At 37.5% G+C, this 72,089-nt stretch overlaps 1 protein-coding gene and 1 non-coding gene across 3 annotated transcripts; both read right to left on the bottom strand.

Annotated features, from left to right (window-relative positions):
- Positions 1–25,765: 25,765 nt before the first annotated feature.
- On the bottom strand, positions 25,766–25,872 carry LOC145096478 (small nucleolar RNA R71). The gene has a single exon (XR_013703884.1). It is a non-coding gene; the product is annotated as a small nucleolar RNA R71 (small nucleolar RNA).
- Positions 25,873–45,935: 20,063 nt separating this feature from the next.
- Positions 45,936–61,289, bottom strand: LOC145094015 (carotenoid cleavage dioxygenase 7, chloroplastic-like). 2 transcript variants are annotated; one of them, XM_079032272.1, is made up of 7 exons: positions 60,513–61,289; positions 60,040–60,168; positions 54,685–54,816; positions 47,636–47,905; positions 47,408–47,514; positions 46,758–47,075; positions 45,936–46,341 (listed from the first exon to the last, which is right to left on the bottom strand). In XM_079032272.1, exons 1-7 carry the CDS (start codon positions 61,267–61,269, stop codon positions 46,186–46,188), a joined length of 1,869 nt encoding a protein of 622 aa, XP_078888398.1. In that variant the 5' UTR covers positions 61,270–61,289; the 3' UTR covers positions 45,936–46,185. The 2 variants fall into 2 exon arrangements, with proteins under 2 accessions (XP_078888398.1, XP_078888399.1); XM_079032273.1 differs by having other exon boundaries at positions 47,408–47,493.
- Positions 61,290–72,089: the final 10,800 nt, after the last annotated feature.

Raw genomic sequence — 72,089 nt, 5'->3', positions numbered from 1 at the left:
ACAACGTGGCCAAGGAAGGCTACAATGTGGCGGTTGGCTAAAGTCAACATTGGTCGTTGAATTTGACCGTTGACTTTTAGTATGGATTGACTTTTGGTCAAATTTCTATTTTTGGAAGGTAGGCTTAGGGTTTACCTTGTGTGGATTGTTAGGAGATGTTTAACACCTATATTTGACATAGAGAGTTGCTAGATGTGGTGGGCGAGACGTTGAGCTGGTTTTTAGTCGGCTTTGTGATTCAGGTGAGTTTTCCGCATTATACTTATGGGTTAAAGGCACCAATGTTGGCCCACTATATTACGTATGCTGGTATATAGGAACATTTTATGCAGGATACATTTTAGAATGGTAGATATGTATGATTATCTGTATTGGCCGGCTATTGAATGTTACCGTATATGTCGACATGTTATTGTTATTGTTGGGTTGAGGCGGTCCTACTTTGTGCTGAAGGCCTACATACCTTGGGCAGTTCGGATAGACTATAGGCCCGGTGAGGCGGTGCAGTCAGGCTGAAGTCTCGGAGAACGGTCCAGATAAGTTGCAGGCCCTGCGAGGCAGTTTATTCATGCTGAAGGCTCATGCATGCATGTTGTTATCTGTTTGGTTGTGTGTGGTACTTTGGGGGAACTCACTAAGCTTTGGCTTATAGTTTGATTTTATGGTTTCTGGGACATCAAATAATAGGGGCAAGGCGAAGGCTTGATGATACACATTCTCTCGGGTTTTTTTTATGAGATTTGATTTTTGGATTCTCTGATTCATGTTATGACTTTTGGAAACTATGTTTTGTAAACACTTATGGTTTCGGATTGGTTTCGAAAATGAAAATTTTACCTTGATTTTTTGGATGTTATAAGTTGGTCTTAGAGCCCTGGTTTGAGTGAATTAGATGAGCATTTGTGTGAATCCATACTTAAACTAAGGATCTGTAAAAGTTTTCAAAATTGTTTTCAAAAGTAACCTAGGAAGGATGAGATGTGTACGATCAGCCGGAGCAGGAAAGTATACCCCAAGTTACCTACATTATTATTTGTTTATGATGATTATGATAGAACAACATGCTAGTAGTAGGCTAGGGATCTTCAGGAATCGCATGATAGAATTGTTTGATGTATGATGCTTGATAGCCTAGGATGATTTCTTCTATGTTAGATGGAATTGACATCATTAGTGTGGTTTCTTATTGTGTGCATCATAGTTGTACATAACTAAGATTGTATATCCTTAGAATTTTTGAGGTAGAATCAAGTATTCGACTGTCTATAGAATCCAACATTATGTATGATTAGTATGCAGGAGTGGCTGCAGGGTTGGTGGAAGTTCCATGAGTGAGTACAGTTTATAGCAAGACAGCATGAGGAATGATTAGCCACTCTTGAAAGAGTGGATACATGATGTATGTGTATCCTTGATGCTTGGGCCTAGTGGTCCGGAATTTACATGTAAGGATCTGCATGATTTTATGGTGTCTTAGTGTCAGGCGGTTTCATTGCTCGAATGTGGCTGACTTTGTGCTTCGTGGGACTCATATTGATATGAGTTAACTATTAAATGAATATGTTAAGTTACATGATGTAAAGGTTAAATAATTTTAGAATGATTGATTTGACCCTATTGTGCAACTGTCATTTGAGTCCAACCGATGTAGGGTTGGGTCTTTTGGTCAAAAGATTATTTAAGTTTTCTTGCATGTAATTGTATTCATAAAGTGGTTAGCTGACTTTAATATGCGTTTTTTAGCAGCCGATGGCAGGGTGATGTGGGGATCCTAGGAGAGCCTAAGAAGTTCTTTAGTGTGGTTGCTATGATGTTTAGCGGATATTGGGAGTATTATTATGAGTAGGTGATTTAGACGACTCAGGATGCTTCTTGAGGAAACTATGGATAGGTATGAAAGGTAGTATTGGGCCCATACTACTAGAATCATAGGATCCATACTCAAATTGAGGGAAGTCACGACGATTCTAAGGAGATGGATGAGGGCAGATAGCATGGTTTGATAACCATGAGTCATGGAAATGTTTCTGTATCTGTTGATCTTTTAGATATGGTTGTTCAGGCTGAGGATGGGTCTAGTGATTGTTTGGGCCTTAGTGGCCATGTCAGGTTGGGCTTGAATGGTGTAGACCTAAACGAGTTAGTTGATTTCGAGGTCTTGAGGGCCTTGCTCGAGGTAGTGCTAGTTAAGTTGTGGGACTCAAGAAAGAAGCGATTGTTATGATCGGCTCGAGAATTCTAGATGGAGGATGAGTGATTGGTAGATGGATTGGATTGTCACTATCTACAACGCGAGTATGTGTTTTTCCATCTTTCCGTGTTCAGAGGAGAGAGAGAGAGAGAGAGAGAGAGAGAGAGAGAGAGAGAGAGAGAGAGAGAAAGAGAGAGAGAGAGAGAGAGAGAGAGAGAGAGAGAGAGAGAGAAAGAGAGAGAGAGAGAGAGAGGGAGAGAGAGAGAGAGAGAGAAAGTAGACATGTGATTTTCAGAGTTGGGATGTAGACCCAACATGGGGCTAGATGGTTGTGGTTTTTTGGTGGCAGTATGGCAGTTTGGGAATGCACAAGAGGATTCTTGTACTATGGTTTCCTTGAGATGAGATCAAGGGTGTGATTTCTTTAGATATAGGTAGGTCAGGTGCTAGCTGATGGTTTCAAGTGATCAGGGAAGTGAACCGAGAGCGACAACTTTTGTTGTCTCTAATGTATCCCGACTATGTGAATGATGCCCTTTGTATTTATAAATGATTATTGAGATGAATTAATGGTTGGGGATTTGTAGGTGAGGAGTGTCGTAGTATTTGTTCTAGATAGGAGGTGGTGTTATGAATGGACTATCAAAATTATTACTAATGCATCTGCATCGAATTCTTGATGTTATAGGCAGTCATGATTGGGCAGTTTCTGAGGTCTCCATCTAAGACTCAGAATCTCTTTGAGTTTTCTTAGTCTTTATCTGGAAGATCATCTTGCATTATTTTATACATTCTAAGGGTCAAAGATGATATGTATTTGGGTGAGCCGATTTCAGTTTTCGTCTGTTTACAATATTAGTTGGTGGTAGTTCAAACCCTAAGTGGGGGAGAGTTGCATATTCTGATTAGAGGATCAACGATACGTTTGATTTATGGTTTCAAAAGAATGGGTCATAGGGATTTGCGGTTTATGTATGCAAAACTTTGGTTCAGGATTTGGTCAAGACGGGGGTACAAAGGAAGTTTCCATAAGATGTATGTGTTCAGGAATGCAAGAGTCATCTTCGTGGCAAGAATTTGTTGGAAAAGGAGCTTGTTGTAGCCAATAGTTCATTTTGGGAACGTCGAGGAATAGGTCAAGAGGCATTTGCGTCGCTCAGGTGAAGTATCGATTGTTGAGGAATTTGCCATCTTGTTGTATAGATTGATATCTATAGTCTAGGATGGGCAGTTGTTGATCGATCAATCAGTTTCAGAGTTTGGTATGTTTGGTCCCTCATGGGCTTTGTCCAGTAATGTATTACGTAACAACCCAAAAACCAGAGAAAATTTTTTCATTTTTAAATAAGGTTACAAACATAAGTTTAATACCAAAATCCATTACATAACCATCATTTAAATCATCAGAGTGTCAATAACAAAGAATGTGGAAAATAGTGGAGAGTGAATGGTACGCAATCAAGCCGGGTCCTTCCCTTTAGAATTGGAAGTACCTGTAATCACAATCCAGACTGTAAGCTAACGCTTAGTGACTTTTCCCAAAATAACACATACTAGTCAAACTAATGGGCCCCTGGGGTTCTTTCCAAATCGATCATAAGTATACGCCCCCGCCCTTGGGCCTCGCCCTAGGGTATATTTCAACCCAAAAAGTCACAATGGGCCCCTCCATGGGGTATATTTCAATCTGACATATCATATTGGGCCCCTCCCCGGGGTGTATTACAACCCGATCACACATGTAATACATTACAACTAACATATGGCATAAACAGGTAATAGGCTGACCTTGGTGCCTTCGACCCATAATATTGGGAAGAGACTCACCTTGGTCTGCTGAAAATAATAACTGCTCAGATACCAATCAAAAAATCTCACACTGTATAAATATACAAAATACCCTAATTAAGATAATGCTACAAACTTAACCAAAGACCAAAATCCTTAACTTTAGAGTCTTCAAATAGGGCCCAAAAGCATTTTCCTTTTAATGTGGGCAACCATATTTGGCCCAATTACAATAATAGGTCTAGAGCCCAAGAGGCCCAACCCATGACACTATAAGCCCGCAAAGGAGACCAGTACACCTAGCCTAACCTAGCTAAGGCCCACAATACGGCCCAACTCTAATAGATTCCAAAAACAGAGCCCACCACTGAAGGCCCAAAATACCGCAGCCTACTACTGAGTACGCGGGGCGTACTCAGCTTGTACGTTAAGCATACACGCTTAAAGGCCTGTAAGTTGCGCGTATGAACTTATACGCCGAACGTACTCCTCTGATTTGCCATCTTCGCATTAAGCGCTTATTTGGTTAAGACACTTGCTCCAATACCCATATTTGACCTCCTTGAAGTAGATAATCACGTAAAGTTGCCAACTTTACGTGCATGCATGGCTTAATGAAGCCAAAAAGTCCAAAACATCTTAATAAATGACTTAATGCTTGCATGGAGGTCATAAACACCATAAAGTTTGCACCTTTAAGCTGAAAGTGGCCACCAAACATCTAGATCAGCAAACTTTAGCATCTCAAATGGTCTTGACTCATCAAGACCTTCCAAAAGGGACCAAAAGACCAAAATAATCTTAAGAGGAGATTTAAACAATAGATGAGCAAGGTATGAACTTTATACCTCCAGAAACTTCCTAAGATGAAGGAAATGATGCATCTAGAAGCTTTACCACGTCCAAGGGTTGCACCACAAACTCTTCTCTTTGCAAATACACCCAAAAATGGCTTCCTTTTGATAATCCAAGCTCAAACTCACTTCTAATGGCAATTAGAGTTTCTAGGGACGTTGAGAGGCAATGGAGGCTGATACAAGTGAGGTCCAAAGGTTATAATAGGGTTTAAATAGGACACAAGACCACAAACTTAGGGTTTCTAAAACAGGCCACGTACGCCCCGCGTACCTCCTCGTACGCCCCGAATACGAGGCTCCGATGTTCGATGATGTACACTCTTGTACGCTAAACGTACATGTGAGTACACCCAACGTACGAGTGGAGAGTCCTTTGCCAAAACTTAAAAATAAAAATAAAGGAAATTACCTAGATTTTCGGATGCTATAACTCTCGCCCACTAGAATTAGACTCCGTCCTTGAAGTCTGCTGATGCGAATAAGTCTGGGTAGTGCTCTCTCATCTCGTCATCTGGCTCCTAGGTCCACTCTGATCCTTTTGGATGCTGCCATTGCACCTTTACCAAGTTCACCACCTTATTACGCAATGTTTTCATCTCTCTATCAAGAATCTCAATGGGCTTCTCAACATAATTCAGGTGCTCATCCACTTGAATGTCATCTAATGAGATCACTGCAGACTCTTCGGCGACAAATTTCCGCGGCTGAGATACATGGAAAGTTTTGTGGATCTGACAAAGCTCATCTGGGATATCCAACTGATATGCAAACCTGCCAACTTGGGCATAAATTCTGAATGGACCAATGAATCGAGGACCCAACTTTCCCCTCTTCCAAAATCGGATGATATCTTTCCAAGGTGACACCCTCAACAATACGAAATCTCCCACCTAAAACTCAAGATCCAAACGGGGTCGGTCATCATAGCTTTTCTGCTGACTTGGTGCTTCCTATGACTCGATGAACAACTTCCCCCAACAAACCGGAGTCCTACACCTCCTTCCATACAACATATCGAATGGGGGTCGGTTAATACTAGCATGATAACTATTGTTGTAGGAGAACTTTGGTAGTGGGAGGTAAGTATCGCAATTCCCTCCGAAGTGTAGAACGCATGCCCGAAGCTTATCCTCGAGCGTCTGCATCGTCCGCTTGCTCTGGCCATCGGTCTAGGGGTGGTAATATGTACTGAAGTGCATCTGAGTGCCTAACTCCTCATGAAACCTCCTCCAAAACCTGGAGGTGAACTGAACATTGCGGTACGAGACCGAAGATACTGGCACTCCATGCCTGACTACCACCTCCCAAACATAGATATCTACTAATTTCTCGACAAATATACTCTCAGCAATTGAAATAAAGTGTGCACTCTTGGTCAGCTTGTCCACAATAACCCAAATATAATCAACACCCCGCATTGTCCTAGGTAATTTCGTGATAAAATCCATGGTGATGTCCTCCCATTTCCAGATGGGTTGGGTAACAACTAGACCTTGGTTTGAGGCCTCTGATGCTCGGCTTTGACCTTCCTACAGGTCAAACACCGCTCAACAAACCAAGCAACTTCCCTCTTCATGTAGGGTCACCAGTAGCTCAATCTCAGGTCTCGGTACATCTTCGTGTCCCCCAGATGGATACAAAACTTGGAATTATGTGCTTCCTCAAAGATCTTATGCCTCACCCCACCAAATGTCGGAACCCAAACCCTACCACACTGAGACAATAATCCCCGACTATCTCTGATAAACAACATAATCTGCCCCCCATTCCGCTTATTCTTCCAATTTTCCTATTTCAATCCTTCTACCCAAGCCTCCTTAATCATATCCATCAATGGTGAGGTAACTGTCATCCTCAAACAAATATCTCGAATCGGAGAATACGCCGCCTTACGACTCAAAGCATCGGCCACCGTATTGTCCTTCTCGGGGTGGTACAAAATCTCGCAGTCAAAATTTTTTACCATGTCTAACCACCTCATATGTCGTATATTCAAGTTCGTTTGATCCATCAAACACTTCAAACTCTTATGATCGATGTAAATAGTGCATCAACCCCGTACAATTAATTCCTCCAGATCTTGAGGGCAAACACCACCACCCCCAATTCCAAATCATGAGTGTGGTAATTCGCCTCATGAGGCTTCAGCTGCCTCGAGGCGTAAGCAATCACATGCCCCTATACATAAGGTTAGCTCCTAAACCCGAAATAGAAGTGTCACAATAAACGACAAAATCATCCAATCCCTCGGGCAACGCAAGAATCGGTGCCTCACACAATTTCTGTCTCAAAGTCTCAAAGGCCAACTATTGATCCGTACCCCACGGAAAGGTCACAGTCTTCTTGGTTAGACGAGTCAAAGGCACTGTAATCTTGGATAAGTCTTGGATAAACCTCCGATAAGACCCTAAGAGGTCTAATAAACTTCGAATCTTAGATGCGTTCTTCGGAATTTCCCAAAGCATCAAAACCTCAATTTTAGCCGGGTGCACCAAGATACCTCCCTGGTTGATGATGTGTCCCAAAAACTGCACCTCATGCAACAAAAACTTGCATTTGTAGAACTTGGAAAAAAGCCTCTACTTCCTCAAGGTCTCCAACTGTGACATCCCCAAATTCGCGGCCATTTTAAAAAATTTATTTATGCTTATTTTAAAATCAGGGTATCATTTTCGAAGAATAATATTGTGGGCATTTGTTCCTAGAAAACATGATAATGATATTATTAAAGCATTTCCAAAGAAAATTATTTTATTTATATTAAAACATTGGGATGTCATTGTCAATATAGAAACATAAGCATAAACAGACCTTACATTAATTTACATTAATGATTTACATCTCATTGAATCTCTCAGCAAAACATATCTTTAATGTCGCCACATATGATACAATAAACTAAGTGGGTCAGGTTGGGAAACCTGGTGAGTACATAGGGTTTTCAACCCACAATAATATAGTTAATTTGTTTCTTCACATACTTCATGTCAAAAAATTAACCCAATTATCTATCCCCATTATCTTCTTTATTCCTAAGGATCTACCCTCATAATCATCTATTCTTCAATATTTATTCCTAAGGAATAGACACAAAGTCCATCGCTGCCAGGGTTTATCTGACACACACTAAGTCTATAGATGTCGATGTTATCTAATAGGCAATAAGTCCATAGCTGCTAATGTTCATCTATAGGGCACTAAATCCATAGCTGCCAATGTTCATTTATAAGGTACTAAGTCCATAGCTTCCAGGGTTTTTAGAGTACATCTGGTGAACATGTATTTCAAAGGTTATCTATTAGGCACAACTGCCAATATTATCCATTAGGTGCAACTGCCAGGATTTTTAGAGTACATCTGGTGACCAAGTAGTTCAAAAACACCTACAGGTTGCGAGCCTGCTAGCGTTCCACTGCATTGTCTAGAATAGTCAGTGGTCATCGTCTATACTCTGCTAGATGACTGGATCATTGTTTAAGTCAGGGCTTCTCATCATCTATATCATCTTTCATCTCTCATCATTCATATACCCATCTTTACCCAATATATTTATAGGTATAAAATATATATACAGTTTAAAATCACATAAAACATGTATAAATCGTTCATCTAGCATAGATATCAGGAACACAGATAAAGAAGCACATATAGCATGCATTAATATTAAATACTTTATATCTATGTGTAAGATGGAAGTAACTATGCACTCACTTGTTAAATTGACGACTCGAAATTCGGAAAACGCTTCACTTGTATCAATTGTCTTTTCCGTTGACGTAACAGGAGGGTTTAGCAAGAAACTGCGCTCTGTGTGGGCAGAATTTATAAGCTGAAAGCTCTTCTTCTCGGGGATTTTCTGGCGCTCTGATACTCGCTTCTAACACCTAGAAGGTGCTAGGGGAAAGAATATAAGGTTTGGGTGTGTTTGGGAGAGAAATGGATGAGAAGATGTGAGAAAATGAGTGAAAACGCCTTCTATTTATAGGCTGCCAGCAGCCGCGTACGTTGGGCGTACGCATTGGTACGCTAGGGGTAATGGCCACAACAACAGTACGATGGGCGTACTTCAAGTTACATTGTGCATACTCCATCCAGGTGTCACAATCTTGTTCCAAGCCGTGGGAGGAAGGGACGGCCCAGATCTTGCTACGTGTCACTTGTTGGTTACTCCAAAAACTAATTATCTTCTAAAATCCGTAACTTTCGCATACGATATCTATTTTAGAAGTTATTTATATCCACACATACGTATCGACGGGATCTACAACTTTCCTTTAGACTTTGTCGCCTAATTTTGACTTTATTTTTAAAGTTATATTTTAACAGGCTTAGACTGTTTTTATATCGTTGAGATCCTATTAATGAGATCTTCAATTCTCTTTTAGGTTGTGTCGGCTAAAAATCGATCGATCTAAAATTCGATTTCCAAGTTGTATACTACTACGTTGAAACTTTGAAAAATCATAACCTCCTCTTATGAAGTCAGATTTGGACGTTCTCTATATGCACGCTCTTGGTTTAACGAATACTATGACTTTCGTTTAGATTCCTAAGGATAAAAAGTAATTTATCAAAAAAATCACTTTTTTATGTTACGTAGAGCCGTGTGGGTTTTATCGCACAACTTCGACAGGTCATAACTTATTCGTTATAAGTCGAATTTGAGCGTTCTTTATATGTACGGAATCCTTGTGATACATACCATAACTTTGTTAAGATTATTTATCCTAAATAATCTTCTATCAAAAAGTCATTTTTGACGGTTATTATCTCTAAAATAACTAGCCCGAATCTGCGGGCATTACACCAACACCTCCTTAAAATGCTGCTCATGTTGCTTTTTGGTCTTAGAGTAGACTAGTATGTCATCAATAACAACAATCATAGACCGATCCAACATCGGTCTGCACACCCAGTTCATGAGATCCATGAATGCTACTGGGGCATTGGTAAGCCCAGATGACATCACCACGAACTCGTAATGACCATAACAACTTCTTCAAGCCGTCTTATATATATCCTCATCCCTGATCCTCATATGATGATATCCTAACCAAAGATCAATCCTTGAAAACTAAGATGCACCCTGAAACTTATCAAATAAGTCGATCCATCCTCGGAAGCGGGTAACGGTTCTTCACCGTCAACTTGTTAAGTTCCCGATAATCAATACACATCCTGTGTGACCCATGTTTTGGGATGTTGGATCTACGTTTTGGGAGTATGTTTTAGGAGTATGTTTTGAGAGTGTAAGAACTAAATGGGTTAAGCCTCTCTCTATTAAGTCAAAGATTCGGGTTTGGGTTCATTGTAGGGGTTCTTAAGGGTAAAGTTGGAAACCGTACCCTTCTAGTCATCATTTGGGAAGAGATCTGAGATTAGAAGCTTCTAAATTCGATGGTAACGGCTTAATGGATTAAGTTGTTTGATTCCTGGCCAACTCGGCGAGTTCAGTAGGAGAACTCGGCAAGTTGATGCTAGTTTTCGCGATCTGTGCATTTAACAGAGAAACTCAACGAGTTGAAGGATAACTCGGTGAGTTGGGTCAAATCGGACCGTTAACTTTAACTTTTGACTTATAATTAAGGGAATTATGAGCTTATTATAAGGCCCATATGGGGTTGGGCCCAATTTGAAAACTTGGGTCATTAGTGGGCTTTGATGGATCTAGTAGTTTCTGGTATTTGGGGTTGTGTTGTTAATGGGCCATCGAGATACAAAGTGTTTGGACTAGAAAGAATGGTTGGGCCTTAAGGCAGGGCCATGTAAGGAGTTTGGGCCTAAAGTGTTTGGATTAGAAATGTTGTTAGATGTTCACCACTGTCTATATCAATCTATGATGAGTCTTGTGCAAGTGGGAGATTGAAAGATCTTTTATGCCCAAGAGTCATTATAGAATGATATTGCTAATAAAATATGATCCTATAGGGTTACACCATATATCAAGTTACCTTCAATTGATTATTTATTAGTATAATTTGATTATTAATAAATATATCCATATTTGTATTTAATTGGAAAAATTATTATTTCATGGAAATAATATTTTTACTAACTGGGAATTTATTATTTGTGGAAATAATATTTATTGGAGAAATAATAGCTTATGAAATATATCATAAAGTATGATTATTTATAAGTTATATCTTAATAAACTAGTTCAATTTATATAAAAGGTAGTTTTATATAAAATAAGCTAGTTATAATTTATATAAAAGATAATTTTATATAAAATAAGATATTTATATATGACTATATATATATATATATATATATATATATATATATATATATATATATATATATATATATATATGGATTTTTTTTATAAAAATGATTGATTTTTATAAGCATAACATATATGTATATATAAACTAGCCATGCGACAGCTTTTGTCGTAACAGCCCGGATTCCCAGGTATTATTTATTCTTCTTAATTTTGGAGACTCGGCGAGTTGGAGCTCAAAATCGCCGAGTATGATCGCGGTTTGGGAAAGGGTTCGCGTCCGGACTCGGCGAGTCCAAAAGGTGGACTCTGTGAGTCCACGCTGTTTAATGAAACCCTAAATTTCAGGGTATGAGACCTATTTAAAGGGTCTTGTGGCCGTCATTTGCGGCCACCAACCCCAGAGAGAACCCTAAAAGTGTCCTTGAGAGTTTTGTGAGAGAAAAGAGGAAGATCCTTGATTACTTGTGGGTGATTTTGCATATAGAAGAGGATCAAGGAAAGAGGAGACCAAAGGAGGTGCTAATCCAGTGATCCCTGAGTCCAGAGACTTCATTTGAGGTAACCATTCGTTCCTTTCTCAGCCATTGGTGTAAATCTTAGAGTTAGGGCTTCTTTGTGGAATGATTCATGGAGTAATTGGCCTCTTTTTGTGTTGATGCTTTAGATCTGGACCTAAAGAGGTCCAGAGACTTTTTTCCCTCAAGTTTTATGAGTGTTAATGGAGGCCATGAGCTTAGAATAGCATTCTAGAGACCATATCATCAAATAAGGCCTTTAGACCTTTGCATGAGCACCAAGATTGTAACTTTACATGATAAATGTGCTTGGAAGGACTGGATCTATGAGCTACTAGAACGGATCTGACCTCAGGAGTGAGTTTGAGTTCATTCATGGCTTAGACTCGCCGAGTCCGAAGAACAGACTCGGCGAGTGGCATGAAGATTGTCCATAACCACTCAGTGAGTGGTCTTACCGAGTTAAAGGTTGACTTAGTGAGTCAGGGAGAGTCAGAGAGGGTTGACAGGTGGACGGAGTCAAGCTGGAACTCGCCGAGTTGAGTCGTGGTGGTCCCGCGATTCATGCCAGGTGGAACTCGTCGAGTCAGGGAAGTACTTAACGTGTGAAGAGAGGATCCTAGGGAGTCAGTGAACACGTATAGACTCGTCGAGTCACTCTAGTGCACTCTCCGAGTCCGGTCAAAGTTGACCATTGACCGTTGACCAGAGTTGACCAGTGTTGACTTGATAGGGGTAGTCAACCTTAGTTGTGAAAGTGTTAATTAGAGATATATTGTGTTATAGGAGGATTATAGCTCAGAGGATCGAGCGCGAGTGATTTCTGGGATTTGCGAGTTATCGAGATACGCGAGGTGAGTCTTCTCACTATACTTTACCTTGAGTAGGTAACCAGAGTTATGTGACAGAGTATTTGTATGCTATGTGTTGTACTGCATTATTTCTATATGATTTATGCTATGCATGTTTACAGAGTTAGAACCGGAAGGTTCACAGAGTTAGAACCAGAGGGTTCATAGAGTAGGGTCCACGGACCCACAGAGTTATAGCCTCGAGTGGCTAATATGTGTATGTGTGGTATTTTGGGGAACTCACTAGGCTTCGTGCTTACATTGTTTTGTGTTATGTGTTTCAGGTTTCTCTCAGGATCACGGGATGGCACCGGCTCGATTGTACACACCAAAGAAAGAGTCATGTTTTGAGGATCCTGGTTTATTATGCAAGTGAAAATGGAGTTATGTTTTGTAATTCGATTATGAATGAGATTTTATGTAACGCCTGTGTTTCCGGGCTTGCCGTTTTTAGCAATATAATAGTCTAGGTTAACCTTTGTAACCCGTTTTGAAATAATAAGATTGTATTATTTGAGTATTATGTGTTTTGTGCTTAATTGCTTAATTATGTGGTTTGATTAATTAAGAATAAAAATAAGCGTCAAGATTTAAGTGTAAAATAAACTTAATATCTTTGATCTATGTTGTAGTAGTTGAAACGAGGTTTCCGAATATATATAGAACGCCCAAATCTGACTTCGTATGAGGAAGTTATGATTTATCGAAGTTCCGGCTTAGCGGTATACAGCCTGAAATACTCGAATTGAGATCGAGCGGTTGTTAGCCGAAGCAATCTAAATGAGAATCAAAGATCTCATTGTTGGTATCAAAGCGATAAAAAGTTAGGCGAGAACGGACGTCAAACGAAGAAGTTATGAATTTATAACGAAAGTTTCTGTCGCGGCCTATTAAAAATAATTAATAAAAAATAAAGTCAAAATTAGCCGACGGAGTCTAAACGAAAGTCGTAGAGCATGGTCTCACCTTTCCGTGGATATAAAGAACGTCGAAAACGGAGTTCGTATGAAGAAGTTATGAATTTCCGAAGTTTATTAATCATTTTGTATTTAAATTTAAATCAAAATTCGGAAGCATTATCCGAAGGAGTCACCGATCTGATCCGAGGTACGCCCTGCGTACTCGAGTACGCCCCGCGTACTCCGAGGGATGTCGACACTCGCACTCGAGCACTTCGGATACGTAAGCAATGACGTTTTGGGCAGTACGCCCCGCGTAACGCAGTACGCCCCGCGTACTCCGAGGCTCCAGCCTCCTATAAATAGGATGCGAGGGTTCCGGGTATTTTTGCCAATTCCCTCTCATTTTCGTGTCGAAGCTCTGCATTTTACCCCCGAAGCTACCCCGAAGCCCCGGTATCATACTCTAGCCCTGAGGCAAGTCCCGAGATCCCGAAGATCCCGAGAAGCGCGGTTCCCGAGTCGAAGCTCTGCCCGCGAGAAGTTCGATTTTCGAGGAGATCTTCCAGATCTGCTGTGGATTACTACTTCTATAAGCCGTAGTGCTGTCGGATCGTCTTCTGATCAAGTGAGTGTGTAGTTATTTCTTCTAATACAATAATACGAAGTATTTTATATAAAAATACGTGCTATGTGTATATATTTGGTTGTGTTATGTGTGAATGAGTATTCACTCTCTTCTATCTTATAGATCTGCTTATTTCTTTATGAGATATGTGTTATGTGTGTGTGCCTCATCTGTTATGTGACATATGTGTTGATTAAAGCATGCTATACAGGTTTTCTTTAAACTACGTATGAAAATATATATTTTTATCTACTAATATGTTGGGTAGAACATGGGTAGATAGTTGGTGTGTAATAAACAGATGAGAGGCCTCGATGTTGTTGTTGTTGTTGATCTAGTTATTCAGCGGAGTATGGATAACGACCACGGACTCTTTCTAGACAGTCCAGTGGAACACTAGCAGGTTCATAACCTGTAGGTGTTGTGAACGATGTGTTCACCGGTGTACTCTATCCCCCTCATGGTTGCCTTTAGGATATCTATTGTTGAGGAAACCCCTTCGCAGTGATGTCCGTCCCGATGAAAATCCTAGATTAGGTCCCTTGAGATAGTTGTTTTAGGGACGTAAAGTGAGGATAACGGGAATGGGTAATCGGGATAGTGATTGGTTGGTGAAATTAAATATAACTTATTTATTGTGGGTTGAAAACCCTATATGCTCACCAGGCTCCCAAGCCTGACCCACTCAGTTTTATTTGTATTACAGGAAGTGGCACAAGGGCGTAAGATGGATGGATCATCTTGTTGTTTTGTTTACAAGTCTGTATATGTATATATTTGTTGAATGACTTGTAATGTTTATCGTTTATGCTTTATGGCCTGTATCGGAACATGACATCCCGAGTTTTGATTATATAATGAAATGCATCTCTTGATGAAATGCTTTGATAAATATTGTTTTATCATGTTTTGTTTTGGGAACAAATTCCGCAACTCTTTCAAATCAAAAGGATTTACTCTGAAAATATTTAAAAGCATAAATGAAAATCGGTCTTTTCTGGCCGAGATTTTGGGGATGTCACAGTTGGTATCAGAGCATTAGTTTAAGCGAACTAGGAATTTGTAGGATTTCTAGACTTAAACTTAGTATGCTAAGTGGAGATTGTGAGATGTGTGTCTGATAAGTTTTAGACACGAGCACTAGTTTATTTTAGGAAGGTTGCCTAAAATGCTTTTATGTGCTAAATGTTATATGTTGCCATATATGATATTGTTTGTTCGGATCTACGGTTTGTTGCCAACCGGATCTGAAGGTTTATGTGTTTAGGATTCTAAGCGTATGTATACGATATTAGAACTAGCATGTAATCGTTTGGAGTAATAAGGTGAAATTATTCGGTGTGTAGATCAAAAATGGTGAGAACGAGGAGTGGCGTTGGAAACGCAGATGAAAACAGGAATCAACCGCCAGTGATTGAGCAAATACCTGTTGTAGCAGCAGCACTAGAACCAATAACAATGGCTGCGGTGCAAGCCATGATTCGGGCTATGCTAGCCGAACAAAGGGAGGAGATGCGACAAATGTTGCATAATAATAGGGATGAACCTATCATACCTATTGAGGAACCGGAATTGATTCCCGAGCAATCGGAGGAAGGGGACAATAGTCGCATGGTGAGTCAAGTTGGGACTCAAGAGGAACGAAGGAACGATTCGGAAAGGAGAAACAACAAGGATGGGCGTATGTACAAGAATTTCTTGGGCGCCAAACCGCCAAGTCTTTCTGGAAGCCCAAAGCCTGTTGAGATAATGGATTGGATCTCCGAAATGGAGATGGTATTTGAAAGTTGCGACTGTAGCAACAAACAGAAGACCGTCTTTGCGGTTAGACAACTGAAGACTGGGGTCTTGAGTTGGTGGAAGTTGTTGGCAGATACTATGCCACAAGGAGAAGCCCTGAAAATGTCATGGGAGGAGTTCTTGGAACAGTTAAGGGTGCAGTATTGTTCGGAGATAGATCTGATTGATCTGAACAATGAGTTTCAAAACTTAAAGAAGGGGAAGATGAGCATAGATGACTATGCTACTGCATTTACTGAGAAGATGAAGTTGTTTCCGTACCTAGTGCCAACGGAACTCTCCAAGATTGAGAGGTTTGCTAACGGACTGCCTGCTGACTTTGGTCCGACAGTCAAAATGGCAACCACTCTGAAAACGGCTGTACGTGCAGCTAAGAATGTGGAGGCCCAGCATAAGGAAAAGGGTCTGGAAAGAATAGATGTTGGAGAAAAGAGGAAGTTCGATGGAACTTCAGGGTCCAACAAGAAAAACAAGTTCTCGAAGTCTGGTTCGAGGGGAGGTGGAGGTGAAGCGAAATGGTGCGACAAATGTAAGAAGAAGCATCATGGAAGATGTGAGGTGGCGAACACATGCTACAAGTGTGGAAAGCCAGGGCACTATGCCAATGAGTGTACCCTCACAAAGAAAGTTTGCTATGGTTGTGGTGAGGAGGGTCATATGTCGAGGGACTGCCCGAAGAAGAAGGAGGCAGCTAGACCCAACATTCCGCCAAAGCCAAAGGCGAGAGCATTCCAGATGACACTGGAAGCTGCTAAAGATGAAGCTGATGTCGCTTCAGGTACCTTTCTCGTTAACGAATTGCCTGCCCAAATTTTATTTGATTCTGGAGCCAACTACTCCTTTATATCGCATGAATTTGGTAGAAAGCTAGCTTTGCCTGTTGTTAGACTAGATAATGCTTTATTAGTCGAAGTTGCTAGTGGCAAGTTTGTACCTGTTAGCTATCGCATGAAAAACATCTTAATTGATCTGAATGGGAATAAGTTCCACGAGGAATTATTGCCTATCGAACTTAATGGTTTCGACATCGTATTGGGAATGGATTGGCTTAGCGCCAACGACGCCGAAATTTTATGCAAGAAGAAAATAGTCAAAGTAAACCCGCCTGGTAAAGATTCGTTTATGGTGTATGGAGATAAACGCAGAGTGAATTCTGGAATCATTTCATTGATGAAAGCCAGAAAATGTTTGACCAAGGGGTGTACATCGTATTTAGCATTCGTGATTGATGCTAAGAAGGAAAAGAAGGTGATGCAGAATATTCCAGTGGTGTGTGATTATCCGGAAGTATTTCCCGAAGATCTTCCTGGATTACCGCCCGATCGACAAGTGGAATTTCGTATTGACTTGTTGCCAGGAACAATGCCAATTGCGAAAGCACCTTATCGATTAGCACCGACGGAGATGAAGGAGCTAATGATGCAACTTCAGGAGTTATTGGACAACGGTTTCATTAGACCTAGTTCATCGCCCTGGGGAGCTCCGGTGTTATTTGTAAAGAAGAAAGATGGAAGTATGAGAATGTGCATCGATTACAGAGAGCTGAACAAGGCAACAATAAAGAATAGATATCCGTTGCCGAGGATTGATGACCTGTTTGATCAATTGCAAGGTTCGAGCTATTTCTCGAAGATCGATCTTAGGTCAGGATATCATCAGCTAAAAGTAAGAGAGCAAGATATCGAGAAGACTGCATTCAGAACTAGATATGGACACTACGAGTTCTTGGTTATGTCGTTTGGACTAACTAATGCTCCAGCAGCGTTCATGGATTTGATGAATAGGGTTTGTAACCCGTTCCTTGATAAATCCGTGATAGTATTCATAGACGACATTCTGATTTACTCGAAAAGCCAGGAGGAGCATGGCAGACACTTGCGAGAAGTGTTAGAAGTCTTGAAGAAGGAGAAGCTGTATGCTAAGTTCTCCAAATGTGATTTTTGGATTCGTGAAGTCCAATTCTTGGGTCACGTGGTCAACCAAGAAGGGATAATGGTTGATCCAGCGAAGATCGAAGCTGTGACGAAGTGGGAACAACCGAAGAGTCCCACGGAGATTCGAAGCTTTTTAGGATTAGCCGGATATTACCGAAGGTTTATCCAAGGCTTTTCTTCGATCGCTAGTCCATTGTCAGCTTTGACCCACAAAGGAGCTACTTATGTTTGGGGTGAGAAGCATAAGGAAGCATTTGAGAAGCTAAAGAAGAAGCTATGCGAGGCACCGATACTTTCTCTACCCGATGGAGTTGAAGACTTCGCTGTCTATAGCGATGCGTCTGGTGTTGGTTTGGGTTGTGTTTTGACCCAAAGAGAAAAGGTGATAGCATATGCGTCTCGACAGCTGAAAGAGCATGAAAAGAACTACCCGACTCATGATTTGGAGTTGGCAGCGGTAGTTTTCGCTCTGAAAATATGGAGGCATTACCTCTATGGCACGAAGTGCAAACTTTTCACTGATCATAAGAGTCTCCAATACCTCTTTAATCAGAAAGAATTGAATATGAGGCAACGACGCTGGCTAGAATTACTTAAAGACTATGACTGCGAGATACTTTACCACCCCGATAAAGCTAATGTTGTTGCTGATGCTCTCAGTCGGAAAGTCAATCCCGAAAGGAAAAGGCCAAGAGCGTTGAGAATTGAAGTTGTCTCAACTATTTTGGAAAGTATAAAGAAAGCTCAGAGCGAAGCTTCTGAGAAGAATGACAGAAAGGAGGAACGTTTGGGCAAAACGTTGGTGTTCGGTGTAAACAGTCATGGACTGAAGGTGTTCCAAGATCGGATTTGGATACCTAAGACAGGAGGAGTCAGAGATCTTCTGATGGAAGAAGCTCACAAGACCATGTACTCGATTCATCCGGGTAGCACTAAAATGTATAGGGACCTGAAACCCTACTACTGGTGGCCGACGATGAAGCTTGATGTTGCAAAGTATGTGGCCGAGTGTGTGACTTGTGCGAGAGTCAAGACACAACATCAGAAACCGTACGGGAGTTTAGAACCTTTGCCTGTGCCTATGGGTAAGTGGGAAGACATTGCTATGGATTTTGTCACTAAACTGCCCAGAACAAAGAATGGTCACGACATGATTTGGGTGGTCGTTGATCGATTCACTAAGAGTGCGCATTTCATAGCGGCCAGGGAGAAATGGTCTATGGAGAAGCTTGCGAATTCTTACGTGAAGGAAATTGTGAGGCTTCACGGTGTTCCGTTAACGATTGTGTCGGATCGTGATAGCCGTTTCACGTCGAGGTTTTGGAAAAGTCTACAAGAGGAATTGGGTACCAAGTTGTGTTTAAGTACAGCTTACCATCCGCAGACTGATGGTCAGAGCGAACGAACGATACAAACACTTGAAGATATGCTGAGAGCATGTACTCTGGAATTCCTAGGTAATTGGGATGAACATTTACCGTTGGTAGAATTCTCCTATAATAATAGTTTCCACTCGAGCATTAAGATGGCACCTTACCAAGCTTTGTATGGACAGAAGTGTCGTACGCCGTCTTGTTGGCTTGAGGCTGGGGAAAAGCAGTTTATGGGACCGGAGTTGGTTCATCAAACTGCTGAAAAGTTGAAAATAATTAGGGAAAGAATGTTAGCAGCTCAAGATCGTCAAAAGAGCTATGCTGACAAGAAGCGGAGACCGATAACTTTTGAGGTTGGGGATTCGGTTTTGCTTAAAGTCTCGCCGTGGAAGGGACTTATAAGATTTGGTAAAAGGGGAAAGTTGAGTCCAAGGTTTATTGGACCGTTTAAAGTTCTTCAGAGGATTGGGAACCAAGCTTACAAGCTCGAATTACCCGAAGAACTGAATGGAATTCATAACACTTTTCATGTGTGTTATTTGAGGAAGTTCACGGGAGAAGTTCCCGATATAATTCCAATTTCTGAATTGAGAATTGATGAGAACAAAAGGTTGATTGAAGAACCAGAGGCAATTGTTGACCGAAAGACTAAGAAATTGCGACGCAAGATGGTTGGGTTAGTGCTTGTCCGATGGAAACACACGAATGGGCCGAATCTCACCTGGGAGACGGAGAGTGACATGATGGGTCGCTATCCGCATTTGTTTGTTGATGTGTGATTCCGGGGACGGAATCATTCTAAGGTGGAGAGAATTGTAACGCCTGTGTTTCCGGGCTTGCCGTTTTTAGCAATATAATAGTCTAGGTTAACCTTTGTAACCCGTTTTGAAATAATAAGATTGTATTATTTGAGTATTATGTGTTTTGTGCTTAATTGCTTAATTATGTGGTTTGATTAATTAAGAATAAAAATAAGCGTCAAGATTTAAGTGTAAAATAAACTTAATATCTTTGATCTATGTTGTAGTAGTTGAAACGAGGTTTCCGAATATATATAGAACGCCCAAATCTGACTTCGTATGAGGAAGTTATGATTTATCGAAGTTCCGGCTTAGCGGTATACAGCCTGAAATACTCGAATTGAGATCGAGCGGTTGTTAGCCGAAGCAATCTAAATGAGAATCAAAGATCTCATTGTTGGTATCAAAGCGATAAAAAGTTAGGCGAGAACGGACGTCAAACGAAGAAGTTATGAATTTATAACGAAAGTTTCTGTCGCGGCCTATTAAAAATAATTAATAAAAAATAAAGTCAAAATTAGCCGACGGAGTCTAAACGAAAGTCGTAGAGCATGGTCTCACCTTTCCGTGGATATAAAGAACGTCGAAAACGGAGTTCGTATGAAGAAGTTATGAATTTCCGAAGTTTATTAATCATTTTGTATTTAAATTTAAATCAAAATTCGGAAGCATTATCCGAAGGAGTCACCGATCTGATCCGAGGTACGCCCTGCGTACTCGAGTACGCCCCGCGTACTCCGAGGGATGTCGACACTCGCACTCGAGCACTTCGGATACGTAAGCAATGACGTTTTGGGCAGTACGCCCCGCGTAACGCAGTACGCCCCGCGTACTCCGAGGCTCCAGCCTCCTATAAATAGGATGCGAGGGTTCCGGGTATTTTTGCCAATTCCCTCTCATTTTCGTGTCGAAGCTCTGCATTTTACCCCCGAAGCTACCCCGAAGCCCCGGTATCATACTCTAGCCCTGAGGCAAGTCCCGAGATCCCGAAGATCCCGAGAAGCGCGGTTCCCGAGTCGAAGCTCTGCCCGCGAGAAGTTCGATTTTCGAGGAGATCTTCCAGATCTGCTGTGGATTACTACTTCTATAAGCCGTAGTGCTGTCGGATCGTCTTCTGATCAAGTGAGTGTGTAGTTATTTCTTCTAATACAATAATACGAAGTATTTTATATAAAAATACGTGCTATGTGTATATATTTGGTTGTGTTATGTGTGAATGAGTATTCACTCTCTTCTATCTTATAGATCTGCTTATTTCTTTATGAGATATGTGTTATGTGTGTGTGCCTCATCTGTTATGTGACATATGTGTTGATTAAAGCATGCTATACAGGTTTTCTTTAAACTACGTATGAAAATATATATTTTTATCTACTAATATGTTGGGTAGAACATGGGTAGATAGTTGGTGTGTAATAAACAGATGAGAGGCCTCGATGTTGTTGTTGTTGTTGATCTAGTTATTCAGCGGAGTATGGATAACGACCACGGACTCTTTCTAGACAGTCCAGTGGAACACTAGCAGGTTCATAACCTGTAGGTGTTGTGAACGATGTGTTCACCGGTGTACTCTATCCCCCTCATGGTTGCCTTTAGGATATCTATTGTTGAGGAAACCCCTTCGCAGTGATGTCCGTCCCGATGAAAATCCTAGATTAGGTCCCTTGAGATAGTTGTTTTAGGGACGTAAAGTGAGGATAACGGGAATGGGTAATCGGGATAGTGATTGGTTGGTGAAATTAAATATAACTTATTTATTGTGGGTTGAAAACCCTATATGCTCACCAGGCTCCCAAGCCTGACCCACTCAGTTTTATTTGTATTACAGGAAGTGGCACAAGGGCGTAAGATGGATGGATCATCTTGTTGTTTTGTTTACAAGTCTGTATATGTATATATTTGTTGAATGACTTGTAATGTTTATCGTTTATGCTTTATGGCCTGTATCGGAACATGACATCCCGAGTTTTGATTATATAATGAAATGCATCTCTTGATGAAATGCTTTGATAAATATTGTTTTATCATGTTTTGTTTTGGGAACAAATTCCGCAACTCTTTCAAATCAAAAGGATTTACTCTGAAAATATTTAAAAGCATAAATGAAAATCGGTCTTTTCTGGCCGAGATTTTGGGGATGTCACATTTTAAGCTAAGTATTTTAAGAATTAAACGATTATTTTTAAATGAAAAATTGTTTTGAAATTTTCGGTGTTACAAGTTGGTATCAGAGCCTTGGTTTGAGGGATTCGGATGCGCCTTCGGGTAAAGCTGGACTCAAACTGAGGAAGTAAGAAAAGTTTTCAAAGAAATAATTTTCTAAAGCGAATAAGAGTTCAAAGAGAAAGCGAGAAAGAGCAGTGTGTACAATCAGCCAGAGCCCGAACGATGATTTCCCAAAATACCCTTACTTTTGTGTCATGAGGTATTTATGATGCACTTTATGATATATTATTGCATGCTAGAGACAGGCTAGGTATTTCATATCTTAGGACTAGAGTGGCCTGATTTGTGATACCTTAGCCTAGGGATTGCTGTTATATGCGATGTGCTTTTGAGTATGTGATGAGTGAGAATATTTAGTTGGAATCCTTTAGGGGATTTGAGTAGAGGAGTAATCTAGGGGAGATACCTAGATAAGTACCGTGGTACTTCGAAAAAGAATAGTTAGAACCCGCGAGGGGAAGAGTTGCAGAGTTCGGTGGTACTTTCGAGGATGAGCAGAGCAAGTGGAGTTATCACCTAGAGTGAGTTATATATATTCTTCGATGCTCGAATGCTGCTTGCTTCGTGCTTTGTGGAACTCTCGATGATGGGAGTCAGCTACCAAGCGAATATGACGATATTCAGGAGGTAGATGGCTGGCATCATTAGGAGCTCTTCAGCAGCTGATGGCAGATAAGTGTGGGAATCTAGGAAGAGCCTAGGGAGTAACCTTAGCCAGATGAGTGCGTTGGCTGAGTAGAGAATTTCGCTGGGGAGTGAGCGCGCGACGGAATTGGTGAACGAGAAGGTCAAGCAGCTACTTAGGAGCTCCGGGATAGTCCGTGTGGAAAGTATGGGTAGATGTGGCATGTAGTATGGGCCCGCACTACTAAAAGTAGAGGACCCATACTTGATACAGGGAGTATTCCGAAGGTTCTAAGGAGTGGATTGAGGAGTGATGTTATGGTTCGAGTACCATACATCGGAGCAGATTGAGAAGTGATCTTATGGTTCGAGTACCAAACATCGGAGCAGATTGAGGAGTGATGTTATGGTTCGAGTACCATACATCGGAGTAGATTGAGAAGTGATGTTATGGTTCGAGTACCATACATCGGAGCAGATTGAGGAGTGATGTTATGGTTCGAGTACCATACATCGGAGCGGATTGAGGAGTGATGTTATGGTTCGAGTACCATACATCGGAGCGGATTGAGAAGTGATGTTATGGTTCGAGTACCATACATCGGAGCAGATTGAGGAGTGATGTTATGTTTCGAGTACCATACATCGGAGCGGATTGAGGAGTGATGTTATGGTTCGAGTACCATTGATATGTGCATATTTAGTGTGTATTTAGTATAGTTTTTTATTCATATATTGGCTAAATTATCGCATATTATGGATAAAAGGTACTTAAAAGTGTTAAATTATGTTTTTCAGTCCAAAGATGAAGCTCGGAAGTAAAAGGAAGCAAGAGAAGCGGTTAGAAGATTGAGAGTGGAATGAAGAAGGAAAACACTGAAAAAGAAGCTTCTACTCGTCGAGTCATATATCTACTCGACGAGTCCGGTCGAGGAATCAGAAGGATAATGACTCGGGATCCCAGATAGTTATCGCAATACGTAGAATGTGAGAGGGACTCGACGAGTCACCACTTGACTCGACGAGTCGGACCGCTTATTTAAAGATAATTCCACAGATCGAAAGCCAGAAGTTCTGGAACGATTCAGAAGTGCTTAGCTGCGAATAAGAAGCCAGAAGAACCCTAGAAGTCGACCAAGGAAGCTAGAATCCAATTCCGGAAGTAATTAAGGCATAATTCCACCATTCTACTTATTTCTTTTGTTTTGTCAACATGATTAAGCAACTTGAACTTATTTGTTTGCTGTTATTTACCTTAGTTATGAACTAAATTCTTTAAAATTCTATTTGGGGATACGAAATTGGTAATATGGTTTGATTCTTGGTAGGATTAATTCTATGTTGGTTAATTTAGTTATTTTAGCTTGCTAAAGAACCTTGTGTATGAATGATAATTGATTTTCTGTTAATAGGGAGATAATTAATTAGCATGAACATCTATTAGTTATCAATCTCATATGCTTAGTGAACACTTTTTGTCATATGTCTAGTGTAATGAACATGAAACTAGGATTAATAAGAAAATCAAGTAAATTTATGTGCAAGCTTGTGAGATGACCATTAAACAAGAAGTTAATTAAAAGATAAATTAATTAGCTATTGCAAGTCTAACTTAACCCGAATATTATATCTAGTAAATTTAATTGAAATAGACAACTGGCCATTGTTTAAATTGATTTATTTGCTAAGGATTAATGAAGTGAATACGGAACTAATCAATTGAATCGGTAACTAGCAAAAGAATTAATCCATTGCACTTTTACCTTGAAATCAACCATAGGATCAATTAAGTTGAACTAAATAGAAGTACTTTTCCGTTATTGAATCTAGTCAAAGTCTTCGTTTTATAGTTTAACAAGTAATCATTAGTAAGTTTCTAGTCTTGTAAAACTAGAGAAAACCCCTACTTATTAGTTAAATTAGATAAATTAGTTTTTACTGTTTAATTTGCCGTTCCCTGTGTTCGATACCCTACTTGCTTGAACTATACCACAATTGATAGGTTCACTGCCTTTTGTGTGTTATTTGATAATTAAAAGTAGGTTTAAAACTAGTGGGTTTTACACACATCAAGTTTTTGGCGCCGTTGCCGGGGAACGGTTCTAAAAATAATAGTAAAATATAGTTTAATCGATCCTTTGTGTGGGATTTATCTTACACAAAGTTATTTATGAAGCAAATCAGTAAGTAGATTTAGTTTTAATAAAATTTCGTTTTTAGAATAACTAGAAATTTTTATTTTCTGTTTTTGCCTTGAACTCGCCGAGTGCATTCGAGCAGACTCGGCGAGTCCATCGCTGTTTCAGTCTTTATTTTTTATTTCGTTTTTATTCCTTTTACGCGTTTTGTTTCTTTTGTTTCGTTTTTTTAGCTGTTTCATGACCCGAGGATCAGACACACCTCTGGTACCACCTTTGGAAGACCCAGAATCCGCACTAAAGAGAAGCAAGGGAAAAGCCGTAGGAGAAACCGCAACTTCAAAGAACTCACCACTCAAGAACTTGAAATCCGTTTTCAGCAAGAAGAAAGGCAGAAAATCAGGAGTATCCAGTGCCTCATTAACAATCGAAGAACCAATTCACGAAGGTAGCGAGTACGAGACCGAGGAGGAAAAAGAGCATATTTCCGAGCACGAAACCGATTCCGGAGAAGAGTTAGCTATCACTATGGCTAACATCGATGAAGTCCCCATGGGGGAGTGGAAGAAAAGGATGCGTGATGACACCGGGCCGGGACTTGTGCAACCCGCAATTCCCGCAACCGCTACGTTTGAGCTAAAGGGCCATATCCTCGCTCAACTCAAGGAGATCCCTTTTTACGGAAGAGATCATGAAGACGCTTACAAGCATTTGGACGAAGTAAATGATGTGGCCGACTACTTCAACGTGCCTAATGTTCCACGCGAGACCCAGCTTCTTCGAATGCTCCCGGTCACGTTTAAAGGTGCTGCGAAAGATTGGTTAAAATCACTTCCTCCTGGATCGGTTACCACATGGGCCAAGATGAAAGAAGAGTTCATTGACCATTTCTGCCCACCTTCCAAGATAGCCAAGCTAAAGAAAGCCATTGCCAACTTCGAGCAACAACCTGGAGAATCTCTTTATGAAGCTTGGGAAAGGTACAAGAGCCTACTTAGAAATTGCCCACACCATGATCTTAATAGCCAACAGGAGGTCTCCATCTTTTATGATGGAGTTAATGTCACCACAAGGCAACTACTCGATTCACAAGGCCCGCTCACCCGAAAGCCACCTCCGGAAATAAAGGAATTAATTGAAGAGTTCTCTAAGCATTCTAGAGAATACCACAATCCGAGGAATGAAGTGAGTCGTGGAGCAGTAAACTCGGTGAACGATGGCATGGCGGCGGTAATAGCTAAACTCGATAGCCTAGACCGAAGAATGACGAAAATGGATCAAACGATCCATGCTATTAGGGTAGGATGCGAAAATTGTGGCGGCCCCCATCTTACCAAGGAATGTGATCGAGACGAGAATGGAAATAAAAAGGCTCAAGTATTTTATTCCAGTGGCGATAGATACGATGAAGACTGGAGGAAACCAAAGAAGGAATGGCTCCCATACGAAGAGTATAAAAAGGCTAAAGAGGAGAAATACAAACAGAGGGAGAGGGGATTCTATCAAAAGGAAGAACCGGTGGCGGAAAAGAAAGCAAATTTAGAAGATATACTCACAAGGTTCATAACCGCATCCGAGAAAAGACATAATGACCACGATGTAGCAATGCAAGAAACCAGGAACATGTTGAGGAATCAGCAAGCGTCCATTCTCAACATTGAGAAACAGCTGGGACAGCTTGCACATCAAGTGAATGAAAGAAGACCGGGTCAACTTCCGAGCAACACCGAGCCCAATCCAAGAAAGGAGAACGTGAGTGTAATAACCTCCAGCAGTGAAGAAGAACTTACAGAAACACTAAGAGTCTCCAAGAAGAAGGTAGGGAAGGAAGAAAAACCAGAACCAGAAAAACCCGACCAGACTCGACGAGTCACTCTCATGGACTCGACGAGTCCAGTCGGGAATGAAGATACTGCCAGTCTCCTAAAGCTATACAACCCTCCTTTGCCATACCCAACCAGAGCCATGCCTGCAGAAAAAATTCAAGCCTATAGAACCTTCATGGAGCATGTTAAAGCTTTACAAGTCAATATGCCATTTGTGGAAACAATGCTCCAAACTCCTAAATACTTTAACTTGCTTAAAGGCCTTTTTGCTGCTAGGAAGGATTTGGCTGAAGTCGCAGAGATATTGATGAGTGAGCTACCTGAGAAGAAGGGTGATCCGGGTAACATAGTAATTCCATGCCAATTTGGTAATGAAGTTTCTACACGAGCATTGGCTGATTCAGGTGCAAGCATTAATTTGATGCCCTACTCATTCTTTAAGAAGCTAAATTTACCAACACCAAGGCCGGTAAATATGAGAATCCATTTGGCAAACAAAACGATAATTAATCCACAAGGAATTTGTGAAAACCTCCTTATCAAAGTGGACAAGTTTATTTTTCTAGTAGACTTCGTGGTTGTGGAAATGGAAGAAGACCCCGAAATACCAATTATTTTGGGAAGGTCATTTTTAAACACCGCATGTGCCCTAATTGACATATGTGAGTCTACATTGACATTAAGAGTGGGGGATGAGTCGGTGATGTTTAAAGCTATTCCAGAAGTCAAGCAAGAAGAAGAAAAGAGAGAAGAAATCTCATTTATCCAATTGGATGATGAGGTATTACAAAAAGAGCTTGAAATTTTACTAAAAGAAGACCCAAGTAAGTTCACACTACACTCTGAAGGAGTTGAAGATGCTAACAAAGACTTGGAGGATCTAGAAAAGATACTGGAAGGAGCCAACTCAGAAAACACTCCAGGATTGATCGAACCCGATCTGACTCGCCGAGTCGTCATAATGGACTCGACGAGTCCAGTCGATTTGGATAAAAACTTGACCAAAGCTGATCTGTTTATTGATAGTTCTTCACATACCGTGGGTTCAGTTACGGTTTTGGATTCTTTGGAAGAACAATTGGCAGAAGAAGTAAAGGGAATGGAGGTCCAACACGCCGATGTGGCATGCCTTGATACGATGCCATTTGGAGAAGGGATAAGCACGAGAAAGGATGCAGGAATAAAGGAAAGGAAGGAAGAAGCTGGTCACCAATTCACCACTAAACCTAGAGCACGGACCATCATGAAATATGAAGTCATTAAATTTAAAGAGAAGGATGTTCAAGAATTGGTGAAAAAGAAAAGGGTAAAGCAGAAAAAGAGAAAAAGGAAAGACCAAGCAGCTGAAGATGAGGCAATGAAAAGGAGAAGAGACGAATTGAAGAGGGCTTACAAGAAAAAGATTCACGCCTACAAGACCAAGTATAAACCACAAAAAATGAGGCGTACATTCCCGATGCTTGAAGATGACAAAACGTAAATGGGAAGGAGTCTAGCTCATGACTCCTCAAAAAGAAGCGCTTGGCGGGAGGCAACCCGTCGTTCGAGTTTGCTTTCTTTTACTCTTTAGTTTTTTTGTTTTGTTTTGTTTCTTTTCACAATTTTAATCTTCCAAATCATCGGACATGTCTGCTTGAGAGTGTGCCTAGCCTAAGTGTGGGGTGAAATGATTAATAATAAACAGAAAAATTTTGAAAAATATGCAAATTTGTTAAATGACTCGCCGAGTCTGACACTGACTCGACGAGTATATATTGATTACTGAAAATCTTTAACTGCGCGACTAGACTCGCCGAGTCTGACCTTGACTCGACGAGTCGGTTTTATTTACAGAAAAAAAAATAATTTCGAAATTACTTTTACATCTGGTAAATAGGGTTTTAACCCTAAAAATTCAGTTTCCACACCATACTCGTCGGGTATCCCTTTCGCAAACACTTTCAAGCATTTAAAGAAATCATCAAATCTTCTTCCAATTTCTCAAGGTTTAAACTCAAAAGGTAACAACTTTATTCTTGATTTCTAGAAAGAATGAGATTATAAGGCCATCTATACCTGCAATTGCATGAAAAAACCCGTTTTTGAAAAGTAATGAAATTCTAGGGTTTCGATTTTTTCATGAATATTGTTGTTTTGAACGTTTATTTTGGCCTTATTACTTAGTAGGAAGTCCTTGAACAAAAACCCTTGACAGAAATTACAAGTTTTATGGTCCAATTTTATGCAACCCGTCGACTGACTCGTGCAGGTTGCGTGACTCGTCGAGTCGGGCATGGACTCGACGAGTCCAGTCGATTTACAGATACATTTCAGTTTTTAATTATATTATGTGTTTCTGGGTTTTGTGTGTCTATTTTGCAAAAATCATGTTCAGAAGAGGACAATCTTCAACTGATAGCCAAGGGGAGTTTCCATGGTTAAACTTCCCGCAAATTGAATCCGCTTCAACAATAAGGAAGTGGAAGAAGAAGCTCTCCGACATTAAGAAGAAGGAGGTGTATGTACCGAACAAAATTGATTGGGAATGGCTGCAAGGTGTTAGATATGAAGAAGAACTAGCTCCTTACCTTTTGAAGGAGTTCCAATATGAAGGGGAAACTATGGTGTGTGACGGGTGGAGCCGGGTCTTCCGCATACAAGAGCCGGTGTATTTAGAGCTTTGCTTGGAGTTTTTCTCCACGGTGTCTTTCACCGGGGGAGTGGATGTGTATCACCCGACGAGCTTTACTTTTTGTCTTGGGGGCGAGTATCGTCAATGCTCGGTGGTGGACCTTGCCTGCCGACTAGGTATCTATGATCAACCCTTGGTGACAACAAACATCTTTCGGGCTTTCTTGGCAAACACTCATATGGCATTCCTCGATGGAGTCACAAGCACGGGTTGGTGGAATACCATAGGAAACAAAGTTTACATCCCAAAGTCTGCACAAGAAGGGAGCATCCGATCCCCGACTCACCGCCTCATTCACCGCCTTATTTCCTCTACCATCAACCAAAGGAAAGACGATGACAAGGTCTCCAACCTTGACGTTTTCTACTTATGGAGCATAATAACACCCGGCGTATTTTGCAACATCCCATGGTGTATTGCTTCATACCTTTCAGAGGGTGCGGTCAAAGATCGCAAAACCTCCCGTATCAATGGAGGAATGTTTGTCACTCGATTGGCTAATTCATTCGGGTTGATGAACCGCGGAGCCTGGAACTTCATGACAATGATCCCGACGCCCCCGTTTAATCCCATTCTTTTCCGACGAGCACGGATAATAGAAGACTATGGTGGTGGCCATTATGCCATTCCAAATGATGACCCCGTTGTTGGTCCCGATGCACCGGGAAGGAGGGTGAGATCGAGAAGAGAACGGGATGTGGAGGACGAGCCGCCAGTGATTCCGGTCGAAAATGAAGATGTACCAATGGATTGGTACAATGTAGAGATGAGGCGGATGCAGGATCAATTGGCGAGGGGGCTGAACTTTAGTAACCAATCCCACATTCGACTTTTTGACCACTTCAATATCCCACATATTGATGGTGGGAATTACCCATTCATTCCATCTTGGGATGAGAGGATTGCTGCGAGACGAAGCGGAGCCGGGGGAAGTGGAGCCGCTAATGATGATGAGGAAGATGAAGATTGATGTTTTTGTGTTTTTAATCAAGCAATTTTAATTTTTTGTTTTATTATTTGGTGTGTATGCTTTGAGATTTTGTTATGTTTAATGGTTGTTTGCTTTAGTTATTTTCAGGATTGAATTATGATTGCTTGCTTAGGATGGTTTAGAGATGTAAAGCATGGATGTTTTCTAGAGTAAGAGCGAGTCAAGGAAGCGAGTTTTTAACGTCAAAGTGTCGAGTCCGGTCCTAGGGGGTATGAGCAATTGAGTCCAAATGTGAGGAAGGGTTAAAGAAGTTTTTAGAAGCTAAAACAGTTGCAAAATACCAAGTTTTTTTCGTTCAGTGGCCTACTCGACGAGTGCACTAAGCAGACTCGCCGAGTCGCCTTGTATTTCTACATATTCTGAGAAGGCGCGCTGGTACTCGACGAGTCCATCATTAGACTCGACGAGTCGATCATTTTTTATACCGACGGACTGCTGATTTGATGCTGCTACTGGTCCCACTTGCTCACTTATTCTTCCATTTCCATTCTTGAAGATCTTACACTGATTTCCGCGTATTTGGAGCGACCCACACGAGTTTTGACACCCAAGGCATGGATGAGATGTTACCATGTCTAAAGTTGATTCAAGTTGGAGCTTAACATGGAAGTGATCAGCCTATCGACTGCTATCCCAGGGAAGTTTGTTCCAATTCCCTCTTTAGTTTCTTTTTTATGCATCATATGCAATGAGGGCATTGCATCACATAAGTGTGGGGTAGGGGGTTGATTACATAATAGTCAATTTTCAAAAATTTTGCATACCAAAAATATTATTTAGGATTTAATTAGAAAATTTTGGTAAAAATTAGGATTCCATGTTAGAATTGTGTTAATAATTGCATGAGAACCCAAATGTTTAGTTGAGCCTATATACATTCTAGTGCATTTGTGGCTTCCTTATTCCAGTGAAATCATGGGACAAAAACACGACCCTGCTCAGCCTGAGGGATGCAATATGTTTAGCAGCCTAAACCTGAAATGTATCCAGGAAAGTTTTTATCATTAGCCAATAAAGGTTGAGATTGAGCGCCCCTGCTTAAGCATGTAGGGATTTGAGTGAAAAAAAAAGTGAGTTACATTTTAAAAAAAAAAAAAGAAAAGAGAATTACAAGAAAAGTTATAAGAGTTTTGGAGCAATTAAGTATGAAGTTCAAAGATCAAAATTCCAAAAATCCAAAAAAAAAAAAGTTGAAGATACCAAAAGCTAATACAAGTTGGTGAATTCAAAGATATCAAAGATGAAATGTCAAAGAAGTGAAGAATTCAAAGAATTCCATAGTGGTATCGAAAAGTTGTAATTTTCTAGAATATGTATGCTTGGGTTGCTCGATTAAAAACACCTTGAGGGTAAAGAGGTTTTCTGCGGATGGATTCGGAGGGTTGCATAAAATGAGCATAGTTCGGGGTGAGTGGGTGAGTGTTTATGAGGATTGTGAGTATTTGGAGTATGGGGGGGTTATTAGGAAAATTTTAGACACAAATGCATGCGTTGCGGTCTTGGCATAATGGCTGGGTTAGATTGGAATTGTTATACATAATTCTAATGTGATTAAAATTCAGTTTTGCTTGAGGGCATGCAAAAGACAAGTGTGGGGTATTTTGATATGTGCATATTTAGTGTGTATTTAGTATAGTTTTTTATTCATATATTGGCTAAATTATCGCATATTATGGATAAAAGGTACTTAAAAGTGTTAAATTATGTTTTTCAGTCCAAAGATGAAGCTCGGAAGTAAAAGGAAGCAAGAGAAGCGGTTAGAAGATTGAGAGTGGAATGAAGAAGGAAAACACTGAAAAAGAAGCTTCTACTCGTCGAGTCATATATCTACTCGACGAGTCCGGTCGAGGAATCAGAAGGATAATGACTCGGGATCCCAGATAGTTATCGCAATACGTAGAATGTGAGAGGGACTCGAGGAGTCACCACTTGACTCGACGAGTCGGACCGCTTATTTAAAGATAATTCCACAGATCGAAAGCCAGAAGTTCTGGGACGATTCAGAAGTGCTTAGCTGCGAATAAGAAGCCAGAAGAACCCTAGAAGTCGACCAAGGAAGCTAGAATCCAATTCCGGAAGTAATTAAGGCATAATTCCACCATTCTACTTATTTCTTTTGTTTTGTCAACATGATTAAGCAACTTGAACTTATTTGTTTGCTGTTATTTACCTTAGTTATGAACTAAATTCTTTAAAATTCTATTTGGGGATACGAAATTGGTAATATGGTTTGATTCTTGGTAGGATTAATTCTATGTTGGTTAATTTAGTTATTTTAGCTTGCTAAAGAACCTTGTGTATGAATGATAATTGATTTTCTGTTAATAGGGAGATAATTAATTAGCATGAACATCTATTAGTTATCAATCTCATATGCTTAGTGAACACTTTTTGTCATATGTCTAGTGTAATGAACATGAAACTAGGATTAATAAGAAAATCAAGTAAATTTATGTGCAAGCTTGTGAGATGACCATTAAACAAGAAGTTAATTAAAAGATAAATTAATTAGCTATTGCAAGTCTAACTTAACCCGAATATTATATCTAGTAAATTTAATTGAAATAGACAACTGGCCATTGTTTAAATTGATTTATTTGCTAAGGATTAATGAAGTGAATACGGAACTAATCAATTGAATCGGTAACTAGCAAAAGAATTAATCCATTGCACTTTTACCTTGAAATCAACCATAGGATCAATTAAGTTGAACTAAATAGAAGTACTTTTCCGTTATTGAATCTAGTCAAAGTCTTCGTTTTCTAGTTTAACAAGTAATCATTAGTAAGTTTCTAGTCTTGTAAAACTAGAGAAAACCCCTACTTATTAGTTAAATTAGATAAATTAGTTTTTACTGTTTAATTTGCCATTCCCTGTGTTCGATACCCTACTTGCTTGAACTATACCACAATTGATAGGTTCACTGCCTTTTGTGTGTTATTTGATAATTAAAAGTAGGTTTAAAACTAGTGGGTTTTACACACATCAACCATACATCGGAGCAAATTGAGGAGTGATGTTATGGTTCGAGTACCATACATCGGAGCGGATTGAGGAGTGATGTTATGGTTCGAGTACCATACATCGGAGCGGATTGAGAAGTGATGTTATGGTTCGAGTACCATACATCGGAGCTGATCGAGGAGTGAAGTTATGGTTCGAGTACCATAAATCGGAGCGGATGAAGGAATGATGTTATGGTTCGAGTACCATACATCGGAGCAGATGGAGGAGTGATGCTATGGTTCGGGTACCATACACCAGAGCATATTGAGAAGAGATGTCATGGGATGAGTACCATGGTTCATAGTGAATGATGCTTGTGGTTCTCCGGTTATCTGCTCACGATTGATGAGGTAGAGATTGGACGCTATGGGTTTTAGGCCTGTGGGCCATGATTGAGTTCGAAGAGGTATCCCTTGAGAGGGAGGTCGAGAGCATATCAGAGTATTTTGGTAAGGAGTTAGAGGGAGGGGAGAATTTCGGTCTGAGTTGAGCAATCAGTCGATAGAGGAGATGTCACCTTCTATGACCCGAGTGGTGCTATTTATGTTCGTGTGCGGAACATGAGAGGCCTGATGTTTATGTTTTGGGTTTGGGGGTAAAACCCTGCAGGTTGTCATTGATGATGATTTTCCATCAGGGTATCCGGTAGCATATGTGCTGCGAGACAGTGATTTACCATGAGCAGATAGTCAGTTGGGACTGAGATAGTCGAGGACCACGTTACACCTATTTGAGTATAGTAGGGCGTATTGTAGAGGTATCAGTGGAGAGTCTAGTCGAGTTAATCAGTGCAGTGGTTTTTCTATTTATGTTGGGTATTGAATATGGGAGTGGGTCCCTGTTCTTGGGATGATCCATGTGTTGGAACGTCGGTTGATGAGTCGAGGTGGGGGAATATGATGATTTCGTGGTCCAGTCTATGAGTCAGTGATGTTATTGGACAGTTGAGTTGTTTGGTATTGGATTGGTACAAGACTTGGAACGACTAGAGGCAGTTGTGACAAGAAGTTCTTGAGGATTTCATCTGAGGTTCAGAGTTATGAGATCGATTGATTTCCTTAAAGGGGATTATCGGGCGTTGCGTAGCACTTTCCAGGGGCAGGTGCATGATTGCTGGTGAAAATAGTTCGTGAGGTTGTTGATGTATCAGATAGTGATGGTTCGAACCCTAAGTGGGGGAGAACCGGGTGATTTATTGAGAGAACCAGAGATTTGTGCAAGAGCGGTTAGGGGTTGGATGCAGAAACCTGCGGCTTGAATTCATGAGATCAGGGTCATTGGTGATCAAGGAAAGGTGCAGGGCGAGATAATGCATGTGGTATATGTCTGAGAGAAGGATGGGTGTCTCCACGACGGGTGGTCAATGGTCAGGAATCTGGTGGTGGTCAGAGTCGTTTCAAGTGGAAGACTCGTAATGATGGTATGGGCAGTTGAGAACTTCTGGGTAGAAACATGGGTAGAAGATTGTCAAGTAGCCAACTCCCGGGCTGGGATGTGTATTCTTGCTTAGATTTTGAGCAGTATTGGAAAGGGTTTCGGAGGATCATCAGTGTGTTCTGAAGGGTTAGCACCTTCCTTGTATTCCAATTGAGTGTTTGGCTGCACTGAAGTTGCGCATTGAGTGAAATAGGAAATTATTATGGGATTCAGAGGAAATGTATTGTTGTATGTGTATGGTGCTGGGAGTAAGGGAATCAGTGGTAGAGGCAGGACATTGTGATGCTCTGTTAGGGTGTTCCGTGGTTTCCGCGCATAGCGTCCCGATTTTAGAGATATTTAGAGTCTTGGGTTTAAGATGACTAGTGATGTATCATGTATCCACAGTTCCAGTGGGAGCCCTTCGTGTATTGTCATCAAGAGGGATTATTTAAGGGAGTGGATCTCCGCAGAGGTAGGTTCTGTGTTATGGCGGTTGCCGCCAGAGTCTGTAATGCATATCGGGGCAAGTGTGTGTGTAACTATCTATGATAGACTTCGGTGCATGAGTTAGTGAACATAGTGTGGCGTTGTAATGAGAATGAGAGTATAGGGTGATGCTACAGGGAGCCGTAGTACTCACAAGTCAAAGAGAGAGAGAGTCGTGATGCTACGGGGAGCCGTAGTATTCGCCAGTCAGAGGGTGTTGTGATGCTACAGGGAGCCATAGTACTCACAAGTCAGAGAGAGAGAGAGAGTCGTGATGCTACGAGGAGCCGTAGTATTTACCAGTCAGAGGGTGTTGTGATGCTACGGGGAGCCGTAGTACTCACAAGTCAGAGGGAGGGAGTCGTGGTACTACGGAGAGCCGTAGTACTCACTAGTTAGTTGGCGTTGTGATACTACGGGGAGCCGTAGTACTCACTAGTCAAAGGCTGTCGTAATGTTGGGGAAGCCATAGTACCCACTAGATGGCAAGAGAGTGTGATGATGGAGTGTTCTCCGATAAGTGCATGATGTAGAAGAGCTTTAGGCTTGAGTAGCCCTAGTGTTGAGTTTTTGGAATCCTAGTGGTTAAACCGGGGCGAGACTAGGGTCTCCGTCTCTTTCGGGAGGGTCAGCGAGGCGCGCGGGAGAATATGCGCAGCAGACACCAGAGGTTAGAGCTGAGTCGATCTTCGATTGGATTGTATTTTTTTATGAGGAAAAGGGAATTTTGTGACTTGCGTGTCACTGGGCTGTGATAGTGGTCACGAGGAGGAAGTTAGTGAAATGTTTTGGATCATGTTATGTGTGACCTTTAGGGGTTCAACTGTGGGGCCAAAAGTTGACCTGGTGCTCGGTATCGAAGATGAATATGAGAAATGAGCTAGAGTTTACCATGGTGATGTTTGTGGACACTTCAGAGAGAGCGAGCGACTCAGACGCTCGAGGATATGTTTCGGGCATGGGTATTAGATTTCGGGGGGAAATTGTGGCCCGTATTTGCCCTTGGCAGAGTTTTCCTACAACAACAGCCATCATTAGTGCATCAGTATGCCGCCCTTTGAGTTGTTGTAGGGAAGGGGGTATTGGACCCCACTTGCTGGGGAGAGGTAGAGCAACGTGTGATGGGAAGTACAGAGATTGTGCTTCAGACATCAGAGCAGATACAGCAGGTCAGCCAGAGGTTGTTGACTGCTCAGAGTCGCCAGAAGAGTTATGCGGACAAGCGCCGGTCTGAGCTCGAATTTTTGGTCGGTGACCTTGTACTCCTGAAGGTCTCTCCTTGGAAAGGAGTGATTCGATTCAGGAAGAGGGGCAAGTTGGGGCCCCGATATATTAGTCCATTCCGAGTGATCGCGAGGGTAGGCCGGGTAGCCTATCGTTTGGATTTGCCAGCAACTGAGGAAATGTATAGCCGATGAGTCGGAAGTGGTTCCATTAGAGGATATTCAGGTGGACGCGAGTCTGAATTATGCTGAGAGACCAGTGGCATTCAGAGATCGGAAAATCAAGGTTCTGAGGAAAAAGGAGATACCCTTGGTTTTGGTTTAGTGGTGGCATCGTAAGGGGTCTGAGATGACTTGGGAGCCGGAGCTTGAGATGCGTGAGCAGCATCCGGAGTTATTTGCAGAGTGAGACTTCGAGGGCGAAGTCTAGTTCTAGTGGGGGAGAATTGTAACAGCCCTGATTCCCAGGTATTATTTATTCTTCTTAATTTTGGAGACTCGGCGAGTTGGAGCTCAAACTCGCCGAGTATGATCGCGGTTTAGGAAAGGGTTCACGTCCAGACTCGGCGAGTCTAAAAGGTGGACTCGGCGAATCTACGCTGTTTAATGAAACCCTAAATTTCAGGGTATGAGACCTATTTAAAGGGGCTTATGGCCGTCATTTGCGGCCACCAACCCCAAAGAGAACCCTAAAAGAGTCCTTGAGCGTTTTGTGAAAGAAAAGAGGAAGATCCTTGATTACTTCTGGGTGATTTTGCATATAGAAGAGGATCAAGGCAAGAGGAGACCAAAGGAGGTGTTAATCCAGTGATTCCTGAGTCCAGAGACTTCATTTGAGGTAACCATTCGTTCCTTTCTCAGCCCTTGGTGTAAATCTTAGAGTTAGGGCTTCTTTGTGGAATGATTCATGGAGTAATTGGCCTCTTTTTGTGTTGATGCTTTAGATCTGGACCCAAAGAGGTCCAGAGACTCTTTTCCCTCAAGCTTTATGAGTGTTAATGGAGGCCATGAGCTTAGAATAGCATTCTAGAGACCATATAATCAAATAAGGCCTTTGGACCTTTGCATGAGCACCAAGATTGTAACTTTACGTGATAAATGTGCTTGGAAGGACTGGATCTATGAGCTACTAGAACGGATCTGACCTCAGGAGTGAGTTTGAGTTCATGCATGGCTTAGACTCGCCGAGTCCGAAGAACAGACTCGGCGAGTAGCATGAAGATTGTCCATAACCACTCAGTGAGTGGTCTTACCGAGTTAAGGGTTGACTCAGTGATTCAGGGAGAGTCAGAGAGGGTTGATAGGTGGACTGAGTCAAGCTGGAACTCGCCGAGTTGTTCTTGAGACTCGGCGAGTTGAGTCGTGGTGGTCCCGCGATTCATGCCAGGTGGAACTCGTCGAGTCAGGGAAGTACTCGATGTGTCAAGAGAGGATCCTAGTGAGTCAGTGAACACGTATAGACTCGCCGAGTTGGTCTAGTGCACTCGCCGAGTCCGGTCAAAGTTGACCGTTGACCAGAGTTGACCAGTGTTGACTTGATAGGGGTAGTCAACCTTAGTTGTGAAAGTTGTAATTAGAGATATATTGTGTTATAGGAGGGTTATAGCTCGGAGGATCGAGCGCGAGTGATTTCTGGGATTTGCGAGTTATCGAGATACGCAAGGTGAGTCTTCTCACTATACTTTACCTTGAGTAGGTAACCAGAGTTATGTGACAGAGTATTTGTATGCTATGTGTTGTACTGCATTATTTCTATGTTATTTATGCTGTGCATGTTTACAGAGTTAGAACCAGAAGGTTCACAGAGTTAGAACCAGAGGGTTCATAGAGTAGGGTCCACGGACCCACAGAGTTATAGCCTCGAGTGGCTAATATGTGTATGTGTGGTATTTTGGGGAACTCACTAAGCTTTGTGCTTACAGTGTTTTGTGTTATGTGTTTCAGGTTTCTCTCAGGATCACGGGACGACACCGGCTCGATTGTACACACCAGAGAAAGAGTCATGTTTTGAGGATCCTGGTTTATTATGCAAGTGAAAATGGAGTTATGTTTTGTAATTCGATTATGAATGATATTTTAAGCAAAGTATTTTAAGAATTAAACGATTATTTTTAAATGAAAAATTGTTTTGAAATTTTCAACGTTACATTTGTCTTCTTATGGACATGCCTTTTTCGAAAATGGGAGGAGACAAGGCATGCATGCCTTGTGTATTCTTTTGCCATGCATGAAACACAGTTGGCTCTTCTTTTACTTTATGGTCTCCTTTCACTTTTTTTCCATTATATAAGAGAGAGCATGGAAGGGTTTTGGATACACTTCTTGCAAGTCTTCTTCTTCCTCTTCTTAGAGGCAAATCCAAGAGCTCCATGCTCTCTAGAGGATTGCCAATTTCGGAGTTTGAAGGCTCTTCTTCTTCTTCATTCTCTTTCATTTTTATGCTAGGCAAAGCCCCTTTGTTACTTCACCTTTGAACATATATTTGGTATATATTTCAAAGGCTTATGAACAACAAATAACAAGTGAATACTAGCATGTTTTGATGGTTCTACTCTTGCTTGGTGGATACTTATAGAGAACTCTTGCTTTAGAGTTTCATGCCACACTTCATCAACTTCCAACCTCCCATGAGGATCAAAGTCTTAAAACGTTGTTACGTTTCCCTTGTATGGTTGTTTTAATCTTTCCAACTCTTGCAAAATGATCCTTGGTGGGTAAAATAGTTTTAGTTTTATTCAACATTTTGTTAAAGCTTCCGTTGTCAATTTTATCGGTTGTGAAACCAGATTTTTGAATAAAAACCCAACAGTTGTCTCTGTGATACTTGCGTGGAAGACCTTTGGGGGTGCCTGAGGCAGTTGGATATCAGAACATGGGGGGGGGGGGGGGGGGGACGTGGCATTCCAGGCAAAGACATGGGGGGAGCCCATGACATTTCGGACAAAGACCATGCAGGGGAGCCCATGACAATTACATGTATGTTGCACGATATTATGTGATTGTATGTTATTTGGTATCTTGATGTTTTTGCTAACTCTTGGATTACCTTGATTTCATGAGAAAGAAATGTATTAACGATTTATTAATCAAAAAGAAAAAAAAATTATGTCATGATTTTTGAGGCATTACAGCTGAAAATGTTGTGAATATGATGCGCCTTCTTCCACAATTGTCTGACCCCTACAGTGAGCTCCTTCTGCTTCAGTCTTGTATGGGTATTTCTAAACTCTTCTTTGGTATAAACATGGGTCAACCCGTGTACATTGAGGAGGCGGAGTTGTTCTTTGACAATGGGTTGCACCGGTAAATTGAGGACATTGTGGTTTGTGGTGGCCCTTTCTTTGGTGACATACAGTGGCGAATTGCTTCCCTACCTATTAGGTTTGGTTGTTTGGGTTTATACTCAGTGATAGAGGCTAACTCATATGTTTTTGTTGCCTCAAGAGCCCAATCTTGGGTATTTCAAGACTGCATCTTACATGATAGTGACATATATGGTATGGATTTTGATTATGCTTGTGCCTTGGTTTCTCTTCATAACAAGCTTCCGGACATTGAACTTAGCAGTTTTACTATTAAGGACACCGCCCCACCTAAATCCTAAAATACACTAGCGAGTGATCTTTTTAGTAAAATTGTCAAGGATATGGAAGTGCATCTCGACATGACGGCTCATCAGAAAGTAGTTTCCTATGTTTACGTGCACCACATGCTCAATATTTTCTTTTAGTTATCCTTGTAGATAGGCTTGGCCAACATATGTCACATGTGGAGTATCGTACTATCCTCAAATATCAACTTATGATCCCAATATTCCCAACTGATGAGATATGTCTAGTGTGGCACAAGACATGTTTGAACTCTTTTGGAGAGCATGCAGTTCATTGTAAAGAGCTCTCGGGGTTTAAATACAGGAACAATATGGTTAAGGATGTTTTATCTGACATATTTAAGTGTGCCAGGGTTTCTGCCAAGAAAAAGGCTCCTGTGAGCTTCTTAACTGACCTAACAGAAGGAAGGTCAACCCTTAGATCGGCCAATGTTTTTACTTTTGGATGGGTTGGAGGGAAAGACGCATGTATGGACCTTACGGGGGTATCCCCTCACGTGGGCTTGAGGGATGGGGTTTTCATAGCATGACAGACTGCTTTAAAAGCTGTTACGGGCAAGGGCATCAAACATGAGAAATTGTGCATGGAAAATCAACATGTGTTCATAAAATTTGCATTTGATACATTTGGTTTCGTCGCGTCGGATGCGGCGAAGCTTCTTCTAAGAGTACAACGGATCATGCATATATAGCAATGTTATATTCCCTAGATCTATAGATGTAGTCTTCAAAAGAATTGGTTTTACCAATCAAAAAACATAGCGGTGCAGTTTGTTGTTCATTTTTCATCTCACTCGTTATACGATAATAACTAAGTTTTATTGTAAACAAATGAATTCTAAAAAAATATATATAAGGATGGTATTTCTTGACTATCTTTTTTTTTTTATATTATTAGATTAGTATTCCTTGAAGGGTTTTGATATTAACGTGCCCTTAGAATAAAGTTTAAATGCTTCCATTTCCTAGTATTTATTCTATTTTTATAATTTGTAAAACCTATCAATTATGAGCTACAAAATATTTATATCGCCGGAGAAAATATAAAAAGTTGGTATTATCAGTAAAAAAAAGTTTAAAATTGTAACACCAACGAAATTAGGGTCAAAATTTTCGCTTTTATAAAACAATAATTGGGATATACCAATTGATATATATCATAACGAGGTTTCCAAAAATATAAATAACACTAAAATCCGAGTTATAATGAAGAAGTTACCAGGTTAGCAACTGCTTTTGAAGACTTATGCTCAGGCGTCAGTTTAATATTTTGGATCACCATATTGTATTTGATTTCTTTTTCAAACATGTAAAACATACAATCATGTAAACTTTTCAAATATATTTATATATTTGGTGGTGTGTACTTTCCTTACTATGCAATTGTTATGATACTGAATATATGACGTCCTCCGCCCCCGAACGTTTTCGCCGTTCAGGTTTGGGGGTGTGACAGATTGGTATCGGAGCTTTGTTTATAGTGAATTAAGTATATCAAAACCATTTTTGGTATACAACTATAAACACAACTGGGCAAAAACACTCTGAGTAAGAGTCATACTTTTAAAATAAAATTTATTTAATTTTGTTGTAAAGTAGGCATGTGTTCATTTCATATTAATAACAGGGTCAGTATCATAATTAAAACAATATAGAAGTATTATAGATGATTTGTACAATACAGGTATGCCTTGAGATATGTAATCAGGACTGGGATGAATATAGCCTGATCAACTATATTTGTCCGAGAGCCGACCAGCATATGCCAGGGGATAGCTACAATGGACAACAAATCTAAAACTTACCAAACTTATCAACCTTAGAATCAAAAATAACATTTAGAATACTATAGGAGTATTTTATGCATACAATAAGTTTAACTTTGATGTTCAACCTTATGTGCCTTAGTTCTAGACAATTCTTCTATCCTTATTCTTGTACAGACGCAATGGGCGTATTCCATCTACCAGGGGATCCCTACTACCCGAACCAAGATAGTGGGGGTTGGGTAGAGAATGATATCTACTCAAACAAACACCCCAATCATTAAGTAAAACCCTCATAGTAGTAATAACAAAGATAGACTAAAAGCACTAAAACACATATGTAGAATGCACTATCCCACTAACGAACACTTGTATTGATTGACTTCTCAATTATTACGATAAGAAGTTCCCAAATAGTTACTAGAAATGGATTGGCTTGGCTCTGACCATACCAGTTCCATGTGTTATAAAAGACCCCTTCGCTTTAACCATCCACTAATGAAACTCTATCGATTTATAACGACAAACCTGACACAAACCCTAATTGGTTTCTAGTTTCAAAAACCCATAGCACTCATGTGAGGAGTACTATATCCTTCGCGACCTTCCCGAAGTATTACCGACAGACTATTTAGGAATAGCACACGTACGATGAGTCAAGTTCAAACACGGAGGCTAGGAACGATTACGGTTAACCTATCACTACAAAGTGTGTATGCGAATGGTATACACAAAGCGATGATAAATGGACCAGGTATAAATTCAACTATGAAATTCAAGACAAAGCCGACCTGTATTACTAGTGAACAATGCTAACATTTAGATGAACATAGAAACCCAAATCCAAACGACCTATACCGGTCAAAACAACAAACAGGATAATGAAGGTTCGCAGGAACACCCACACTAGGATCTAGATTCACTAGAGAACAAGAAAATTCAAATGGAACAGAAGTACACACATCTTCCCTCAAACAATTTAAGCCCAGTCGAAATGCGAATTTTGGGACGAAATTCCCTCTAATGGGGGGATAATGTAACACCAGCGAAATAAGAGCAAAAATTTCGCTTTTATAAAACAATAATTAGGATATACCAATTGGTATATATCATAACGAGGTTTCGAAAAATATAAAGAACACTAAAATCCGAGTTATAACGAAGAAGTTATGACCAATCGAAGATCCGCGACAATACCACTAAAACACGGTTAAACGTAAAATATGAAATCCCGATAAAATACGTTTTAGCCTTAGGTATCTAAATGTAAGTCATAGATATCATTAAACCGTGAACATACATAAAAAGAACGCCCAATTCTGACTTCGTATGAGGAAGTTATGATTTTTCGAAGTTTCTGACCTAGCAGTAGACAGCTAAAAACTCGAAATAGAGATCGAGCGATCTTTAGCCGGCACAACCTAAACGAAAGTTGAAGACCCCGACAATAGGAGTGCAACAGTAAAAAGTCTGACGGAAATGGACATCAGATGAAGGAGTTATGGAATTTAAACGGACTTTTCCAGGTCCAGCCTGTTAAAAATAATATAATAAAAATAAATTCAAAATTAGCCGACGGAGTCTAAATGAGAGTTGTAGAGCCTTTTCACACCTACGCGTGCATATAAAAAACGTCGAAATCGAAGCTCGTACGCAAAAGTTATGGATTTTACAAGTTCGAGACACAAAACCTGAGGCTGACTCAGCCTCATGAGGTGAGGGGACCATGCTCACGATGTGAGCTTGTGATTGATGGGTTCCAGAGTGTCAGAACATGTCAAATCGTCGAAGAGGATAATGCTGACTAAGCCTTACGACGTGAGCAATCCAAACTCACGACGTGAGACCCCAAATCATCCCCTATAAATAGAAGCTTAAGGGTGTCGGGTTTAGTGCTCATTTCTTTCCTTCTAAGTGCTGTTACTCGACATGATTACCTCGTTAATCCTTCCCGAATCCCCATACTCGAGTTCCGAAGGAAGTTCCACACTCCCGAGATCCCCGAGGATCCCGAGATTTCAACTCTCTCTAGTCGAAGTTCTGCTCGATCCTTCTCTCGACTACTTCAAAACAACCACTTCAATCAAGTGAGTTCATACCCCTACAACCACACTTTAAATGTTTTTTAAATGCTTTTGAAACACTTTTAGGGGGGGAGGGATACAAGTAAACACATGGTTAAAATCATGTGAAACACCAATCTTTTGCTATACTTTTCGTACTGTTATTTTAACTATCATATGAAGTTGTTATCATGCAAAACACATCACAACACAACTTTACCCTCTTGGGATACAATATGTTTTATAAATAGAAATATGTTTTATTTATACGTTTGCATCCTACATCATATCAAGGGTAACCATTTCAACTATAACATGATGCTTTTATAAGAAAACTCAACTCATCATCACACCTTTGTAACACGGTAGAAAAGGAAATCATTTCATAAAAACGATTTTTCATCATATTACTCATGAACTTGTTGTTAGATATCATGTGATGTCATATGGATTTGTTTGTACCAAACGAAAGTCCCCACCTATAACCAAAGTCTCTTAGAGGGAGAGTGTGACAAGTGTGGATAGATCTATACGGGGCTGACGACTCTGCACCCTGACTGTTAGCTACAGTCCCCAAGGTGACAAATGTCAACATTAGGTACTGCGTCTAGTATGGTTATGAGGAACTCACAACACGCGGAAACAATGACTCATGCACGTAGTAATACTTAACTCAATCATGCAGGGGGGTAATAAATATATTCTAGGGTATTATCAGCATGTTCAAAACTCAGGATAAACACTTCCACAACTAGTTTTACTTAACAATAAAACTATACATCTTCATTTCTAAGCATGGCATATTTGCTTACAAGTTACAGTCTTGGTCATTTAAGGCTGCATTTCACTTGTAGGAAAATATGGGATTTTCCTGGTCCAAATACATTCATTTTGTACAATAACGATTTACAACATCATTCTTTTGAGCATGTCATATTTACTTACTGTTACGGTCTTGGTCATTAGAGACTGCCTGTTACTTTAGGAAAATAAGGGATTTTCCTGTATCCAAAACAATCAACTAATAGGAAAATAAGGGATTTTCCTGGTGCAACTATTTACAATTCACAACACGAACATACATATGCATTTCATACTTTTATAAGAAAATAAAGGATTTTCTGGAAAACATACACGAACTTTCGAATGACATACATTTTCTCAAAACACTACTTATGAACTCACCAACTTAAATGTTAACACTTTTTCTTTGAAATAACTTGTATTCTCAGGGAACTGCTAAGCAGGTTTGGAAATCATCTTTTGGGGATTAACGTTCTGGCGTTAACGACTTCTTTTGAAACATGTTACTGTATTTATATTTTGAATATGTAACAACTACGATTATGTAAACACTTTTAAATATTTATATATTTGGTGGTGTTTACTTTCCTTACTATGCAATTGTTATGATACTGGATATGACGTCCTCCGCCCCCGAACGTTTCCGCCGTTCTGGTTTGGGGGTGTGACAAAAATACATTATTATTATAGATAAATGAAAAATAAGATAACTTCTTTGTATTTAAAAAAAAAATGTAAAGTATGTCTTATTTCAACAAGTTACTACTTTAACTACAAAAATATAAGTATGTTGCTGTGATCACTAAAAAATATATATTTGGGACGTAAAAAATGTTTAAAAGATTTAATGACATATTTATTGTTGAAAATGCTTGAATATAAATGTGATTATGTTCTCAATAATAGTGTGTTTTTAATGAAAATAAGGAAGATAATGGTGTGGGATATGAGAGTAAGAACATGCCCGACATCTATTCGGGTTACGTGGCTTCTAGTTTCCATGAAATATAAAATTACAAATTTAATGGAGAAAATTAGGGAATTGTCTTGGAAAGAATAATGTCTATTTTGGTAGATAAAGTGCAATTTTCACTGTTCTTCTCGGTAGTCATGTTCGTGATAGTCATCGCCACACAGACCAAGCTTCTATGAAGGAACTCATAACATACTATCATTGATTTGTTTATCATAAAGAGTTATCATATGCACATAAAGTAAATCACAATGTCCATACAATAAGAATTTGTTTTTACATCTTTGAATTTGAAACATATACTATAGATTCTTGGGACTAATTTTTCTATTATCCAATACCACTTTTACAATTCCCTATTAAATAATTATACTTTAGCAAATCTAGTGTGAAATTGTCAAGTTAGGATTCCATAATACACAAATAAATTATAATAGGTTTCTATCTTTTACATATATCCATTTAAAATATATAAAATATTGTAATGCCTTTATTTATGTTTTAGAATTCTTAGAGGCCCAAACTCCATGAAATCCAAGCGGGAAATTCAAATATTTAGGCACTTCAAGTCTTGCCACCATAGCAGTTGTCTCCCCGATCCTCTTGGCATCTAAAATTACTAGATATGACTTCTGTTCTGATACTGCATACTGTAAGTCATTATTGTTTAGATATGGATTTTTCCAAAATATTATAAAACCTTGAGTTAAATGCATAAAATGATAAACATATTTTCATTGATTTAATTATTTGCTTATCTTTTAGATATGGCTTTTTTCAAAATATCATAAAAACTTGAGTTAAATGCATAAAACGGTAACATATTATCATTGATTTGATTATTTGATTATCTTTCTTTCACTTTATGTATTATATCACTATACAATGATAATTATACTAATCATAAGAATGTCATCCCGATGCATAAACAAGTTCTCAATGCTACAAATGGATATAGTTTAAAAATTATAATGTCATGATATGAAAAACAAATTATAACTATAATGTTATAATCTTTTTGAAAGTTTATCTCCAAAATATATCTAAGGGAATTTTGAGCACGCACCTCGATAACAAGGATGTATCCATCATCTTCGGCACTTCCTTTTGAGACGAACATAGGCTCACCAATGAATCTTCTAGATCCAACATACCATGTTTGGATGGAGTTATTCACAGTGTTGAACTTCACCACTGTATCAAATGGAAAATATGGCAAATCTTGACGAACACCCGACGTTGCTGCTGCATACATATATGTATTGTTGCTTCCACCAAATTCTTGATTAATAACTGGGAAATCAGTTGCTTGTTTCCATTCATCGTTTAGATTACCCACACAACATTTTTCACAATTTCCAATTGCATCTAACTCAATCGAAACCTGTGTGCATAAAACAAAGGACCTGTTACTCCAATTATTTTTTGAAGTCATACAACCTCCAAATCTACCCTTAAATAGGCACATTCATTTGAAGTGAGACTTAAAACCTCAAATAATTAGTTGAAGTATGATTTTCCTAATATCTTTTGAGGAACCCAATTAGGCCAAAGAGAAATGACATGTTAAAATTATGTGAGTTAGGTTAGGTGTCACATATAAACAATATTTTGGCTATTTCTTTGAGTTTCTAATATAAATGGAAACATGGTAATATGTATATTGACATTCTATCAGAAAAAGAAAACACAATTAATAAAATTGAATGAAAGAACCTTGATAAGACGAGACGACAATTTATTTTCTCCTTTGTCCTCATTCATCACCCATGGGTCTACTTTACCACTTTGCCAATCATATCCTGTTTTAATTACCATCAAATCTAAAAACATTTAAAATTCCTATTTTGTTAGTGTCTAAAACTGACTAATGAAAAATAAGTGTGCATGTTACTTATCATTAAACTAGAATTTAGATTTTCATTTCTTTGGTGAAGAACATACCAAACATTTTCTGAAAATTGAACCACTTGTAAGAACAACCGCTTGCTTGTATTTGAATTTGTTTATTGCCTTTGTGATCTCGTTCTTCGGATGCATTCCCCATATGAAGCATCCACATATGCAAAGGAGCTTCAATCGGCACTTTCCAATCCCTCCCCTGCGCATGCTCAGGGAAACGAGGCAACAAATATATTGGAGACGTTGATTTACTATGATTCACTAATAATGCTGATACCATTGGAGTATATCCGCCAATTGCTGACATTGCTCCTAAATATTTTTCTTTCACAATGAGAAAATTAACCATAAAATAACAAACTTCTAGTTTATTGAAATTAATAGGAAAAATAAGTCAAATGACAATTCAAAAATATACAGTATCATGGCAGTATAAAAAAATAATGTTTTTTTTGGAACGACATTGAAAAATAAAAAAGGCTAGCTAGCAGCTGGCCAAAACAAAACGAGAACAATTAGTTCATGAGTAGAATTTGAAGCCACCCAGTCATAGTTTTCTTAGCCTTACGATTCCTATTACAATACCATTTAAAAGAAAACGAGATAATAGAATCAAACATCAACTCTCTCTTGTACTTCAAGATCCCAAAAATTAACGCATTCCAGTAAGTTCAAAAAACCCAAATTAAAGTAACACAAGTCTTCTCAATGATCAATCTTCGATCATTTGCAACAACTTGACTATCAATCCACTCGAAAACATCTTGAATAGAGTTAAAGGAAGGCACCAACAGATATATCCATCTTGCAAACTTAAGCCATAATTGACGAGCCATCAAACACTTCAAAAATAAGTGAACACGATCTTCTATCGCCTCCCCACAACATGGACATAAAATAGAAGACAAATCAATTCTCCGATGATGAAGGTTACTCCTCGTCGGTAGGCGATTAAGGATAAGCCTCCATATAAAAATATTAATTTTTATAGGAAGAGAATTATTCCACCTGGTAGCACTACCACCCATAAGAAGCGACGTGAGGTCTAAACGAGATCTGAAAGACTTAACGGAGAACATGTCCTCCACCCTAAAAATACATCTCCATGAGTCCAATCTATCAGTAATCTGAACTGAATCCAACATCTCATGTAATTGTTGAAGATGGGATTCAAACACTCCCCAACTTATCGATCTCCTCCATGGAATCTCCCAAGTATTACCCACCCAATAATCACCGATAGCCACCTCACCATTGACTGCCACAACAAACAAAAATGGAAGTCTGACCTTTATAATAGCATTCCCAACCCACACATCTAACCAAAATCTAATACTCTCACCATTACATACTTGTCTTCTCATAGAATCAAAACGAAATCTTACCATTATTATGAAGATTCCAAACTAAATTAACCACCCTCATCCAGACCCCCATCTTCGACCTATAAGAAGAAGAATAAAAAACCACCATCACTCCCATGAAAAATTTTGATCAAACTAACCCAAAGGAGATTAACATAGTTTAGGAATTACATCTCCACTTGAAAGTTAAAGCCTCATTGAAAGTTTTCAAACTACCAATCACCAAATCGCCATACTCTTTCTTGTTTAAAATGTAACACTCGATTTCGAATTGCTTCATTATTCGGGTCCGTTGCCTGATCATCAGTTACCATAAGGCTTAGGGTCGTGGGGAAGAAAGGATTTGTCCCTTTTCGGATGTAGGTATAATAGATTATATGATTCAAGAGTTCAATGGTATTATAGAGCCCAAGGGTATGTTTGTAATTTGGGCAGTTTGGGTCTTTATGAATTTTGGGTCATTGTTCGGGAGGTTTAAAGGCGGAGATGAGTTGTTAGAAGTGTAGGGATTCTCGCCACCTTTTGTGGATATAAAGTTTGTCAGAAACGGACTTAGAATGAAGAAGTTAGGGCCAAATGAAGCTTTAGGGTTTTAGAGGTTCAGTGAGTATGCGGGGCGTAACAAGTAAAATGGTCGCGGATGGTCCTTAAGTATGTCGGGCATACTAAGGGGTACGTGGGGCGTACTACCTTCAATAACAAACCGTAATTTCGGTGTTCTACCCCTATATAAGCATCATTTTCTCCTTCCTTTGGGCATTTTATGTCAGCCTCCACCCCCTTTAGTATACATTAAAACCCTAAAGGGCCTTGAGTGAGTTATGGAGCTTGGAAGAGGATTTATGGTGGCTTGTGTAAGAGAAGAAGAAGGTTGAAGCCTCATTTCTTGGAAAGAAGCTTGTAGATCTAGAAGTTTCTCATCGTTTACAATCTATTGAAGGTAAAAAGATTTGATCTTGTCATCTCTTTGGTTGGATCTTATTTTGTGTTGTTTATGGTTATTTTAGCCTCTTTTGGTTGGTCATGATGAGGTAAGGTTGTTCTATAGGCTTGATCTTGTAGATCTGGACGTTTTAGGAGACATAAAGGCATAAAAATGTGATCTTTATGGTTTATTTGGACTCATGCATGTGTTAAGACCTTTCATTAAGCTATTTTGAGCTCTAGAGCCCTATTAAGCCATGCATGCAAGTAAAGTTCCCAACTTTATGTGATAAGTCATCCATAGGAATCAGATCTGGGAGTTTAGAGCAAGGACTTATATGGTTAAGTGCTTAATGGAGAAGATTGGGGTTCAGGGGAGTACGTTGGACATTCCCATCTAGTATGCTGCGCGTACTGGCCCCAAAGGGTGTATGTTGGGTATACCAGCTGAGTACGCAAGGCGTACTCGGCATGTTTGGCTTTTCTTGTTTTGTCGACTTGTTGGTTGTGGACGTTTGACCAGAAGTTTGACCAGGGTTGACTTTGGATATTTTAGGCCTTTTAGGATATTGGTCCTTCTTGGGTTAGGTCCATGATGGGTTTCGGCCCAATTTGGATAATTGGGCCATATTTGGGCCTTAGAAGCTTATTTTGGATTTTTGGCCCTTTGGTTATCTAGTTTGGGCCTTGGCCTTGGGCCAAGCTTGAGGGAGGGTAAAAAGGTATTTTACCATAATTTGGACTCATAGTGTGAGTCAGGAGATAAATGTTAATGGGTTGTCATTTGTGGTATTTGATAGCGCGTAGACTTTAGCGGATCTACAATCAGAGATTATTCTTGGGATCAACCATTAATGGAGTGTTGTCTTGATATTGACAGTTCAGGGATCTGTCAGCCAGCAGCCAGAGATCGTTTGTGTAATTCGACAGTGTGAGGTGAGTTTTCGTCACTGTTCTTGTGGGTCGAAGGAACTAATGTCGGCCCACTGGATTAATATCCTGTTATGCATGCTATTATGTTGTTATGATCGATTAGATCGGTATCTTGATAGATAGGATGTTACTATGCATAGTGATCTGTAAATCTGTTTGACTGATTGTAGACTGATATATGATTATTGTTATATGTACACATGTTTGGTTGGTGGCTGAGGCTTGACTGCTCTGTGCGTAAGCCAATAGGGTGGGGCATTCCAACCCGATGGTTGAATGAGCCCGAGGGTATTCCATCATGAGGATGATTGAACTCATAGTATGTGGGCATTCCAACCTGATGGTTGAGGGCCTGGGGTATTCCAACCTTATGGTTGACTGGACCCATAGTATGTTGGCATTCCATCCCAATGGTTGAGGGTCTGGGGTATTGCAACCCGATGGTTGACTAGACCCATAGTATGTTGGCATTCCAACTCGATGGTTGAGGGCCTGGGGTACTCTAACCCAATGGTTGATTGGACCCATAGTGTTATGGTATTCCAACCCGATGGTTGAGGGCCTGGGGTATTCCAACCCGATGGTTGACTAGACCCATAGTATGTTGGGATTCTAACCCGATGGATGAGGGGCTGGGGTATCCCAACCTGATGGTTGACTGCACCAATAGAATATTAGCATTCCAACCTGATGGTTGATTGGACCCATTGTATGCTATTTGTGGTATATGTTATTTTTTGTGTGTTGGTACTTTGGGGGAACTCACTAATCTTTGTGCTTACAGTTTTTGGTTTACGGTTTCAGGTATTTCAGAGAATCGTGGCAATGCGAAGGCGTGACCGTACCCATCATGATTTTATGTCATTGATCCTGGGAGGCACTGATTTTCAGATAATGTTTTGAAAACACTAATTTTTATATTTTTGGGATGTTACATAAAATAACCTACCGTTTCACCCACTGAAGAAATCTACTAGGTTATGCTCCAGATTCATTTCCTTTTGTGTATCTTGGTTTACCTGTTGGGGGATAAAATGCATAGGATGGCGGCTAGGGATACTCTTTTGGATAGGTTTAAAGAAAGACTTTCTGTCTGGGAAGTCTAGAATGTTATTTATTGGTGGGAGACTTATGCTGGTTATATCCGTTTTGGAGAGTCTAGCAATTTATAGTTTATCTTTTTAAGATGCCAGTTACTGTTTGTCAGAAGATGGTAAAAACATAAAGTTTAATATATATATATATATATATATATATATATATATATATATATATATATATATATATATATATATATATATATATATAACCAAGATCACAGAAGAAGGAAAATTTTGGTAAGAAAGTAAAAAAGAATTATATACTTATTTTTTTTCAAACTAACAAAATAAGTCATTAGATTCATCAAAAATAAATTGATGTACAAGAAAAAATTCCCAAAAAAACACCTTCATAATTTATTTTTAAGTAAATCAAGAAAAAATTTCACTTTTATGAGAATTTTAGTGAATAAAAAATCATTGTAAAAATGGATCATCAAGATTTTTTTTTGGAATTTTTTTAATGAATCATGTTATTTTTGATTCATCTAATGGTTTATTTGTTTGTTTGCTAAAAAATATGCATTATATATATATATATATATATATATATATATATATATATATATATATATATATATATATATATATAGGATCGGGAGGTATCAAAAATTAGTGAGGACTGTCAGGACAATTATTTGCCATAAATTTGAAAAATTAAATAATGGAGATTTGATTTTATTATTCATCAAAATCTCAAGAGATACTATGAAATTTTGGTAATTATTTACGAGATACTTGTAATTTTCGGCGTAATTAAATGTTAGGAGTGTAAAAATGGGAAAAAGATATAGAAAAGAAAAAAAACATGCAAAAAATAAATAAATTAAAATTATGTGTTTAGTTATCAGACTCGTGTATTAAACAGGTTAATTATAACAAAATGTTAAACACAAATGTTTAAATTGTAAATTTATTTGAAAATGAAATTAAAACTTAAAATTAATAGTCATTATGGTAGGTTTAGTTTATGGAAACTAAATTAATGATATATTGGAAATTAAAAATGAAGTAAATGATAAAGTAGAAAATAAATATATCTTAAAATTATGACAAAATGACATGTGACAAATTGAATGAGAGAAAGACATGTGGCGAACCATTCTTATTTGTTATGGTAGATTTTGAAAATAAATTTTAAAAAATATGGTTGTTTAAATAGAAAATTTTATTTTAAAAGATTACTAGTTTTTTTTCTTATAAAATGTTGAATATAAAATGATCCAAAAAGAGATTATTCAAAATAATTATAATTCAAAAAAAAATTTATGATTCAACATGTTTCTGATCCTTAATTTTATTATGATATAAAAATATTCTAATTAAAATATTTTATGATACTTAGTTATATATTTTATGATTCAGAATATATAATGATCCAAAACTTATTATTAACAAAAACTTTATTTAATTGAATATATTATTGATCCAAAATCATCTGATTAAATACTATACTATCCAACATACTATGATTCAAAATGTTTTGATCCAAAATTTTATGTTTTTTGTACAAACAAAACTAATTATACCAAAATTTTTAATTTTTTATTATCTATTAGTAAGCATCAACATCAATTAAAAAAGAAATTTTTTTTTGATTAGTTCAGATTAACACTGTGAATCTGAACTGTAAATATTTTAATTTTAACATTCAGAATATTATTTTGACTTATTATTTCATCATTCACAAACTAATTTAGTGAAATTTACATATTAATTGAAATATATTTCCATGTAATTTTATAATATTTTAATATTTTGATTATTCATAAATTAGTTGTATAAAATCAACAAATGGATTTATTCATTTTGTGAATTAGAACCGTATATATTTTAGTTTTCAAATTCGTAATGTAAATCTGAAATAATATTATTCACACTGTAAATTTGAGCAAATTCACAATGTGAATCTAAAGAGATTCACAATGTAAATCTGAACTGAAATAAATTAGTTTTGTAAAATCAACAAATAAATTTATTCACATTGTGAATCTGAACTGTATATAATTTAGTTTTCAAAATTCACAATTTGAATATGACTTACTATTATTCACATTGTAAATGTAAACTGAAATTTTAATTTTTTTTTTCACATCAATATGAATTTATTTTTAAAGAATATCAAAAAATATGATTTTGATATATTTATTAATTTTTTTCGATAAAAATAAACTTTCACTTTTCAAAAACCAAAGAAAATAATGTGAGTTTTTTTGGAAAAAAATTGTTTTTTTATGTACCAATATGGATATTTATAGAAATACGATGAAAAATCATGAAAAATGATATATTCGTTTTTTTCGATAAAAAACATGATCTAAAAAAAAATAAACTAAAACTAAGAATTGAGTTTTGGTATAATTCATTACATGTTTGTTCGTTGTAAAAATGTCTACAACATTTTCTTTTTTACATTGATCGTTTTAAATTTCTAAGCTTTTGATTGTTTCATTATTTCTTTCATTAATAATTATTCTCTATTGAATTTTTCGATATATGTATGTAGCATAAAATTAAACATATTTGTTTTTTTTCCGTAAAAAGTCTTAAAAATAAAGTATCAAACTATTGATTAGTGAACGTGTTGTTCATTGATGAATATTCTGTATTTTTATTGTCCAAAGCTTTATCTTTTTTGATAAAATAAATATACTGTAATTTGTAAGTTTTTAAGGCATAAAATAGACATCAATATTTTGTTTAGTATCTTATTATCACGAAAATCAAAATTTCTTTTTAAACCTGTTCGTATATCATGAAAGAAAATTACCAAGAATGTCAAGCTTGATGCGATTGCCAAATAATATATAATGAGAATCTGTGAAAGACCAATCGTGAACCATGAGATGTTCGGGGATTCGAAATTCTTGCTTTTGCTGGATCTTGAAATTAGAATCGAATTCTGCAGGATAAATAAAATATTTTAATATAAATACAAAATTCATTAATTAATAAGAGCATCACATCTTTTCTCTCTCTCTCTCTCTCTCTCTCTCTCTCTCTCTCTCTCTCTCTCTCTCTCTCTCTCTCTCTTTATATATATATATATATATATATATATATATATATATATATATATATATATATATATATATATATAGGTTCAGGTTCATTTGAAATCATTCTAATTTTGTGAGACCGTAACACCAAATCTAAAAATAATTTTAAAATGCAAAATAAATGGAAAAATCCAAAAATTCTTTTTTTTTTAAATATTATTTTCAGAACTTGAATTAACTAAAAAAAATAAAAAAAAATTCCATTTTTTTTTAAAAATACGTGAAATATTCTAATATAATATTATACTGACATATTTTAAAAAATAATTTTAAAATGCAGAATAAATGGAAAAATCTAAAAATTCTTTTATTTTTTAAATATTATTTTCGGAACTTGAATTAACTAAAAATAAATAAAAATAAATTCCATTTTTTTTTGAAAAATACGTGAAATATTCTAATAGAATATTACATTGTACATATTTTAAAAAATAATTTTAAAATGCAAAATAAATGGAAAAATCCAAAAATTCTTTTTTTTAAATATTATTTTCGGAACTTGAATTAATTAAATCAAAATTAAAAAAAAATAAAAAAAATTAAAAAATGCGTTTCACGGTCTCACAAAATTAGGTTGTCTCACATGAACCTAACCCTATATATATATATATATATATATATATATATATATATATATATATATATATATATATATATATATATATATATATATATATATATATATATATATATATATATATAGGGTGAGGTTCAATAAAGAACCATAATTAAACAAGGAACCGTGTAACCAATCTTTTTTCAACTTTAGAACTTATTTTTTATCAAAAAAAAAAAAAAAACTAAAAATACAGAATTTCATAACTTTTTATCCTTTTTCCAATGATATAAAATTCGAATATATATATATTTTTGCGTCAAATTCACAATGTGAATTTTCGAAATTAACAACGTGAATCCAGATTCACACGGTGAATCCGAAAAATATTTTTCACATTCACAATGTTAATATATGAATTTAGATATTTTTAGATTTTTTTTTCGATAAGGAATAAGCTCTAGAAATTGGAAAAAAGATTTGGTTCCTTGAAGAAGCAATAATTATGGTTCTCTATTGAACTTTTCCCCATATATATATATATATATATATATATATATATATATATATATATATATATATATATATATATATATATATATATATAACATATTAATCATATCTTGAATTTCAAGAGATATAAGATAGAAAACTTTTTTTACAAAACAATTATGCATAAAAAAATCATTAATACTTACCAAAAGTTTGAAAACTTGAATTAAAGAAGGTTATTAAGAAATTTAATTTAGAGCAACTTGACAATTTTAAAATATTAAATTCATTCATATAAATTAATTTATATATCTAAACTAGACACCGATATTAATTAATTTACATCAAATATATAAACAATCAATATAAATATAAGGTCTAAACATAAATAATTTTTTAGAAGTGGTAATTTTTTATTATATAATAACTAATAATAATATCTAATAATTATTTCCCTGTAACAATACTATTCGCCGAAAGAATAATTTATCACTGCTGCTTGTGCAAGCACATGTCTAGTGTGTGTGTGTATATATATATATATATATATATATATATATATATATATATATATATATATATATATATATATATAATATCAAAAATCTATTGATGATTTTTAGGATTTTTTTCACTTTGTTGTTGTGGAACCGAAAAGTGTCTGAAGGAGTCAAAGAAAGTCCTTCAAATAAAGTAAATACAAGTGATTGCGTCAACTATCAAACAAGGTCAACTATCAAACAAAGATTCGCTTAGTTGATTATGTATTAGGATAAGGATCTTTTGTAATATTCCATTGGACTATTGAAAGTTCATAAATTTTGTAATTTTAATCAGTTTTGTCCCTCCAACGATTTTAGATGCATTAATGTCTAATATTTTGGAAAACTTGTTCATTTTTCCCTTTTACCTCCTACAAGAGGTCATCATCCCCTTAGCCGATTATCTTCTTCCTCCTTACTCCTTCTCCCTTCTTTTTCTTAAGAAACCGGTGCTACCATCACCACCTTCCACCCTCGAAAAATCAAAAACCCTCCATCATTTTTGGATCTGCACATGCCAATGGAACCACCATCCCTCCGCCATCAAACCCCACCAACCATCATTGTATTCTGACAACCAAAGCTACTTATGTCACCCTCCTCCCTCAGCCAGAAAAATTGAAAACCCTTACCCTTTTCAGATCTACACACACCGGTGAAACCGCCTTCCCTCCGCCATCAAACCCCACTTACCATAAATCTCTTCCAACCATCATAGCTACCTGTGCCACCCACTCCCTCCATTAGAAAATCGAAAACCCTAGCCTCTCCGTTGATTGTAAAACCTAACTGCCACCATCTCTTCTTTGTCTTTTCATTTTTCAGAAAGTGGTGGTGGTTTGGATCAATATGGCTGAAGGACCGTCTACTAATACAGAGGCATGATACTAGAAGTCCCATAAGGTTTATTTCAACTGTGAGCATGCATTATGTATATATAAGTTACATCGTATGAAATAGGTTAAAATTAAAGGATTTATATTAAGTGTTTAACAATGATTTGATCGGTTTATAAGCGATGGATTTGTGTGAACTTCAATATATGATACAGGAAGGTTCGTAAGGTTTAATCATGTATATGAATATGCACGTTAGGTGTAACATCTGTATCCCGAGTATTATTCTTTGGAAGTTCCTTGTGTTTAAAATACTTGAACTTTGAGGCTTTGTATTTCCGCATCGTGGTGGGTGGGTTACCACGACGTGGTGGTGCTACGTCACCATGACGCGACATTCATTTAACGACCACGACGCGATGCCGTAATGCGTTCATAACTCTAAATTTAAGGATTTTGATCCTATATAAAGGATGTAGGGGCTAGGGTTTCGACCACCCTCAACCTCCATCGCTCCAAAAGAGCCCTATCTAAACCTTAATTCATACTCTCTTGGATTTTAAGCCATTGTTGGGTTGTTTCACCTTCTGAAGGACGAAAAAGAGCTTTAGGAAGCAAGGAAGTATTAAACAAGTTAATAACTAACTTTTTGTGCACTCTCTAGACATTTGTAAGTCTTCTCAACCAGATCTTGGTGGTTCTTTTTCTTTTAGGACTTGAATTTAAGCTAGTTTTGGTCCATTTGATGAGTTTTGAGTGAGTGGTTGCAATAAAGCTTGCAACTTTATTGATCTCAGATGTCCCAAGAGTATTATATGTTTCAAATTTGGACTCCCGAGTTGTGTTGATTCCATACATGGGGTTTTGACCCCCTTTAACACCATTTTGACCTAATTTGGTGTATGACATGCATTGGATATACATATCCATAAAGTTAGGATATTTATGAACCATTATGGTGCTATGCAACTTTCTGGAAAGTGTTAGTAGTGGACTTAAAATATTAAGTGCTTAATATGGACTTAGATCCACCAATGTGACCACGACGTGGTTTAGTGCTGACCACGACGCGGTGGGCAGATCTATCATGTTTTCTGTTTGAGCTAGACCACGACATGGCTAAGGTCTTTCCATGAAGCGGTGGTTTATATGGTTGACTTTGACCGTTGGCCATTGACTTTCTGACCAACCTTTATGTTTTACGAATTGTGGTGTTAGTCTACTTCGAATGAGAGGTAAGTCTTCTTACTATACTATGTAGGATGCTAGACTATCTTTGTGACACTTTCATGTATGCTGAACGAGGCTCGTTATGTATGTTGGGCGAGGTTCGTTGGGTGGGAACCGTTATGCAGATTAGACTAGGCTTGTTAAGTGGGACCCGTTATTATTATTGGGCGAGGCCCGTTTATATACTTGCTGGCCGGGGCCCATTATATGTATGTTATATGTGGTATTTTGGGAACTCGCTAAGCTTTGCGCTTACAATTTTATGTTTTAAATGTTTCAGGTCCTTCTTGTAGCAAGGGTAAGAGCCATGCTTGATTGCATCGTACAATGGAGATTTCCACACTGTCTGTTTTGATGTTTATCACTCTGATGTTTTGAAATTATAACTTACTATTTTGATTGTCTTTCAAGAATATGAATTTGAATGGTTTTAGTCTATTTTGAAATTGAAAATTTTACTCTACATTTTTGGGGACGTTACATTAAGAATACATGTTAATTCATATAAGGCATGTGGAAAATGAAAAGTTCTATGTATATTTTGTTTAATACCATATATTCCAGAATCAGTTACGAAGAACTAGTGTAGATGGAGAACTAGTGTAGATGGAGAGTAGCAACAAGCTTGTGAAGAACTAGACATAGTTTCTTATTTGTATATGTATTACTTGTTTACTATGATTTTGCATGTTAGCAGTAATACACCCACTTGGCATGTTTTGAAACAAAATGTAGGCTGTTTTAGTATTTGTTGGATCATATTTTGATAACTTTGGCTAAAATAGTAATAATGTTTTCAAAACCATAATATTTGATTTAATGAAAATTTTTGGGTATTACAAAACAGATCTAAAAAACCTCTCGATTTGAAAAAACGATCATTTTCCTCCGAACCCCAACATGAATCCAAATTAGCATAGGTGATTTGGGTAAAAGAGAGAGTTGGAATAGAATTAGAGAGTGTAGAATGTTGGTATAGTTTTTCAAGTGGTTGATATCGGTTTATATAAATAATTAAATATTAGTATTTTTATTTTTATTTTTGTTAAAGAAAACTAGTCGTTCAAAGAGGGTTGAGATAGATGTGAACCCGATCATACCTTATTTTGTTGATGTACCTATTCAGGCTATTCTAAAAGTAAGTAAAAAGTAAAATTCAATTATAAAAGTAAAATTCGCAAAGATTTTAAGAACGGGTGAGTTTGTTAAAGACAGTTGTAGTGGAGCCTAAAGTGATAGGAGTCACTTATTATTCTAACTGAGTTTTCTTTGGATCGACCAACCGACCTCTCACATATTGGAATAACACTTTCAAGTTCCAATTTCTGTTTTGTTTATGAACTAGATCCAGGCTTTTTCAAGTTCCATTTCAAGTAATTATGACATAATTATTTTTCTTTGGACACGTACCATAAAAGGTGAAGGTACTGCGTGGGAGGAGCAGATCCTCTGCATTGCATGCCAGCATAAGCAGCCTATTCCTGGATGCGTCAATCTTATAATGAGCCAACAATCGTTTTGCAGGCATCTTAAAAACCCCTGTACGTATGCCACAAAAATCAAAATACATAATAATAATAATAATAATAATAATAATAATAATAAAATTATGCAACTAACAGCACTTTGTTTGCACACATAAAGCAAGAATAATCTTAATAAATAACGTTGATTTTATTTCAAGAATTATAAAATCTTCCAAGTTGATTTAATAATGTTTAATGATAGTTTATTAATTTAAATAAAAACATGGAATCATCTTTTATTAATTTTGTTTAAATAATAAGAAATTCTCAAATCAACAACACTATATTTGGACACCTTAGATGACAATAATTTCAATAAAAGTTATAATCATAATTAAAAAGTAAAAAAATCCCTACCATACAATATCGGCTTCACTATGCTTGAAACCAAATCCAAGATAATCTCACCACCATCCACTGTATCCCGAACGTTGGTTGATGGCATTGGTAAACAATCAGAATCGTTGATCAAATCAAATTCTCCGATCGTATCTAACGACACAGATTGAATCTCATGTGGTGGGCCACCTTCCCACAAGCAGAACAACCTATCATTCCATCTCAATACATTTGTATTTGCCACATTTTTCATAACTGTAGTGTCCCCGAATTTTCTCTTATTCTTTAAAGTAGAGAATGTGCCCCGGTGATTAAACCCCCACTTACCAGTATCACGATCATGTTCCTTCACCTGAGCTGTGGTCTTAACGTATTTAGCCATAAATGTGACCTCACCTTTGGCCCCATCAAATGTAAATGCTCTAAGATACCCGTGGCCATCAAATGGGTGCACCGATGAGCCGTGGTCATCCTTAAATATTCCAGGTCCCGTCAGATAATATGTCCCCTGTGGGAAATCTGACGGGATGGATCCCTCAACGATACGTAAATTAATGGGATTATCAGTTTCTGAACGCTGAGACATGAACAAAAACTGATAATCCCAGTAAGCTGATATTTTTTCATCTTGAGATGAACTTGATAGTTGTTGACTTGGTGTAGATGTAGAAATGTCTTGAGGAACTCGATCAGGAAATGAGACTGCCCTTACCGGTGGTAATTTGAAGGAGGGCCATGGCTTGAATGGGAGGAAATTGAGTGCTTTGGCCTGCATTATGTGGAGGGTGGTGGTGGGGGAATATTAAGATTAAAATTATAGTAGTAATGGTGTGAGATCTACTTATAGAAAGACAAAATGGAAATGACATTAGTGCCCTTTTTTGTTTTACTTACTTACTTTTAATAAAGTATGTTTAATATCAACGGCACCATGAAAGCTTTTATTTTTATGGGTTGGGTTGATCTCATCAACAAAAATAATGTAATTAACTGTTTTTTTTTTTTTACATTAATATATTGATTAGGTTACTGTTAAATATGACTGCATTTGTTTTTTTTAAGTCAGTTTATATTTTAATAGTATTCGATAGGCCGGTTATTATTTTATTTTTTGTTCTCATACACTATTATAAGGCATCCTAAACAAGTTAATCTATCAGATAATATATATACATAAATAATGGATAAAATTTCGCCATATTAAATGTTACAATGGATGATAGGAAAGATTCACAAAACTGATTCAAATCTATCCTAATGGTGTTATGAAACATTAAAAGTTATTCAATCCAATTAAAGAATAATTGATCTAAACAATAAACTATTTACTATTTCTTGTTATTGATGTTGGATTAGTGTCTAAGTCCATAACTATTTTAGTATGTACTTGACCCGATGGTGCATGGTCTTTTTGGGTTGCCTTCACCAAAACAATTTGATTGGAGAAATAAATAAAGAGAGAGAAGTTATTATGATTTATTAATATATTATAAGAATAATATATTAAAGGAGAAATCATATTTGTTTAATTAATATTGGTCAATAATTAATTAAGAATTAATTTTGTGATCAAGTGTAATTAATTAAACGAGAGGGGCTGAATTGTAATTATGTGATAGTTACAAAATAAGGTAAGAATTATCTTATATATATGGTGGACGAATTTGAAGTGATAATCACTTAGAATTCGACTATGATAAGGATTCAAGGATTATCTTATGGGTTGCTTGGTGGATAAGCAACTAGATAAGGATAATGATTGAAACTCTATATTTACACCTATATAAAGACCCCAAGGCTCATGAATTCGTGTACTTGATCCCTAGAGCATCTAAGGATGAATTCCTACCCTTCTCCTCTCTCTTTATACCTTCTCCACTTGCTGATGGTGTTTGTAAGCCATTAGAGGAGTGACACTTGTGACTCTCAGCCTTCCAAAGTCAATTCAAGGAGGAATTGGATTGTTATTGCTATATAACAATCAAGGTATGTTCTTAAACCTAATTACATGTGAATTCTGATTTCCATATGCTAGAATTAGGGTATATAGTCTTGGATTCAAAGCATGTACAATTGAGAAACCTAGATCCAAGCTTTAGGGTTTGTATGAGCACATAGGATGTCTTATGACCAAAACCCATCAGTGGTATCAGAGCCATGATTGGTTTCTATTGTATTGATGCTTGATGTAACTGAAAATCGTGTTTTGGCCTCATTGTTCGACCTGACTCGGCGAGTCACTCTTGGACTCGGCGAGTCAGCCCTACTCGGCGAGTTCCAGAGGGTGACTCGGCGAGTCGGTGCGTCAGACAATGATTATCTCGGGATTTCTTGCTGTTTTTGCATTGGGATAATTACCTAATCATGTTAGATTAATATTAATCCGATTATATGATATATTTGACTATATTTTTAATCTAATTGAAGATATTTATCAATTAATAAGATAATTGTTTCCTTATAAGATAATTGATTAATTATTTTAAGTAAATTGATAAATTATTTTGCAAGAAATCATCAAATATGGATAATTATGTGATTAAATGTTAATTTGAATTATTTGTTATTTGATCCTTGTTGTTGTGAAAAGTTTCATATTTGGCCCTTTAGGTTTTATAGTTTAAATTTGAACCCCAAAAGTTTTGTTGTTTTGAAATTTAAATAGTTGAAACCCTAATGTTTTGAAAAAGGTTTCAAAACTTGCCCTCAAGTTTTGGAATTTAAATTTTGATTAAATAGTATAATTTTGATGCATATTTAAATTCTAAACCCTAATGTGATGAAATGTTTCAAAACTTGCCCTCAAGTTTTGGAATTTAAAAGTTGATTAAAAGTTTAATTAGGAATGTTAAATTTTAAAACTCTAGTATAGTTTTGAAAAAGTTCAAATCACACCCTTATGGTTTTGTTAATTAATTAAGGTGTATAATTAAAAGAAGTTAAATAAATCCATAAAAGTTTAGGTTTACAATTTAATTGAATTAAAAGTATAATTGTTAAATTAGACCACCTAGTATTTTGAAAGTATAAAATACACCCTATACTATATATAACATTAAAAGTCTAACATTATGTATATGTATGAGTAAAAGTCAGTCTTACCGTTAGTGGGCCTCATTCACGAAGCTAGTCTATAAGGGGTGTTTAAGGAAATTGCCTATAAAATGGCGATTGAATGGGTATTCACTCTTACCCACCGCACTCTTGACTAGTGGAGGGTCGTTAGTCGAACGGGTAGGATAGGACGAAACCTTCCATTATAAGTATAATAAAGTATAAAAGTAACTAAATGTTTTCATAAAATTCCCAATCTTAGTTACTTAGGCAAAAGTGAATTGATGCAATTCCATGAAATTACACTTTGTGCCCTTGCGAAGACGTTAGTGGAGCGTGTGTGGTTTACCGACACACTAATTGGTTCTAAGCAAAGGTAGCAAAGGGTGACTCAATGTTTGTCATAGTTCGGTGGAGCGTGTGTGGTTTACCGCACATCGAATAGGTGACTGTAACATGTGAGGGCACCATGTAAGTTTGCATGGTTATTTACACCCGCTTTGTGATCCTCGGCATCCCAGTCACAAACAAGAGGGGCATATCGAGATTTAAACATGCCATTGAAAGTTCAATGAATCTCAAAGGATCTAGGAGTTTTCATAGGTTTAAAACTTAAATTTCTTTTTTGTTTTTCGTGGTGGAAATTAGTGAATCGTCATTCACTTACCTTCAAATATTCTCCAATTAGGGTTACGGCATCCCTCTCCCGAGTTGTAGAATATTGTGTTGGGTCCTAGCCTTAGTATCTCATTTGGGTGATTTACTAAGGACTCAATCTATCAACTAACTTGAATTCGTTTTTCTCCCGTTTTGTAGATGTCAAAGTTCGACAACTATGGTCTTCCCAAATCCCGTGGAACAAGCATTCCACATGAAGATGATATTCCACGATTCGATCGAGGAACAAGAAATCATGCTTCACTTCCTCCTCCTCCTCCAATTGTTCTCCCTAACCCACAAGATCGAAGAATTGAAAGGTTCAACATCACTAAAGCCCTATTGGAAATGAAACATGAAGATGGTAAACCCGTGTGTGCCCACATTCTAGGAATGAAATCACACATTGATAGGTTGATAATGTTGGGTTTGTCATTCCCGAATGAGTTGGCTGTGAATTGGGTTTTGCAGTCACTTCTAGAATCATATAATGAGTTCAAAAGAAAGTATTATATGATGGATCATGACGACAACCTCATTGACCTAACTTACATGCTCATTGCTGCTGAATCAGAAATGATTTGGCGAAGCAATGGAGCGTATTTGTTGGGAGAGTCAACCGACCATACTTCCGAGGACGTTCTAGGAGAACCGACCTGCGTTTGCTGCCAAAAGAAAGGGCGTTGGATACAAGTCTGCCCAAAGGGCCTGAAGAGTCCAGAAGATGGGAGAGTCAAAGAGTATGGCTGCGCTTCAGGTAAAATCCACTATCTAACTCCATTAAGTTCCTATTCATTAATTCTTAATACATAATGTGATAAGATTGCATTTGAATGTTTTGCAGGATCGGTGAAAAGAAAGGAAACTTGGTGAAAGAGCAAGATGAATCTAATCACAAGGAATGGATCTTGATGGCATGGACTTGAAGATTAGATTTTGAGCTTAGATAGTTATGATAGAGTTGTTACAAATTTTCCTTTTGAAATACATAGTTTTCAATGTATTTTGCATTGTAAGGACAAATGTTTTCCGCTGCTTTTATAAATAAAATAAATTTTCGTTTGACTTATTTATTTGTTTGTTTATTTCCTTGCAATGAAATCGTTATGAAAATGGGTGTTTGCATTTTTCTACAACAAATGGATTTGATTCTTATTATGTTTTCATGGAAAGTCGAGAATTTACCGAATAGGGAGAGTTTCTCATCGCCCAAGTTTCAATTAGACAGAAACTTGGAATCATGCAACATGGATGCACGATGAATGAGAAATTTAGTATTTGGAAATTAGACTAATTCATTGACAAAGTGTCAAGTGAAGGACTAGGAGATCGAGTACACAAAGTTGTGTGTTGGTCAAGTCCACCATAATATTAACAAGATATTCGTCATGATTTACTAAAAGTTTCGTAAACATGATTATACTTACAAGATTAAGTGTAATTCTGAATTGATTGAAAATGTTTAAATCAATAGCAGAACGAATAAGAAGAATCAAGTAGGCAGAAAGACAAAAGTTTCTCCGTTCTAAGAAGAAGGGAGAGTAGCTTTTATGCTTTATGATAGGTCTTAATGATTAAGAACCATATCTCAATTGATCCTCTAAGGGAGTCTTAGTACAATTGTATGTTTAAGAAGAGGAATCAAGAATTGAAGAAATGGTTAAATCAAAAAGTCAATCATACTTCGTTCCAATAACAAGTCTTAAAGTTAAGATTGTGACATCGAGTGAAAAAGTATTAAAGGTTTACAACATTCATCAAAAGTGGAAAGTTGTGATGTCTTGAATAAGACAAAGACCGACTAGGACCAATTTATGAAGTGTTTTGTTAAAAGCTACACTAACTCTTGAATATTTGTTTGTCAAAAAATGTTTTAACAAGAGAATCGTATATGTCAAGGAGTCAGTGGGAGTCTTTATAGTCTTGAAAAGTTTCAAGAACAAATCAAATAAACCTTATCGATCATCACTAGCACACGAGTTAAGGTTTACAACCTATCGTGATGACATTATTTTGTTTCTATGCCAATCCAATCGAGTTGATTATGCATGTGAGTTCTATGAGTTCTCATTATGAACGCATAAAAGGCAAAGCACCTTAATCAATGAAAGGTACATTGATAGGAAAGGGTGAGTTGCTTAACTACTTGGAAGACATGGTGGGCAGCTGTGCTACCATAAGGCAAGAAATCAAGATTAAAAAAGTTCGGTCCATATGAGTTTGAATTTGTTGTAAAATTTGGTTTTAAAAAATTCACAAGGATAGAAACACATACACCGCTCAAATCTAAGTGTCATAAGATTTCCTCCTTCATGAAAATGATTGTGAGGAAATGCTTTCACTAAGAAAGATTTTAAGAAGATAGTGATTGTAAAAATGCATTCTCGAATTCAATTATGGTTACGGTATCCCTTTCCATAATTTGAATTGTGAGGTTTGGCAATTAGTCTTAAGTGTTTAGAAACACATATAAACTATCGAAGGCAAAGGTGTATAAGTTCAAGAAGCCTTGATAAAAGATTATCAAAGCACTAAGTATTAGAAACATGGACTTAAGAAATTCAATAGGTATTGTTTTTCTGAAAGTTAAGATGTTTATGAATACATGTCAAAGCTAGTGGGAGCATAAGTGTTATGTTTTATAATAATCATCATGATAGTGGGAGCATAAATGTTATGATTGTATGATTATTAAGGAAAGTATTGCAAGTTGGCAATATTAATTATAGAAAACAAGAGTCATATTTTGCAAAGTTGTAAGAGTTGAAAGGTTGTTTTGCTATAATTAAGGGAGAGAATATTATGCTTCATTTCAAATCTAAAGGCTTAGGTTGTGGAATGTTAATAGATTTAGTCAAAGGTATATAGTGTGTTCTTAAAATTTCGATTATGATTACGGCATCCCTCTTCACAATTTGAATTTTGAGAACATAGCAAATAAAACATTATGCGTCGTGTCCCATACGCTTCAGGTATAGGATCGATTGCAAATGTTTTAATGTTTGACCATTCTAAAATTTTCCAAATGTCTAGCGCATTTAGAGGGAAAAGGGACTAGAATTGGTTTTGACTAAAATACTTAAACAACTATCAAAGGACAATCCAAAGTTCGACGAGGATTGGTCGCTTGTGAGTAGTTGGAAGTATAGTATTGGAAGATATGGAAATGTTCTCATATTGGATGGATCATATCGACATCATTACAAATAGGAAAGATTCTATTAAGAATGAGTTGTCATGAGGAAAATATGGAAGCGTGTCCATATTGGGAATTGAATATTAAAAAATCTATGACTAGATTAGAAACTTTTATGCAAAAGGATGTTCAAAGAAATGTAATTTGAGAGAGAGACATCATATCTAAGGAATTGTCTTGTAACAATCTCCGATATAAGACTTTGTAATATCATTGGCAATAGTCTTTGTGACTTTGGTGCAGTGACATTACGAAAGGTTCGTTGCGTAAAGTGTTAGAATCTAGCATATTCTATAAGTAGCAAGAATTTGATATTCTTACACTTATGAAAAAGGATTTGGAGTTGTAAAATGAGAATGATTGGAAATGTGTTCAATTTGTCTATTTCACAAAAGTAAGAACCATAGGTAAACATTGTGTGCATGCTAGGAGCATGGGACAAGTGTAATAATTCAAGTAAGAAGTTGATTACCCGGAACGACAAATAATGAGTAATCAATATGGTGATAAATAAAAGGCGTTTTATTTATACTCAAAGGTTTGAGGCTATATGGGATTAGTATTATTCTTGTGTTTCACATTTGTATGTTTTGACTTCCAGAATAATTGAATTTATTAGAATAATCGAATTATTCGAACGGGCCACAGTCATTCATACGGTGGAAGTAGGTATGAATAAAGACTGTCGTGAATTGGTGTGTGGATTGTCTAAAGAGCATTAGACATAAGCAAATGTTTGCTGCAACGTTCATGAGTGCTTACGAATATGATTTGAGCATTGGATTAAACCCACGCTCACTTGGATCACTCCATGAATTGTATCACGAGTGATTGGTGAGACGATAACATCTTATATTCTTGAAACTGAGATGTATAAGTTGTATCTTGCAAATCGGTTGCACATTGATAATATGTAAACGCATCAGTAACTTGGTGTTATAAAACATATTGTTGTGTGTAATTCGGTGCGTGAGTGCAAGCGAGCATTGTATCAAAGTTTATCCATTCCTTTTATTCAAAGTAGGATAAAGGCGATATCTTTGGGCCCCTCGATGGTTTAGTGATGACAAACGTAAATGCTCGGCCGGGCTAGGGCTAATTTGATTTGTTCAATTAGTCAATCGTCATAAATCGGAAATCAAGATATAGTAAAAAGAGAATGATTTGAAATCATATCTCATACGATATCTAGAATGGAGGAATATATGATCCCTTATCTAAGGACACGCGTATTTGATATGATCAGAGTTGACAGCGGCTTTGGAAAGCTACGATTGCAGATCGGGATCCGAAGTCATACGCATAATAGTTGTTAGACTTATCCAAGTGGGAGACTGTTGGATTAGTGTCTAAGTCCATAATTATTTTGGTATTTACTTGACCCGATGGTGCATGGTCCTTTTGGGTTGCCTTCACCAAAGCAACTTGATTGGAGAAATAAATAAACAGAGAGAGGTTATTATGATTTATTAATATATTATAAGAATAATATATTAAAGGAGAAATCATATTTGTTTAATTAATATTGGTCAATAATTAATTAAGAATTAATTTTGTGATCAAGTGTAATTAATTAAACTAGAGGGGATGAATTGTAATTATGTGATAGTTACAAAATAAGGTAAGAATTATCTTATATATATGGTGGACGAATATGAAGTGATAATCACTTAGAATTCGACTATGATAAGGATTCAAGGATTATCTTATGGGTTGCTTGGTGGATAAGCAACTAGATAAGGATAATGACTGAAACTCTATCTTTACACCTATATAAAGACCCCAAGGCTCATGAATTTGTGTACTTGATCCCTAGAGCATCTAAGGATGAATTCCTACCCTTCTCCTCTCTCTTTATACCTTCTCCACTTGCTTATGGTGTTTGTAAGCCATTAGAGGAGTGACACTTGTGACTCTCAGCTTTCCAAGGTCAATTCAAGGAGGAATTGGATTGTTATTGCTATATAACAATCAAGGTATGTTCTTAAACCTAATTACATGTGAATTCTGATTTCCATATGCTAGAATTAGGGTATATAGTCTTGGATTCAAAGTATGTACACTAGAGAAACCTAGATCCAAGCTTTAGGGTTTTTATGAGCACATAGGATGTCTTATGACCAAAACCCATCAATTGTATGTCATGAACCCACAATTAATATCATTATATTAAATTATAATCACCTTTTTAAATTAATAATAGAAGATCATAGGTGAATAGGTTTTGACCCATTTAACTTTCAACTGATGGTCGTCTGATAGTTGTTGATTGAGTTATAGTTAATTGAGTTAAAAGTTGATTGAGTTAGCAATGCTAACTGAGTTTATGTTGTTTGATTATTTCTCTTATTTCTTTAACTGATTGTGCTCAATGATGAAAATGACCATATTACCCTTATGTTGTCTTTTGTGTGGATAAAATAATTATAAAAATACAAACTATCACATAAAATCCAAATTAAACATACATCATTTAAAATCCAAATACAAAGTGTCATACAAAATCCACATACAAATTGTCATACAAAATCAAAAAATACATAATAAATTGCTTACAAACTTTCAACAATTTCATACAACATTTTATACAACAAATTCTGATTTCATACAAATATCATATAAACTTTCAACACCTTTTGATTTCATGAGAATATAATTGATTTCATAAGCATATAAACTTTCAACAATTCTGATTTCATATAAGTATCATAAGAACAAAATCTGATTTCACAGCATAGCAATCAAGTTATTTGAGAAAAAAAAACAAAAATCAGTGTGCATACCTGTGGAAGGTCGGCATAAGATGATAAACAGAGGCGGAGGGTGATGGAGTCGCTGGAAGAGGCTGAGGAACACCGGAGATATAGAAGTGATGTAGGAAGCGAAAAAAAAATCAAATTTCTTCACCTTGTTTGTGAATCGTGATTTCAGAAATAAAAAATCGAAAAAATCTGTTGCATACGTGCACTGATGTGGAAGTCTTAGGAACACCGGTAACAAAAAGGTCGATGGTGTCGCTGGCTAGGAGGAAAGAGGCACCATAAATTGCAGATGTGAGGAAGGAGGCGATGGTTGCTCTCTTTTCAAGTTTTTTTTTCTCCCTAAAAGGGCACATGGGCAAATTAGGGTGGGGTCTATTTTGTTTGGGTCAACAAGTAAAAAAGGGTGGACTGAGGTAACTTGGTGGTCAGCAACATCGGACCGAGTCGACCAAATTTTATGTTTATCAAACGGGCTGATTATTGACCGAGTCAGCAGTCAGCTTTGACCGGACCCGGTAAGTGCAAATCAAACAAAACCTAAGATACTGTTGCTAATCGTATTTTTCTATATTGTTCGAAATCAAAGCTACTCTCCATCTCTTGATTCCATATATCATTTCCCTCTTTCCCTCTTTTGACAACTCCCGCTTTCTGTATAGTCTATATATTGATACCTCATGTTTTTTTTTCCGGTGTATTACTATTCCCAAATTGATTTTTATTTTGTGGCTTTGGATGCAGCCCATCAGTTAGTTTTTTCCATTATAAAGCATCAACTAAGAAAGTAAGTAATAAACTAATCTCACCATCTGTGACATCCCCATTTTCACGGCCAAAAAAAGACCGATTTTGTTTATGCTTGTTTGAAAATCAGAGTAACATTTTACATAAAAGTGTTGTGGAATTTGTTCCCAAAATAAAAACATGATAAAGATTTATCAAAGCATTTCCGTAGAAATGTATTTCATTAAAAAGACTCGGGATGTGTTTGATACAGATCAAAAGCATAAACAGTACAATATAAGCCTTACTACATTATTTCATATCTACAGGCCTATATCCGTAATCCCCCATCCGAAACATCACATCTATGCTCGAATGCCACTACTTGTAATACATGAAACTGAGTGGGTCAGGCTTGGGAGCCTGGTGAGCACATAGGGTTTTCAACCCACAATAAATAAGTTATTTAATTTCATCAACCAACAATAACCCGATTACCAGTTCCCGTTAACCTCACTTTACGTCCCTAAACACCTATCATAAGGGACATAACCTAAGGATCATCATCGGGATGGACACTACTGCTAAGGGGATTCCTTAGCAATAAATGTCCTTAAGGAAACCATGAGGGGGATAGAGTACACCGGTGAACACGTTGTTCACAAACACCTACAGGTTACGAGCCTGCTAGCGTTCCACTGGACTTTCTAGAAGAGTCTGTGGTCGTCATCCATACTCCGCTAGATGACAGAATCAACAACAACAACATCGAGACCTCTCTTCATTTTATCACACATCGTCTATTAAATCTACCCATGTTTTACCCCAAAATTTTTTTAGATATAAAATACATATACAGTTTAAATCATTTAAAACATGTATAAAAATCTTTCATCATCATAGACAACAAGTATTCAGACAATACGCACATATAGCACGTAGTTTATATTAAATACTTCATATCTATGTGTAGGGTGAAAGTGACTATGCACTCACTTGGTAAGGTGGTGACTCGGTACTCGGACAACACTTCGTTATCTCAAAACAATTTTCCCTTGACAAAACCTAGTATCAATACCACTAGGGTTTAATCTAACGTTAACCGTGACTAATTAATAGTCTAGCTATTATTACTATTATATAAGCGTTAAGAAACACTCTTATATAACTCATAATAATAGCCTAAATAATTATTTTAAGGTC

This window comes from Lactuca serriola, chromosome 3, assembly GCF_051521515.1.
Source record: "Lactuca serriola cultivar US96UC23 chromosome 3, Lser_US96UC23_V15, whole genome shotgun sequence".
Taxonomy (NCBI): domain Eukaryota; kingdom Viridiplantae; phylum Streptophyta; class Magnoliopsida; order Asterales; family Asteraceae; genus Lactuca; species Lactuca serriola.
The sequence above is the reverse complement of the archived record's forward strand: the minus strand, read 5'-3'. Positions and strand labels throughout refer to the sequence as shown.

Excerpts from the sequence above, each read along its gene's own strand:
- LOC145094015 (XM_079032272.1), bottom strand. The coding sequence starts at position 61,269 with ATGCAGGCCAAAGCACTCAATTTCCTCCCATTCAAGCCATGGCCCTCC. Across the intron at positions 54,817-60,039 it reads CAGTACCTTCACCTTTTATG|AATTCGATTCTAATTTCAAG; the intron begins GTACGTGTCCAA and ends TTTATCCTGCAG. Across the intron at positions 47,515-47,635 it reads CAATTTTCAGAAAATGTTTG|ATTTGATGGTAATTAAAACA; the intron begins GTATGTTCTTCA and ends AAATGTTTTTAG.